The sequence below is a fragment of the Ricinus communis genome, chromosome 2 (assembly GCF_019578655.1).
Source record: "Ricinus communis isolate WT05 ecotype wild-type chromosome 2, ASM1957865v1, whole genome shotgun sequence".
Classification (NCBI taxonomy): domain Eukaryota; kingdom Viridiplantae; phylum Streptophyta; class Magnoliopsida; order Malpighiales; family Euphorbiaceae; genus Ricinus; species Ricinus communis.
In genome coordinates this window covers 17710373-17782461 of record NC_063257.1, presented here as the reverse complement: position 1 = coordinate 17782461, position 72089 = coordinate 17710373, and the positions used below count along the sequence as shown (strand labels likewise).

At 37.3% G+C, this 72089-nt stretch overlaps 1 pseudogene; it reads left to right on the top strand.

Moving 5' to 3' along the window:
- Positions 1-22699: 22699 nt before the first annotated feature.
- On the top strand, positions 22700-32448 carry LOC125369282 (annotated as a pseudogene).
- Positions 32449-72089: the final 39641 nt, after the last annotated feature.

The window sequence follows — 72089 nt, the reverse complement described above, 5'->3', positions numbered from 1 at the left end:
TTTCCAGGGAGTGATGGTTGTTGAGACAGTGTCCTCTTTATTGTGTTGTTGGTGGAGAAAGAGGATGGTGTGATAAGTTAAAGCCTTTGCATGATCTGTCATATTGAGAAGGCCTGCTTGATGAACTAATCTTCTGAGACGATGTTGCCATGCATGATGGTTTTCAAATAACGGGAAAAAGCGCGGGCGGGATGTGACTTATTTTCTTCCCTATGCAAAAACCATAAGGTCTGTAGTAATGGGAGCTCTACGGGAAGATGATATAGACATGTAAGATACCAAAGGTACCAGAATTACTTAGATGTTGAGGGAAATGTCTCTGTTATGGTAGGAAAAAGTCTCAATGGAAATGAAGCAGCAAAGTCTTCTGGATGAGGCACAACATCTTTATAAAAGGCTAAGATGCGTCTGTAGATCCAAAGTTCAAATTCAGGAATAGACAGGTTGGCTGGTTGATCTGGGTGTGTGGTTCGATGGCTAAACTGAGCCATGAAGATAAAGAAAGAAGGACTAGGGGGATTTGTGAAGGGCTTGGAGAGGCGAGATAAGAAATCAGGAATGAGGTTCTTGTTACCTTGGATGTGTTGAACTTCAAAATCATACGGAGAGAACCACTCTTTTAGGCGGAAGGCATTTTATCGGGAATTTGGCGACCTTTGAACTCCAGAATGCGAGGGAAAATTGGAGTTGTCCATTCCGACAATGAAATGTCTTGAAGCAAGGAAGAACTCGCATTTTGAATTGCATACTTAGCCAAAATCTCTTTTATGTTGGAATGATCTGAAGCTCACTGTCTTTAAAACGCCTGATACATATTTGCATAATGATTCCTTTTGTTTTGTTCTTGCAGGAAGAAGGGCACCCCAAGCAAAGTCACTAGCATCAGTTTGCGAGAATCAAATTTGTGCATCATCGGCAGGGAATAGAGAGTGGAGGAGTCTTTTGGGCCAATTGTTTTAGTAGTTTAGCGCTTCGGTATGGGCTTGGGCCCATGGGCTAGCATCCTTTTCGGTTGAGCGGTTAGAACCTTTGTATGGGAATGCGGCCTTTGGAATAAAATCTCGAATGTAATTGATTATGCCCGGAAATTGTTGAACTTGCTTTTTAATAGATTCTCATCGGAAAATGCCTCAGTTCTTGGGCCAAATGAGGGCCTGCTTCATATTGCCCATTCTTCAATTTCGAGGCCAAGAAAATCCATTTCAGATTGCCCAATGTATGATTTCTTTCCGAGAGCATTATACTGGTATGAATGAACCAAGGCTGTGAAAGCCGAAGAAGCTCTTCATGTTCACATGATTTAGAAAGAGGAGAATATCATCTATATAGATGATACAAGTATCCGAAGTGGCTCAAAATCCGGATCATTGCCCTTTGAAAATAGAAGGAGCCGTTTTAAGGCCAAAGGGCATGACGGTCCATGATATTGTCGTCGGAATCTGACGATCTTATATCATCATCGAGATGAATGCCTAACTGCCAAAACCCCGACTTTAAGTCAAACTTTGAGAAGAGAGTCACTCCTTGAAGACGAACTAGTAGGGAAGAGATTTTGAATTGGGAACTTATCATCTGAAAGAAAATGATTTAAAGGCTTATAGTCAATCACAAGCCTTTTCTTTCCCTTATCTTTCCTGTTCGTTTTCCACAAAGAATGCTTGACATGCCCAAGGAGACTGGGTTGGTTCAATTAAACCTTACTGAAGCGATTCTTGACATTCTTGTCTTGCCAAAGCTAAGTCGGAAGGAGACATTCCGGGATGACCGGCTTTGGTTGGATTAATATCTTCATTTAGCTTGAAAGGAAGGGTAATGAAGAAATTTGGATTTACATGCAGGAGGAGAAGGATGGTGGAAATTCAAGTGGGAGTCGAGCGGCATGGCACAAATAATTCTCTTAAGTGTGCGAAATCAGATGGGACCTCTGTTATGGAGAATTGATTAGGACTTTGAGTATAAGGTTGAAACTGACGCATATATTTAAGTCCTGTTGGCAAAATTTGAAGTTTCTCCGCAGCATGATAGGTGTCGAATACGACAAGAAGATCTCTGCCAAATAAGTAAGATCCAATGACATAGATCCATACGATGCAGTCTGGGAAGAACTGAATTCCAACTTTATTTTTTGAGACCATCGTAGTTTGAAATCTTTTACTTGTCGGTACTTGGTAAAATGATAAATTTTCTTTCTCCGGTGAAATTTGGGCAAAGCATCTGGGTTCAACATGGTACAATGAGAACTAGTGTCCAATAGTGCAGTAACAGGGATAGGCCTGTCATATTTGCCAGGAAGGATGTGAATAGAAACCAGGGGTGTAAGATGAACTGGTTGTGCTGTGGTGATTTCTGGAGAAGATGAACTTCCTATGTTTTCTAGAAAACTAGGAATAGATAGTGTTAGGGAAGAAGAGTTGGATTGTACTGGTGTAGGTATTATGTAGGGATGTGGTTCATCAGGAATGCAGTAGGCTATATCTGTAAAGATGGTTTCTGGTGATGGTAAAGGAGATAGCCAGTGAAAGTTTTCAGGAGTCTGTGGGTACATGCAGGTTCAATTTGACTTGAAGTATAGGTCCTATGGTTAAGATTGAAGTTTCTTCATCAGACGAATTTTCTTCATCTGTACTGGTATCTGAACAAGGAAAGGCAAAGAGTGTTTGGGAAGAAGCCATTTCTTCTTTTGAAAAAAATGATTCAAGATCATGGTCAGATAGATCTTCTGGACATGAATCTTTCAATTGATGAAGAAGAGCAACAGTCTGTTTTGGCTTGTTAGGACATTTCTTTGCATAGTGCCCTCTTTGGCCACAGATGTAGCACCGATCTGATTTACGCTTGTTTGTCGATTTCTTTCTAAACCAGCGTATCTTTCTTCCCTTTTTCTGCTTGTAATGAGAAGATTCCTTGGAATAAGAAGAAAAATATTTTTTCTTTTTTGATCTGCAGTCACAGTGTTTCTCTTTGCATTTGATTTGAAGATAATCTTTGTTGCATAAGTTCTTTAGCAAAGCTTCTACTTTTGTAATTTTTTTGAATAGTTTCTGCTGTTCACACATCTTGTTCAGAGTGGCTAGAGTGAATTGCCAAATTTCCCTGAGAGAAATATGAGTGATATCTCTGTGAGTTTCTGTCGTCATGCGTTGAATTTGTTGCATTTCTTGAGGCGGTGACAAAAGTATATTTGAGATCATCACTGATGGGCCCAGCGAGTTCATAATAGAGTTTGGACATATGAACATAGTGGGCTTCTAGATCTTTTCTCTTCATGGAACAGCATTTGCGATCAAAATATTCTTGTTTCCATTGTCTGAAGATTAAATTGTAATCACCCAAAAATTATTGGTGAATATGCGCCAGAGCTTGAGCAACAGAACCAAGCTGAACAAATTGTATCCTTTGATACTCGGATAAATGGGAGAACCATTCTCGTAAGGTGCCGGTAAATCTTGATGTGAATTCGGTTAGAATTTGCTTGGAGATTAGCACGAGGATTTATCATCCCGGAGATCAAGCCAAGCATTGAATTCTAAGATTTTATTTCTCCATTGTGATGGTGGCCTTTGTATCTAGAGAAAACTAAGGACCGGTGGTTTTGGAGGGAGAGAAGTTTACCGGAGCGAGGGATTCTCGATCTTAGTCTCTTCTGCAGTCCGGCTCTTACAGTGAGGTCTGGTTCTTGTTGTGTGTTCATTAACACATGAGAACCTAGTACACGGGATTCATTTGTGGAAACAGAGGATCTAGTTTCTTGGTCGGAAGAGTAAGAACTAGATCGTTGAAGTTCGGGCAAGACGGATCTGAATCCCGAAACATACGACTCGATGAGGCGATTGAGGTAGGAGTTGTATCTTTGTATGGCAAACTGTGGCTTTGCAGTCCTTTGTCTTTTGTAGGTTGTGAGAAAGAGGATGAAGTTTTAGAAGATACCCTTTTCTTTGGCTTGGATGCTCCGGGCACCAGATCTGAAACTGTGGCATATTGTTTGAAGGGTACAACCGAAGACATAAAAGGATGAGGTGTAGAAATAGAAAAATTGAGTGGAGAAGAGGCGGGATGTTTTGTAGGATAAAGATCTCTCTCTATTTCTCGGTACTCCTTGACCTTAAGATTTCTCCTGTCCTTTTGCAAGAATAGAGGTGATGTAGAGTTTGAGATGCTAGTATCTGTTGCATTTCTTGCTCAAGTTTAGGCGGCCTGAATGAAAGCTTTATATGTAATTGCAAGGCTTCTTATGCGAAAGAAGTAACATGAGCTTGATAGAACTTGTTTTTCATAGACTTGTGAAAGTCGATTATCAATCTTCTTCAAATCGATTCCGAGCAGCGTTATTGGTTTGCCAATTTAAGACTTCTTCTGCGGTGAGAGAGGAGCTAAAGTACTGCAGTTGTCTGTATCTTTTGCAATAAAAGGTCGTGCAGGTATCTTTGATTGCTCATTTTCCTTTCTTTTCGGAGGTGGAAAATCTTGAATTAATCATGAAGCAAGGAACCATGGCTACCTCTGGAACTTTAAACTGGTTCAAACGAGCAAGAACAAGCGGTGGTGGAGGAGGACAGTCAAGAGTCCTTCTTCTTTCAAGATCCGGAAGCATCTTTGTAAATAGTCATCTTCAGTCATGGGTTTGTTCTTTTCCGAAGGGAGTCCGATCCAAGGACTAGCTTTCTTGGGTTGAGAAGGAGCATGGAAGGGATCAGGCTGGTCATCATCCTTATCATGCTGACATGGACCAGTACAAGCATGTTTCCTTCTCCAAGTTTTGTTTTCTTTGGGTCTGGTTTCAAGATCATCAAAATCTTCTTGACAAGCACATCCGGGATCACACATAGAAGGATCACAATCCCCGATAAAGTATCCATTGATCTTAGAAACATAGACTTCCCACCCATCTGACCTGAAACTATGAATGGGAAGCTTTTTCTCATAAGTCCTCCTTACTGGTTGGATCATGGAAATAGAATGAGGAGTTGAAGAGGATGTCATTTGTGGAGGACAAATAGGAGACTTTATGATCTTGTCAAGTTGCTTGATAAAAATAGGATCCTGTTTTATGCAGTCGAGAACTTTGGTGCGACTTTTCATAGTTTGTAATCCACGGAAGGGATTAACTTTTCCAACTCTTCACGGGGCGGTTGTCCGGGAGTTTGAACTATTGTAGGAGTGAGACCACTATCGGCAAAGATGAAAGCGCATCAAGATTAGAGAGGCCGAGTCTCATGAGTTAATGGCATGGTCTTGTAACTGTAGACTAGTTGATGATGAAGAGTAGGCCGAGATTGTATCGGCAACTTGATTTGCACTGTGATTTGTACCTGTACTTTCAGGGCTTGGTGAGATGAGGATCTTCTAAAGACATATTAAAATTAGGAAAAAGGTAAGTACTACGGCTTCCTGCATTAAGAGTTGTGACAATAGAACCAATCACGGCATGTTCATAATTTAGATATGAGTATCTAACAAAGAAAGTCTGCAGCGTTGTTGGAAGTCCTTGTCTTCCATGATAGGAAAGTACAAGTCCGATGGCACCAAAATGGAGATGGGTATATTTTTGTTGCTTCCATTGTTGAATGAAGTGAGATGGAATTTCTAAAGTCACATCTTGTTAGGTGGTTATGAAGAAAGAACACCTTTGAGAAGAGAAGATGGTATACATATTCTTTTATGTTGACGGATAGTCCGGAAATAATATGTCTCGATTGTCTAGAAAAGGCAGTGGCGTCGGAAGGCAGCATAAGGGTTGAGAATTGGGATAAGAGAATTTTGAATTTGAGCGGTTTACGGAATATGGGATATTTCTACTAGATTATCGATCTTATCTGTAATGCTCTGTTTACATGAAGTAGGTAATGAGAGAGAAGAGTTTGAACAATAGGATTTGAAGTTGTTTCCATGTTTGTAGATGAGTTTCTTCTTCTCTAAACCGGAGGCTCGATACCGGGGATGGCCGAGAGCTGTTCATGCTATAATCCTCATGCTTTGTAAACTCAAGGAGAATATCCTTACTCAAGGCAAGAGAGTTTCTTTAAGCTAAGACCAAGAGGCACCTCGCCATGGGGTCTTTACGCTTCTTTGAAACTCGAATAGCCGGAATTAGTCGAGTTAGCCCTTTTGGATTATAACAAAAGCGGATCGTATGTGGCCTAATTCATTGCCATAGGATAGAGAAGAAGAATAGAGAGAAATTAGAAAGCCATGAAAGATAAGAGAAAGACCCCCATGGCGAGGTGCCTCTTTGGTCTTAGCTTAAAGAAACTCTCTTGCCTTGAGTAAGGATATTCTCCTTGAGTTTACAGCATGAGGATTATAGCATGAACAGCTCTCGGTGTCATCCTGTGGTATCAGAGCCTCTGGTTTAGAGAAGAAGAAACTCATCTACAAACATGGAAACAACTTCAAATCCTATTGTCCAAACCTCTTCTCTCTCATTACCTACTTCATGTAAACAGTACATTACAGATAAGATCGATAATCTAGTAGAAATATCCCATATTCCAGAAACCGCTCAAATTCAAAATTCTCTTGTCCCAATTCTCAACCCTTATGCTATCTTTCGACGCAACCTGTAACACCCGGAATTTTTATATATTTAATAATGAGTTTTTATTTAAGTTAATTTTAGCTTCATTTTTATTGGGTTTAATTTGAAATGATTATATTTTGGTTATTCAAATTTTTCCAAATGCATATTTATATAAGTAAAATTATATATTGAAAAATTATGGTAGAATTGCAAAGGATGTGTTTATAAAAGAATTTTGGAAAAAATTGATTATTTAATTTAATTGTGTGTTAGGACTAAATTGGAAATTTATTTTGGAATAAGGATTGAAAGTATAATTTTATTTTTATGGGGTTTTAATGGAAATTTGTGAGTTTGGTATTTTCGTAAATAAATATGTCGGTCAGGGGTATTTTTGTAATTGTGTATTTTTAGTAATTCTAATTTGGCCCAAATTAAATAGTTAAGGGCTTAATTGAAAGGCTAAAAAGAAGTTTGGGGGTCAAATTGGAATTCTGCAGGATGAAATTGTAAGTAATTAAAAAAGTTGAGGGACCAAATTGCAATAAGGAAAAGTTCAGGGGTCAAATGTCGATATTGAAGGGAAAGAAATCGGGGAAGAAGAGAGGAAGAGAGAGAGAAAGCGGGCGTCGCGCGAGAAGAAGGAGGAGTCTTTGCGTCGTCGTAGGTGGTGACTAACAGGGCGTCGCGATCTTCGGCCAAAACTATTTGGCGTCGGACGGGCAGCTAGCAGCGGCGTGGTAGCCGAATCGCAAGGAGAAAATGACCAGGCGTCGTTAAAGCCGTTCCGGACCTTTAAACCGATCTTGGTGGCGATCGGCTCCCCTTGGAGAGAGCTTCCTTTTGGCGGCGTGTGCCGGTTTAGTGGCCGGGAAGAGTTCCGTGAAGTGGAAGCATTGCATTTTGGGCTTTTCCGGCGATCTCCCGTGGAGGATGGATGATCGGAGGGCGTATCCAGAGCTCTCCTCGGCTCAAGCTTCGCGATGGCACTTTGGTTTCGTGTCGATCGGGCTTCGTTGGCAAATCGGCGGTCGAGATCGTCCATAAATCTCTCCGGATGATCGGGTGTCGGATCGGAAAATCGGGCGGGGATCGTCATCGGTAGCGTCGTTGTGAGTCCGATGGTGTGTTCGGATCATCGATCGGACTCCGTGACGGCCAAGCGTCTCGGTAATTTTTCTTTGGCGTTAATTTTAGAAATTCTTGGTTTAATTGTGTCTATTGGATTATATTGTGTATTTGATGATATTGTGAGTCAAAAATAATTGTCATCGGTTGCACCTCGTATTTTGTCTTTGTGTGGCGGAGTCGGAAATAGTGAAGTTTGGGGACTCGACTCCGTTGTTTAAATTGTTGGATATTTGGAGTGTTTTTCTGGCGGTCTGGACCCGTTTTACGGGGGGTAATGTTCGTGTTGTAGGGGAGGTTCACTGGGATTTTCGGTAGAATTCTCAGTCGAGATTCTTAGACAGTCAGTCTAGGAGTCTAGACCTAGGATTAATGATCGATTGTCTCGGTATTGATAAATTGTTTTCCGTGATTAGATGATCATGCATTGGCTCGCTCCTCACAAGAGCCTTAGGGCCAGGCTAGGAGGTCGCCCAATCCCTGTGAGTTAAAGTCATTTAATCATTGCGCTATTGCTAAGTTTGATTTTAATATGCTATTTTGAAAGTTCATGCTTAATATGGTTATTAGTTTCGCAGCGTAAATAATTACCTTTGAATTACTAATTATTAAAGGTAATATAAGTATTATTATAGTAATGTTATAATAATTCCAAATATCATCGATTTTCCACGAGGTTCGATGTTTTACTCTTAATTGTTAATCATTAATTTGATATGGTCGAATGACTTCATTATACAATGATATTTATTAAATGGATGATTATGTCTTGGGAAACGTGGCTTGTAGAACATGCCTTTGATGGAATTACATCGGGACTAGCGTCTTGCAAGTAATGATCATGGATATAAGATTATTATGGATTTATGCGCCCCCGATCGAGCATTGCTCTCTGGGCTGAGTTCGATTGATTAGGAGTTAAGGTCCCTGATCGAGCTTGCTCTCAGGGCAAGCTTATTTGGAATTCAAGTGTTGAGTTTGGAGGTAAGGACCACGATCGAGCTTGCTCTCTGGGGCGCCCGGACTGTTGGATTAAGAGAGCCGAAAGGCTATTAGAATTTGGGGTTAGGGTTCTCTTGAGCCACTCGTCCCGTAAAAGTAAAAATATATTTTATTTATTCATTTATTTATTTATTATGGTATGATTATAACATGGATTGTATTTACGTGCATGGTTGATATTTTGATTCGAATGATTAATATTTTATGTGAAGGAAATAGTAGGGTATGATTATAGTATGATTTGATATCGATTTGAATAATCTATGTTTTACGAGGAAGAAGCAATAGTCCCTAGATTATTTGATTTTAACTCACTCTCGGGGCAGCGGTCTCCATTTATATTTTTCAGGATTCGACTGTTAGTTCTCCGCGACTCTTATTGATGGCAAACTCCTTCATCATCGGGTGATGTATTTGATTTGGTATGTAAATTGGTAAATCTTAGATTCTCCATGATAGTAATAGTAAATGTATAAGTTGTAAATTTTACGAGCTTGGTCTCGCCTAGTTTTCAGCGGTAAGTATTTATGTAGAATCGACTATTAAGATGATTTGTGGTTTTAATAATATTAATTTGAGATGAGATTTGTTTAAATCGGTGAGTGTCGGGGCTTACTACGGGTTTCGGTGGCCTTAAGCCTACCCATTCCTAGTCTTGGGTCAGAGCCCACGGGTGGGGTCGTGACAAAGTTGGTATCGAGCTTAGGTTTAGATTTCCTTCGACCTAAGTTAAGATTTTTCTTAGTACTGCGGAGTTAGGATCATATACTGTCTTGTTGTTTTCATTGACTCCGGTGTCTCGGCCTTCACTGTTAGTGAGTCGGTCTTTCCTTTCTTGTAAGCTTGTCCTTGGTCTTTGTCGAGAATGTACCTTGTAGCGATGGGAAGATCCGAGCGCGATAGACTCGTCTTTATTTCTTCAAGTGATTAGTGCAATCCACCTTTAGGAGCTTTGATTGTGGTTTCGATGGTGGGCACATGATCAGTTTTAGTGTAGAGCGTGGTTGCGGTCGTGTCATGGGCGCCTCGTCATCGCATCGGGCATCGCCTTATTGAGTAGCGCCCTAAGGTAGTGCACGGGAAGTCGAGCGGATGTCGGCCTATTATGGTTGAGTTTTGTGGTTGTAAGAAGCTTAAGAAAGGTGGCGGGGAGTGTTTTCGGATGCTCGAAAATCCGGAGAAACTTAAGCGAACATTGTTTATTTTTCTAAGTAGAACAAGTGTTTTAAAATACAATATTACTTGATCCCGTAAGAATGCATATGGCATTTCAACGTTAGGCATACATAAATTCATTTTAGGGCATGCATCATACATTGTGCATTGCAACCCTTGGTGATAGGGGCATCATCCCTTACAGTGCAGCGATATTGTAGAATTTTATATAAAGAGAAATGGCTGGAGATTTTATGATTTTACAAAAGTGTTTTTCCAAGATAATAAAGCTTTTATTAGTGATGATTATAAAGTAAATAAATAAGTAAATTTTTTTAAAGTAAATAGTGTTAGCTTGAGAATTCTCACGGATGACGAGTTGAGTTGTTGAGAGAGTGAGTATGTGGGTATAGGCCCCATGTTAGATAATATAGGACGCTTTTGGATTTTAGTCAAAGAGGAATCTTGTGTCAGGATGGCATGGTTTATATCGGTTGATGCGATCAGATGGATGTTATATCGAGGATGATGTGATGTAGATGTTAAGGATTTTTCTGTACGTGCAAGGGGCACGTCATCAGGAAGGAAATTTGGTGAGTGAATTTTTGGCAGGATCAGAATTGGCCCTTCTTGTGTGGAAACCCTTGGTTTTGTCGGCAGGTTGGTGAGGTGGCATGTAAGTTGGACTTGCCGCCAAGTATTAGTAATGTTCTCTGAGGTTAAATCCAGTTGTTTGTAAGTTTGAGCTGAGGAAGTGTATTTTCGATCTTTGCTCGTGTTGGATCCTCAGTGTGCGGAAGCAAGTGAAGATTTGGTTTCGGGGTTTTGTCGATGAGTCTTGTGGTTTAGTTTAGTTTCTGCCAGAGGAAAAGTTTCCAAGAAGCCGAGTTGGAGATGAGAGGTTCCTAATTAGTTTCCGGTCTTAGAGTGTAGCCCTTTTCTTTTAAAATTCGAGATTGAATTTTTTTTTAAGGGGGGAGAATGTAACACCGAATTTTTATATATTTAATAATGAGTTTTTATTTAAGTTAATTTTAGCTTCATTTTTATTGGGTTTAATTTGAAATGATTATATTTTGGTTATTCAAATTTTTCCAAATGCATATTTATATAAGTAAAATTATATATTGGAAAATTATGGTAGAATTGCAAAGGATGTGTTTATAAAAGAATTTTGGAAAAATTGATTATTTAATTTAATTGTGTGTTAGGACTAAATTGAAAATTTATTTTGGAATAAGGATTGAAAGTATAATTTTATTTTTATGGGGTTTTAATGGAAATTTGTGAGTTTGGTATTTTCGTAAATAAATATGTCGGTCGAGTATTTTGTAATTGTATTTTCGATAATTCTAATTTGGCCCAAATTAAATAGTTAAGGGCTTAATTGAAAGGCTAAAAAGAAGTTTGGGGTCAAATTGGAATTACGAGGATGAAATTGTAAGTAATTAAAAAAGTTGAGGGACCAAATTGCAATAAGGAAAAGTTCGGTCGAATGTCGATATTGAAGGGAAAGAAATCGGGGAAGAAGAGAGAAGAGAGAAGCGGCGTCGCGAGAGAAGGAGGAGGCCGTCTTTGCGTCGTCGGTAGGTGTGGCTGGCGTCCGATCTTATTTAATGAAAGCGATGCTAGCGTCGGCGGAGTCGGCCAGCAGCGGCGGCGTGGTAGCGACGGTCGAAGGAGAAGAAGCGTGACTTAGCGTCGTTCGTAGTTCGGCGGCCTTCCGGCGATCTTGGTGGCGATCGGCTCCCCTTGAAGAGAGCTTCCTTTTGGCGGCGGGTTTAATGGCCGGAAGAGTTCCGTGAAGTGGAAAGCGGTAGCATTTTGGGCTTTTCCGGCGATCTCCGTGGAGGATGGATGATCGGAGGGCGTATCCAGGACTCTCCCGGCTCAAGCCCATGATGGCACCTTTGGTTTCGTGTCGATCGGGCTTCGTTGGCAAATCGGCCAGTCGAGATCGTCCGTAAATCTCTCCGGATGATCGGGTGTCGGATCGGAAAATCGGGCGGGGATCGTCATCGGTAGCGTCGTTGTGAGTCCGATGGTGTGTTCGGATCGTCGATCGGACTCCGTGGGGCGGCCGGCGTCTCGGTAATTTTTCTTTGGCCCGTTAATTTTAGAAATTCTTGGTTTAATTGTGTCTATTGGATTATATTGTGTATTTGATGATATTGTGAGTCAAAATAATTATCACATCGGTTTGCCTCGTATTTTGTCTTTGTGTGTGGTCGGAAATAGTGAAGTTTGGGGACTCGACTCCGTTGTTTAAATTGTTGGATATTTGGAGTGTTTTGGCGGGTCTGGACCCGTTTTCTGGGGGTAATGTTCGTGTTGTGGGGAGGTTGGATTTTCAGGAGTCGAGATTCTTAGACGGTCGATCCTAGGAGTCTAGACCTAGGATTAATGATCGATTGTCTCGGTATTGATAAATTGTTTTCCGTGATTAGATGATGCATGCATTCGGCTCGCTCCTCTGGGGAGCCTGGGAGGCGGGAGCTAGGAGGTCGCCCAATCCTGTGAGTTAAAGTCATTTAATCATTGCGCTATTGCTAAGTTTGATTTTAATATGCTATTTTGAAAGTTCATGCTTAATATGGTTATTAGTTTCGCAGCGTAAATAATTACCTTTGAATTACTAATTATTAAAGGTAATATAAGTATTATTATAGTAATGTTATAATAATTCCAAATATCATCAGTTTTCCACGAGGTATACGATGTTTTACTCTTAATTGTTAATCATTAATTTGATATGGTCGAATGACTTCATTATACAATGATATTTATTAAATGGATGATTATGTCTTGGGAAACGTGGCTTGTAGAACATGCCTTTGATGGAATTACATCGGGCCGTCTTGCCAGTAATGATCATGGATATAAGATTATTATGGATTTGCGGTCGAGCATTGCTCTCGGGGCGGGATTGATTGATTAGGAGTTAAGGTCCCCGATCGAGCTTGCTCTCTGGCGGCCGGCTTATTTGGAATTCAAGTGTTCGGTGGAGGTAAGGACCACTGATCGAGCTTGCTCTCTGGGCGCCCGGACACATTGGATTAAGAGAGCCGAAAGGCTATTAGAATTGGGGTTAGGGTTCTCTTGAGCCCTTTCGTCCCGTAAAAGTAAAAATATATTTTTATTTATTCATTTATTTATTTATTATGGTATGATTATAATATGGATTGTATTTACGTGCATGGTTGATATTTTGATTCGAATGATTAATATTTTATGTGAAGGAAATAGTAGGGTATGATTATAGTATGATTTGATATCGATTTGAATAATCTATGTTTTCCGAGGAAGAAGCAATAGTCCCTAGATTATTTGATTTTAACTCACTCTCGGGGTAGCGGTCTCCATTTATATTTTTTCAGTTCGTATTTGTTAGTTCTCCGCGACTCTTATTCGATGCTTGACTCCTTCATCATCGGGTGATGTATTTGATTTGGTATGTAAATTGGTAAATCTTAGATTCTCCATGAGTAGTAATAGTAAATGTATAAGTTGTAAATTTTGAGCTTGGGGTCTAGCCTAGTTTTTCCGGGGCCAAGTATTTATGTAGAATAATTATATAATTAGATGAGATTTGTTTAAATCGGTGAGTGTCGGGCTTACTACGGGTTTCGGTGGCCTTAAGCCTACCCATTCCCTAGTCATGGGTCACGGGCCCAGGTGGGGTCGTGACACAACCAGTCTTTTCTGAACCGAGATATATTATTTCCGGACCATCATCAACATAAAAGAATATATACGGGTCATCCTCTTTCTCGGTGTGTTCTTTCTTCCGTAACCAACTGAGCGGTATGTGACTTTAGAAATTCCATCTCACTTCATTCAACAATGGAAGCAACAAAATATACCCATCTCCATTTTGGTGCCATCGGACTTGTACTTTCCTATCATGGAAGACAAGGACTTCCGATCCTTGCCGGACTTTCTTTGTTAGATACTCGTTATCTAAACTATGAACATGTTGTGATTGGTTCTATTGTCACAACTCTTAATGCAGGAAGCGTAGTACTTACGTTTTTCCTAATTTTAATATGTCTTTAGAAGATCCTCATCTCGGTCAAGCCACGAAATGCAGGGTACAAATCACAGGCGCAAATCAAGTTCTTTGATACAATCTCGGCCTACTCTTCATCATCGGCCTAGTCTACAGTTACAAGACCATGCCATTAACCTCAGGACTCCGGCCTCTCTAACGGTGATGCGGTTTTCATCTTTGCTGATAGTGGTCTCACTCCTACAATAGTTCAAACTCCCGGACAAACGCCCGTGAAGAGTTGGAAAAGTTAATCCCTTCATGTGGATTACAAACTATGAAAAGTCGCACCAATTTCTCGGCCTGTACAAAGCAGGATCCTATTTTTATCAGGCAACTTGACAAGACTGTTAAAGTCTCCTATTTGTCCTCCACAGCGACATCCTCTTCAACTCCTCATTCTATTTCCATGATCCAATCAGTAAGGAGGACTTACGAGAAAAAGATTTCCATTCATAGTTTCAGGTCAGATGGGTGGGAAGTCTATGTTTCTAAGATCAATGGACACTTTATCTAGGATTGTGATCCTTCTATGTGTGATCTCGGATGTGCTTGTAAGGAAGATTTTGATGATCTTGAAACCAGACCCAAAGGAAACAAAACTTGGAGAAGGAAACATGCTTGTACTGGTCCACGTCAGCATGATAAGGATGATGACCAGCCTGATCCCTTCCATACTCCTTCTCAACCCAAGAAAGCTAGTCTTTGGATCGGACTCCCTCCGAAAAAGAACAAACCCATGACTGAAGATGACTATTTACAAAGATGCTTCCAAATCTTGAAAGAAGAAGGACTCTTGACCTGTCCTCCTCCACTCTGTGTTTGTTCTCGCTGCTTGAACCGCTTAAAGTTCCAGAGGTAGCCGCGGTTCCTTGCTTCATGATGAATTCCGAAGATTTTCAACATCTGGAAAGAAAGGAAAGTGAGCAATCAAAGATACCTGCACGACCTTTTATTGCAAAAGATATAGCACAACCTGCAGGTACTTTAGCTCCTCTCTCAGTTGCAGAAGAAGTCTTAAATTGGCAAACCAATAACGCTGTTTCTCAGAATCAGTATCTGAAAAAGATTGATAATGGACTTTCACAAGTCTATGAGAAAACAAGTTCTATTGAAGCTCATGTTACTTCTTTCAGACAAGAAGCCTTGCAATTACATACAAAGCTTTCATTCAGTCGCTCTAAACTTGAGCAAGAAATGCAATAGATACTAGCATCTCGGCCCTACATCACCTCTATTCTTGCAAAAGGACGGGGAGAAATCTTAAGGTCAAGGAGCACCGTGAGAAATAGAGAGAGATCTTTATCCTACAAAACATCCCTGTCTCTTCTCCACTCAATTTTCCTATTTCTACACCTCATCCTTTTATGTCTTCGGTTGTACCCTTCAAACAATATGCCACGATCTGGTGCCCGAGCATCCAAGCCAAAGCAAAAGGGTATCTTCTAAAACTTCATCCTCTTTCTCACAACCTACAAAAGACAAAGGACCTCAGCCACAATACATACAAAGATACAACCTCTACTCAATCGTCACGTAGTCGTATGTTTGTGATCAGATCGTCTTAGTTCGAACTTCAACGATCTAGTTCTTACTCTTCCGACCAAGAAACTAGATCCTCTGTTTCCACACCGAATCCCGTGTACTAGGTTCTCATGTGTTAATGAACACATAACAAGAACCAGACTTCATGTAAGAGCCGGACTTGGCAGAAGAGACTAAGATCGAGAATCCCTCGCTCTAGAAACTTCTCTCCTCCAAAACCAGCCTCTGGTCCTTGGTTTTCTCTAGATACAGTGCCACCATCACAATGGAGAAATAAAATCTTAGAATTCAATGCTTGGCTTGATCTCCGATGATAACCGCTAAGCAGCCTCTAACTAATTCACCTCAAGATTTACCGGCACCTTACGAGAATGGTTCTCCCATTTATCCCGAGTATCAAAGGATACAATTTGTTCAACTTGGTTCTGTTGCTCAAGCTCACAAGCATATTCACCAACAATTTTTGGGTGATTACAATTTAATCTTCGGACAACGGAAACAAGAATATTTTGATCGCGAAATGTTGTTCCATGAAGAGAAAAGATCTAGAAGCCCACTATGTTCATATGTCCAAACTCTATTATGAACTCGCTGGGCCCATCGCGATGATCTCAAATATACTTTTGTCGACGCCTCAAGAAATGCAAACAAATTCAACGCATGATGATGTGAAACTCTCACGTAGATATCACTCATATTTCTCTCGGGGAAATTTGCTAGCCACTCTAGACAAGATGTGTGAACAGCAGAAACTATTCAAAAAAATTGCAAAAGGAGAAGCGTTGCTAAAGAACTTATGCAACAGGGATTATCTTCAAATCAAATGCAAAGAGAAACACTGTGACTGCAGATCAAAAAAGAAAAAATATTTTTCTTCTTATTCCAAGTAATCTTCTCATTACAAGCAGAAAAAGGGAAGAAAGAGGGCACTATGCAAATAAATGTCCTAACAAGCCAAAACAGACTGTTGCTCTTCTTCATCAATTGAAAGATTCATGTCCAGAAGATCTATCTGACCATGATCTTGAATCACTTTTTTCAGAAGAAGAAATGGCTTCTTCCCAAACACTCTTTGCCTTTCCTTGTTCAGATACCAGTACAGATGAAGAAAATTCGTCTGATGAAGAAACTTCAATCTTAACCATAGGACCTATACTTCAAGTCAAAATTGAACCTCCAGACAGTCCACAGACTCCTGAAAACTTTCACTGGCTATCTCCTTTACCATCACCAGAAACCATCTTTGCAGATATAGCCTATTGCATTCCTGATGAACCACATCCCTACATAATACCTACACCAGTACAATCCAACTCTTCTTCCCCAACACTATCTATTCCTAGTTTTCCAGAAAACATAGGAAGTTCATCTTCTCCAGAAATCACCACAGCACAACCAGTTCATCCTACACCCCTGGTTTCTATTCACATCCTTCCTGGCAAATATGCGAGGCGTCTGTCTCACATCGCACTATTGGACACTAGTTCTCATTGTACCATGTTGAACCCAGATGCTTTGCCCAGCTCAGCCTGGAGAAAGAAAATTTATCATTTTACGGCAGCTGACGGCAAAAGATTTCAAACTACGATGGTCTCAAAAAATAAAGTTGGAATTCAGTTCTTCCCAGACTGCATCGTATGGATCTATGTCCTTGGATCTTACTTATTTGGCAGAGATCTTCTTATCGGATTCGACACCTATCATGTTGCGGAGAAACCTCAAATTTTGCCAACAGGACTTAAGTATAAGCGTCAGTTTCAACCTTATACTCAAAGTCCTAATCAATTCTCTATAACAGAGGTCCCATCTGATTTCGCACACTTAAGAGAATTATTTGTGCCATGTCACGCTCGACTCCCACTTGAATTTCCACCATCCTTCTCTCTGCATGCAATCCAAATTTCTTCATTACCCTTCCTTTCAAGCTAAATGAAGACATTAATCCAACCAAAGCCAGTCATCCTGGAATGTCTCCTTCCGACTTAGCTTTGGCAAGACAAGAATGTCAAGAACGCTTCAAAGTAAGGTTTAATTGAACCAACCCAGTCTCCTTGGGCATGTCAAGCATTCTATGTGGAAAACGAACGGGGAAAAGATAAGGGGAAAGAAAAGGCTTGTGATTGACTATAAGCCTTTAAATCATTTTCTTTCAGATGATAAGTTCCCAATTCCGAAAATCTCTTCCCTACTAGTTCGTCTTCAAGGAGCGACTCTCTTCTCAAAGTTTGACTTAAAGTCAGGGTTTTGGCAGTTAGGCATTCATCCTGATGAGGATATAAGACTCGTCAGATTCCGTGACGACAATATCGTTGGACCGTCATGCCCTTTGGCCTTAAAACGGCTCCTTCTATTTTTCAAAGGGCAATGATCCGGATTCTTGAGCCACTTCTGGATACTTGTATCATCTATATAGATGATATTCTCCTCTTTTCTAAATCTGTCAAGGAACATGAAGAGCTTCTTGGCCGTTTTCACAAACCTTGGTTCATTCATACAGTATAATGCTCTCGGAAAGAAATCATACATCAGGCAATCCGAAATGGATTTTCTTGGCACCGAAATTGAAAAATGGGCAATATGAAGCGGGGCCCTCATTTGGCCCAAGAACTGAGGCATTTTCCGATGAGAATTTATCAAAAAAGCAAGTTCAACAATTTCTGGGCATAATCAATTACATTCGAGATTTTATTCCAAAGGCCGTACCCCATACAAAGGTTCTAACCGCTCAACCGAAAAGGATGCTAGCCCATGGGCCCAAGCCCATCTTGGGCAAGTTAAACTACTAAAACAATTGGCCCAAAAGACTCTTGCACTCTCTATTCACTGGCGATGATGCAGTTGATTCTGCAAACTGATGCTAGTTACTTTGCTTGGGGTGCCCTTCTTCTGCAAGAAAAAAACAAAAAGGAATCATTATGCAAATATGTATCAGGGCAGTTTAAAGACAGTGAGCTTCACTATCATTCCAACATAAAAGAGATTTTGGCGGTTAAGTATGCAATTCAAAATGCGAGTTCTTCCTTGCTTCAAGACATTTCATTGTCGGAATGGACAACTCCAATTTTCCCTCGCATTCGGAGTTCAAAGGTCGCCAAATTCCCCGATAAACAAACTTCTCCGCCTAAAAGAGTGGTTCTCTCTGTATGATTTTGAAGTTCAACACATCCAAGGCAATAAGAACCTCATTCCTAATTTCTTATCTCGCCTCTCCAAGCCCTTCACAAATCCCCCTAGTCCTTCTTTCTTTATCTTTATGGCTCGGTTTAGCCATCGAACCACACATCCGGATCAACCAGCCCAACTGCTCATTCCTGAATTTGAACTTTGGATTTACAGACGCATCTTAGCCTTTTATAAAGATGTTGTGCCTCATCCGGAAGACTTTACGCTTCATTTCCATGGAGACTTTTTCCTACCATAATGTGAGACATTTCCCTCAACATCCGAGCAATTCGGTACCTTTAGTATCTTACATGTCTATATCATCTTCCGTAGAGCTCCCATTACTACGTATCTTATGGTTTTTGCATAGGGAAGAAATTAAGTCACATCCTGCGCTCGGTTTTTACATTATTTGAAAACCATCATGCATGGCAACATCGTCTCAGAAGATTAGTTCATCAAGCAGGCCTCCTCAATATGACAGATCATGCAAAGGCTTTAACTTATCACACCATCCTCTTTCTCCACCAACAACACAATAAAGAGGACACTGTCTCAACAACCATCACTCCCTCGAAAACCTTCCATGGCTGCTTTGAAGAAATGCCTTTCACTATCAAACATGCTCTACTTCATAAGGGAAATGAACTCAACCATTCATCTAATGAAGCATTTCCAGTAATCAGCATGCATAGGAGACCCTCAGATCAAAGACGACTAATTTCTCCTACTTCTTCAACACCTTCAACCTCATCCAGTCATCAAAATGAAGCCACATCATCAACGGAGATAAACCCAGCTTTCCTAGAGCCATGGTAACAACCAGAAGAACCTCCTCCATCAGATTCTCAATTATTGTCTCAAGAAATATCTCAAAAATCTCCTCGATGTTATTCATCTGACACACCTGGCCCATCACGACGCATTCGTCATAATTATGGCATAAGTGAGTCAGATGACTCTGATGAAGACTACTCAGAACATGGACCCACCAATAAGCGTATTTGGTAAGGATCGGATAAGCCACTCACAAAAAGCAAGATGCTCCACTAAGAAGATGCTCTATATTATTGTACTTAAAGTAGATATTTTGGCTTTTTATGTCACATGTTTTACTTCTTTATGAAAAGGAATATATTCCTTTCTAATGCGCATGCATTAAGCATAGTAGTCTTGCCAGGTGGCAAGAGTTTGTGGTTTGTAAGTTTATCTTGACGTTTCCCCTTCTCCTATATAAAGGAGGGTTCGTCTCTCTTGTAAATCAGGTTGTGTGAGGAATAAACACTTATCTTTCTCTTATCTTTCATGGCTTTCTAATTTCTCTCTATTCTTCTTCTCTATCCTATGGCAATGAATTAGCTGTTGCTACGATCTGTTTCTGTTATAATCCAAAAGGGCTAACTCGACTAACTCGGCTATTCGAGTTTCAAAGAAGCAGAAAGACCCCCATGGCGAGGTGCCTCTTCATGGCAGCCTTGATTCATATCATAATGACATAGGAAAAGGCTTCAATGAATTGCTTCCACTGAGCATGGCGTTTATTCAACTTGTTTTGTGATCTAAGTCAAATACACCTCACAACAGAAAAATTGTAAAGGTATTTAGAATAGATTGAAAAGGACCCCTTAATTTCACTCAAGAATTCACAAACTGAAATTTTGCACCAACAATCCAAGACTAACTCAAGACTATTGGAATAATAGGTAAGAACATAAGACTCACTCAATGTTCCACCATAAATCTTATCACTCAAGACAAACTCAAAGTAACAAGAAAGACTCTTTGATTGAGACAAACTCAAAAAAATAGAGAGTGCACATTTTCTTTGATAATCAACTGTCCCTTTTCTCATTCCATAACTTATATATATAAGGAACTTACAAATAAGAAAAGAATACAAAAAGTTGGCTTTAAACAGCCTTAAAACAACATTGAAAACGTTTGCACACCATAACCCCCACTATGTGAAACTTTCCTTAATTAGATAAGCCCTTTAATTCTTTCATTCAAGGATGAATGTTTTAGGAACTTCTCACCTATTCACACACCTCACTCTTAATACTTTTATTTATAAGTTACAAACTAAAATAAAAGTATTAAAATGCACACTAAAACAAAAGCATAAATTCAAACTAAAACAAAGCATAATAAAACTTGGCCTTGATGTGTCTCCTCCTTTCTTGCTGCATACCACATGCTTCATGGGCTTAGGTAAACTCCCAAGTAAGACAAGTAACTAATTCGGGCTTATGAGTAAATGGAGAAAACCCAAGAGTTTCTAAGACTAGAGCAGCCGGCTCATGAGTATGAGTAATGTTGCTTGACTTTGGATCATTTTGTCCCTTCAAGTGCTTCATTGCTTCATGATCTGTATGAATCACAAACTCCTGCAAAACACTTACAAACAAACTAGGAAAAGAAGAGTTAAGATTATTAGTGTTAAATAAAGTTTCCTTATACATAAGTACAAGTACTTGCCTATTTTCACTCAAAGATTTTCTCATGTCTCGCTCTTTAACTAAGAAACTCACTTTTTTCTCACTTGCCTTCCCTTTTTCTTATGCCTTACTCATTCTTTTGCTCACATTCTTGCGCAAACCCTCACTAAACTCTCTTTTTACCACTCTTTGCTCTCGCCCCTCATTATTTTCCACACAACTCTCCTTTTGCTTGTGCACCTTTTCTTTTTCATGTGCACTCTCACACTTTCTTTTTTCTTTCTCATATGCTTCCATTCGGTCCTTTACAACTTTTTGTAATTCACAAACTTTCTTAGGACTTAATGGGGTAGTGGTTACTAAGAGCCACCATACAACTTTTTGTAATACCAAGTAATGGCTATCAATGTGGGTAGTGGTTATTAAGAGCCACCATATACAAGTTAATGGGGTAATCAATACCAAGTAATGGCTATTAGTGTGGATAGTGGTTACTAAGGCCATTTAAGAGTAAAAGTAATCCTATGTGTGTGAGTCTATTTTAGTAGTGTGTGCATGGACTTGTACTCTATATAAACAAGTCCTTTTCTCTTTCTTTTGGAGCATGATTGAATTTGATATATGAAATTTTGTTTGAGTTTTATTGTGAGGAATTTTGTCTTTAATTTCTTGCTTGAACTTTGCGACTTATCAAGCTTTATTCTAGCTTGTGGTGTCAAAATCTAAATCTTTGTTTTCTTGTTATTTATCAAACTTTCTTGTTTGTGGCATAAGAGAAAATTCAAAGTCTATCTTAGTATCTTTATCCTTGTTGGTAAAGGGGTTAAGTAGCATCCATCTTCTTACTTCAATCTTTGAACGATCCGAATTTGTGGATTAAATTGGTAATTTCTAGTTTTCTTCTAATTCAACTTATCACAGTATTTTTGCTATTGGGGAGTTAATTGTTGAAACCTACAATTCCCATCATAAGTGGTATCAGAGCATTGACTCGAGATTGAGGTTTGCGTATCCAATACTATCTTTTAATTCTCAATATCTTGTGTTCATCTTATATTTTACACCTTTTGCCATCTATTGTTCTTGTTATTATTATTATTTTTATCTTTATTCTTCTTATCTCAAGATTTTGTTTGCATGTATCAAAAAAAAAATCGTCCTAAAAGAAAAAAATTGTTATCTTTGATATTCTTGTGTTAGATCTCAGATTACATAAAAAAAAATTGACTCTTCATATTCCATTGAGATCTATCTTTATAATTCTATATCTTTGTGTTCTTTGATGATCTATCTTTGTTTTTCATTTCTATTAGCCTATTTGCTACAACTTGTTCATTTCTTTAAGCCTATCTTATTATTTTCTTGTTAGCCTACCTTATTTTTTTTTCATTGATTACTACATTCTTGAAATTTTGTTTGATTGAGAAACTTAGTTCATCTAAGAAATCAAAAGGCAAATTTGAGAGGTAAAAGGCAAGAGTGTGAGATCATTAGAAAAAAAAGAAGAAGCCTTTGAGTGTAAACACAAGTGGTATACATCAATTTTGAGTGAAAACACATGAGGGAGTGTTGTGAGATCGTTTCTTTCTATTTTCTTTTATTAAAATTGTAGGTTTTACAATCATGTCAAAAGACACAAGTTCTTCTACAAATAATCATGTGATTCAAGCTATGCAACAACAATTCGAAAGAATGTTTAGTATGATGGCGGGAGTCAATGAAAAATTAGAGAAGCATGATGGCATCCTTAACCAATTACATGGAGAGCCTAGACAAAGGAGACATCCACCAATTGACCAAGAGGACTATGAAGGAGAGGATGATTTGGATGATGATCAAGTCACCTTGTTGGGACAACGAATCAATCCTAGGAGACAAGCTAGGAGAAGACATCCAAATGATGATATTGATCGCAACCTTGGAAGCATCAAAATGAATATTCCTTCATTCCAATGAACAAATGATCCAGATGTGTACCTTGAATGGGAAAGGAAAGTGGAACTCATCTTCGAATGTCATAATTATTCGGAGGAAAAAAAGGTAAAACTTGCCGCTGTTGAGTTTAGTGATTATGCAATTGTTTGGTGGGATCAATTTTGCAAGGAAAGACGTAGATATGGAGAAAGACCCGTAGAGTCTTGGAGAGAAATGAAGCAAATCATAAGAAAGAGGTTTGTTCCAAGCCACTACTACAGAGAGCTTCATCAAAGATTACAAACTCTAATTCAAGGATCCATGAGTGTGGAGGAGTATCACAAAGAAATGGAAAAGGCTATGATTAGAGAAAATGTGATAGAAGATCGTGAAGCTACCATGGCAAGGTTCTTGAGAGGGCTAAGCAAAGACATTGCTGATGTTGTTGATTTGCAACATTATGTGGAGATTGAAGATATGGTGAATTTGGCCATGAAAGTGGAAAGGCAATTGAAAAGAAAGAGGTATGATTCTAAACCAAATATGGGTTCTTCTTCTTCTTGGAGAACTTCTTGGGGGAAAAAGGATGATAAACCTTTTACTAAGTCAAAAGTGGAAGAAACTAAACCTAAAATTGACTTGGGTAATAAGGGAAAGGGTGAGAATCAACCAGCCCAAACTAGGGGAATCAAATGTTTTAAGTGTTTGGGTCATGGGCACATTGCTAGGGAATGTCCAAATAAGAAAGCTATGATTATAAGGAATGGTGATATTGAGTCGGAGAGTGAGGGGGATAGTGATGATGATATGCCTTCTTTAGAAGATTGTAGTGATGTTGAATGTGCTAAGGGAGATAATCTTGTTGTTTAAAGAATATTGAGTTTGCAAAATAAACATGATGTCCATAGGGAGCAAAGGGAAAATTTGTTTCATACTCATTGTTTGATTTCTAACAAGTTGTGCAACATGATTGTGGATAGTGGAAGTTGTACCAATGTAGCAAGCACTTTGCTAGTGGAGAAATTGAAGTTGCCTACTACCAAGCACCCAAGACCATACAAGTTGCAATGGCTTAATGAAAGTGGAGTTGTAAAGGTAAATAAGCAAGTTTTAGTTTCGTTTCAAATTGGTAGATATAAGGATGAGGTGTTGTGTGATGTGTTGCCAATATTGGCCGGACATATGTTGTTAGGGAGACCTTGGCAATATGATAGAAGGGCTAGTCATGATGGATTCAAAAATATGTATACTTTGACTATGGATGGAAAAAGGTTTAACCTTGGACCATTAACTCCAAAACAGATTTTTGAAGACCAAATGCACATCAAGCAACAATATGAAGAAATAGGTTCTTCATTGGGAAACTCTTTGGGAAGGGAAACCTTTGAGAGTAAAGAAAAAGGTGAGATGAGTGAACCTAAAAATTCCAATTCTCTTGACCAAAATGGGAAACACAAGGTGAGAGAAAACAAGGAAGGTTCAAATGAAAGAAAAATGAGTGTTTATGCAAAAATGAGTGATGTGAAGGAAGCTATGCTTTTGAGGCAACACATGCTTGTACTTATGTACAAGGAGAGTTTGCATATTTCTAACGAAATAACCAATTGTTTGCCTAGTGTTGTTGTTGATCTTTTACAGGTTTATGAAGATTTATTTCCGGAAGAAATTCCAAATGGTTTGCCACCTAAAAGAGGCATTGAGCACCAAATTGATTTCATACCCGGAGCAAGCATTCCAAATAGACCAGCATATAGATGTAATCCGGAGGAGACCAAGGAAATCGAAAAGCAAGTGAGTAAGCTTATGGAGAAGGGTTATGTTCGTGAAAGCATGAGTCCATGTGTCGTACCCATCTTGTTAGTGCCTAAGAAAGATGGAACTTGGAGGATGTGTGTTGATTGTTGTGCCATCAACAAAATCACGGTGAAGTATAGACATCCTATTCCTAGGCTAGATGACATGTTGGATGAATTGCATGGTTCATATTTGTTTTCAAAAATTGATTTGAAATCTGGTTATCATCAAATTAGAATGAGAGAAGGTGATGAATGGAAAACAGGTTTTAAAACTAAACATGGTTTATATGAGTGGTTAGTAATGCCTTTTGGTTTAACTAATGCACCAAGCACTTTCATGAGATTGATGAATCATGTTTTAAGAGCATTCATAGGCAAATTTGTTGTTGTCTATTTTGATGATATCTTGGTTTATAGCAAAAATTTAGATGAGCATGTACAACATTTGACTTGTGTTTTTGATGTGCTTAGAGAAGAGAAGTTGTATGCTAATTTAAAGAAATGTTGTTTTTGCACTAATGAAATTACTTTTCTTGGATATATTGTCAATGACAAGGGTATTCATGTTGATCAAGAAAAGGTAAAAGTAATTAGAGAATGGCCAACACCCACAAGTGTAAGTGATGTAAGAAGCTTTCATGGTTTAGCTATGTTAAGAACCTCCAAGGATTAGAACCACGAACCCTAATGATTATGAACCCGTGAATTACTATCTTAGAAACCCAAGAACAAATTGAGTTTCAAAACCCAAGAACCGCTTAAATCATATTGCAAGGTATGGTTGATCAAGATCATAACCTAAAGAAAACTAAGTTCTTTAAACCCTAACCCTTAACACGCCACAAGGATAGATCAATTCCTTGATAAGTGGTTTATGCATTCAACAAGAATTCAAGAATTCAAGCAAATATGCAAAGGAAACAACTACTATAATTTTATCAAAATTCGAATTTTTTTCAAAACACAACTTAAGGGGCGTTTTTATAGCCACCTAATATAAGAAACCCTTGTAAAACTATTAACCCTAGCTGCCACATAAGAAAAAATAGGCAATAACATTGTTCTGAACTTAAATAAGAGATTTCAGCCCAAATATTAGCCCATATTGGTCTTCATGTATTTGGACTTGCAAAACATTGAATAAAGCCCATTCAGATGTGTCTTTACTTGGGCCTATCCTAGCATGACCAATTGAGCTTCCTTGACTAGCCCAATCTTGCATATAGCCAATTAAGGCTTCTTGTAGCTTCTTGGACCTTGACCTTGTAATTGGGCCTTGTAGCATGCTCAATAGATCCTTAGCTTTATCTTTGGTTTTCTTGTTGTCCTCTCCATCGAGTCCATCTTTAAGCTTGGCCATGTCCATATCATTCCCTCCTTCTTTAGGATGATTCGTCCTCGAATCAAGTTCATCACCTACATCAAAAGGACTCAAATCAGCTACATTAAATGTACCACTCACATTATACTCACCTTTCAAATCAATCTTGTAGGCATTGTCATTGATCCTCTCAAGGACTTGAAATGGACCATCACCCCTCGTACTTAGTTTAGACTTTCTTTGATTTGGGAACCTTTCTTTGCGAAAATGCACCCAAACCCAATCTCTAGGTTGGAATACCATTGGAATTCGTCCTTTATTAACCCTCTCGGCCACTTTTGCATTTTGCTTCTCAATTCTCTCTTTAACTTGTTTGTGTAGCTTTTTAACCAAATCTGCCTTAGAAGAACCTTCAACACTAACAAGCGTTATTTTATTGATTGCATGGCAGTCCACACACATTCTCCATGTGCCATCCTTCTTTGGAACCAAAATCACTAGAACCGCACAAGGACTTAAGCTCTCACGCACATACCCCTTTGACATCAGTTCTTCCACTTGCCTTTGAAGCTCCTTTGTCTCCTCTGGATTACTTCTATAGGCTGGTCTATTTGGTATGGAAGCCCCGGGTATGAAGTCTATTTGATGTTCTATCCCTCTTTGAGGAGGTAATCCACTTGGCATTTCCTGGAAAGACATCGGCAAATTCCCGCAAAAGATTAGCAAACACACTCGGCAAGGAAAGATCAAGTTCGGTAGTGTTCAAATATACATCTTTATAAGTAACAACAAATAACATCCGACTTGAATGAAATGCATGCCTAACTTCACTTTCCCTAGCCAAAAACTACCCTTTGCCTTTATTTTCTCTTTAGGGCTGAATCTCACCCTTTGGGTTTTCATGTTCCTTTTGTTATTTTCAGCCTCACGCCTCTCTCTTTCCAACTTACATTGGTCATCATACACTTCCTTAGGAGAAAGAGGTGTCAAAGTAACTTTTCTCCCATCCTTCACAAATGAGTACCTATTTAGAAAGCCATCATGGAAGGCCCTCGTATCAAATTCCCATGGCCTACCTAACAAGATATGGCCAGCATGCATTGGCACTACATCACATAGCGCCTCATCTGAATATCTACCAATTGTGAAAGGTACAACAACTTGCTTATTCACTTTGATCTCACCACAATTATTTAACCATAACAATTTATAAGGTCTAGGATGTGGAATTAGATTTAGACCCAATTTTTCAACCATTAAAGTGCTAGCAACATTTGTACAACTACCACCATCAATAATAACAAGACAAGTCTTACCTTGTACATGGCATCTTGTATGGAAAATGTTGTCTCTTTGCTGCTCCAAGGTATCATCTTCCTTCATTTTAACACTTAGTGTGCGCCTAGCCACCAAGAGCTCACCTCCCATAGGACCCTCAATGCCATCATCACTGCCGTCTTCCAATTGTGGTATCTCATCATCATTATCACTCTCTTCACTTGCTGTTTCAATCTCCCCATGGTCTCTAGCCACCATTGCCCGCTTGTTTGGACATTGTGAAGCAATATGGCCACGCCCCAAGCATTTGAAACACTTGATGTCTCTATTCTTTTCTTTGTTAATTTCGGGTTTAGATGTGTCTTTGTTGCCTGAAATGCTTTTCCCTTTGTTGTCATTGGGAATAACCTTATCATCACCTTTCTTACCTCCTTTCCAAGAATTAGACCAATGTGGCCTCCCACTCGAAGTGCCCTTATATTCAAACCTTACTTTGTCCCTCTAGGTTTTAGTTGCTTTTCCACCTTAATTGCAAGGTGAACTAACTCCTCAAGCTCCACATAATGTTGCAACTCTACCCTATCGGCGAATCTCCTTATTAAGCCCACCAATGAATCGTGCCATGGTAGCTTCTCTATCCTCATCCAAATCAGCCCTAGTCATGAGCACTTCCATCTCCTTATAATAATCCTCAACACTCCTTGTACCTTGCCTCAAAGATTAGAGTCTTTGATGTAACTCCCTATGGTAATGTCTGGGTACAAAACGCCTTCTCATGATAGTTTTGAGTGCAATCCAACTACCAATAGGCTCTTCCATGTTCCTCCTCCTACTAACCACCAACTGATCCCACCAAACTATAGCATAGTCACTAAATTGGGTAACCACCAATTTCACCTTTTTCTCCTCCCCGAAAGTTATGGCAATCAAAGATAAGGTCAACTCGCTTTTCCCACTCCAAATATGCCTCCGGATCAGTTTTTCCCAAGAAGGTAGGAATACTAAGTTTGATACTACCTAAGTTCCTATCAACATCATCATAGTTCCCATAACCACCAAACTCACCACCAAAGTGTCCTCTACCTCTACCAAGATTTTGGTATCTCCTAGCTCCTCTACCCAGGCCTCTACCAACCCCACCATAGGCTACATTATCATACTCCTCAAAACCCTCATCAAAGTCATCCTCATTCACCCCAATTGGTACGCCCATGATTACCTTGCACATTCCCCCCTTCGTCAAGCTTATTTCCCAGACCTCGGGCAAGTGCATTAATTTGGTCCATAATGGCTTGTTGATTGGTTGTCATTTCCCTTCGTTGGGCTGCCATGTCAAGTTGCAACCTCTCCATTTGCTCATTCATATTTCTTATGCTTCGTTGCACCCTCTCATTTTCATGCATTTGTCTTTGTGGGTATGCCTAGGTAGTTGGCACATTATTACCTCCACTAGAACCACTTGACATGCTGCAATAAGAGTTAGTATGCAATAAAAAAAAATCGAAGGAAATTAAGGACCTCACCAGTACTCCCTCACGTGTTTACTCTCAATTAATGGGGATGGTCACTCGTGTTTCGCACAATCAAGAATGATCACACAAGGCTGAAAACTCACACCACTCAGCTTGTTTTCAAGGATTCTTATGTGAATCAATAACCACACATCAAGTTATTTCACTATGCTTGCAATGCACCAAGAATTATGATCTAAAAAGCTTAGTTGAGGCAAAACGCAAAAGTCAAGAAAATTAAACAATTAGTCACGCTTTCAATAAAATTAGGATTACAAACAAGCGAAAACTTCAAACGGATGCAAATGACATATGAAGAAACAATCTAGATGTAAGAAACAAGAAAGATGCGATTCGACGGAAATAGGAAAAGAAGGAACGGATTTAGGAAGCAAAAATCACAAAGAAGGTTGATCAAGAAGGAAGGTTACCTCTTTATGCTTTAAATGTGTCAAATCTGCCCAAACTCAAAAGACACACAAAGAGGAGAATAAATGAAGGACAAAAACGAATTTAGAGCTGAATCAATTCAAATAAGATGGTATGTATAGGGCTCAGTCATTGGAATTTAATGTCCCTTTGAATCTTCCCAAACGTACCACCAAATCCTTATTTATGTAGGATTGTGAAAATCTCCCTAAACCTTTTAACAACCCTAATATCTATGTAATCACCCCAAGAACAATGATTTCAACACCAAATACGTTTTTTTCCACTAACAAAGACAATCAAACTAATCAGACCTATTCTTTTTTTTTTTTGCTAATTCGGATCTGATATTTTTCTTTTCTTGTTTCATTTTTTTTTTTTTTAATCAGAATCAAAAACTACAAGAATCAAGAACTAAACAATGTAGATCTCAAGAATACCAAGAATACTTTAAGAACAATTTCAAGAACTCAAGGAAAACAAACAATAACTTAAAGAAAAGGGATAAATAACCTGATTTACGAGCCAAAGCTCTGATACCAAATGTTAAGAACCTCTAAGGATTAGAACCACGAACCCTAATGATTATGAACCCGTGAATTACTATCTTAGAAACCCAAGAACAAATTGAGTTTCAAAACCCAAGAACCGCTTAAATCAGATTGCAAGGTATGGTTGATCAAGATCAGAACCTAAAGAAAACTAAGTTCTTTAAACCCTAACCCTTAACACGCCACAAGGATAGATCAATTCCTTGATAAGTGGTTTATGCATTCAACAAGAATTCAAGAATTCAAGCAAATATGCAAAGGAAACAACTACTATAATTTTATCAAAATTCGAATTTTTTTTAAAACACAACTTAAGGGGCGTTTTTATAGCCACCTAACATAAGAAACCCTAGTAAAACTATTAACCCTAGCTGCCACATAAGAAAAAATAGGCAATAACATTGTTCTGAACTTAAATAAGAGATTTCAGCCTAAATATTAGCCCACATTGGTCTTCATGTATTTGGACTTGCAAAACATTGAATAAAGCCCATTCATATGTGTCTTTACTTGGGCCTATCCTAGCATGACCAATTGAGCTTCCTTGACTAGCCCAATCTTGCATATAGCCAATTAAGGCTTCTTGTAGCTTCTTGGACCTTGACCTTGTAATTGGGCCTTGTAGCATGCTCAATAGATCCTTAGCTTTATCTTTGATTTTCTTGTTGTCCTCTCCATCGAGTCCATCTTTAAGCTTGGCCATGTCCATATCAAGCTAGCTTTTATAGAAGGTTCATTAAGAATTTTTCTACCATAGCTGCACCTTTAACTGAATGCATAAAAAAGAATGTTGGTTTTAAGTGGGGAATTGAACAAGATGAGGCTTTTAACTTGCTAAAAGACAAATTAAGTTATGCACCCTTGTTATCTTTGCCAAATTTTACTAAACCTTTTGAGATTGAGTGTGATGCAAGTGGCATAGGTATTGGAGGAGTTTTGATGCAAGAAGGCAAGCCCATAGCATTCTTTAGCGAAAAGCTAAGTGGAGCAAGTCTAAACTACCCTACATATGACAAGGAGTTCTATGCATTAGTGAGGGTTCTAAAGACATGGCAGCATTACCTTGGCTACAAAGAATTCATAATTCACACTGACCATTAGTCCTTGAAGTATCTCAAAGGACAAGGAAAGCTCAACAAGAGACATGCAAAATGGGTGGAATGCATTGAATCCTTTCCATACATCATTAAGTACAAGCAAGGGAAAGAAAATGTGGTCAAGAAGGTATGCCTTGATCTCTAAAATTGATGCAAAATTATTAGGATTTGAATACATAAAAGATATGTATTCTAATGATCCTGATTTTGCTAATGTTTATGGGGTATGTGACAAAGGGGGTTTTGATAAGTTCTATAAGTTTGATGGTTTTCTTTTTCGGGAAAACAAATTGTGTGTGCCACAAAGTTCTTTGAGAGAGTTACTTGTGAGAGAAGCACATAGTGGAGGTTTAATGGGACATTTTGGGATTAAGAAAACTTTGGATATGTTGGGTGACCATTTCTTTTGGCCACACATGAAAAGGGATGTTGAGAGAATTTGTGAGAAATGCATTACTTGCAAACAAGCCAAATCTAAAGCAATGCCTCATGGTTTGTATACACCTCTTCCCATACTAAATGAACCTTGGGTAGACATTTCTATGGACTTTGTTTTAGGATTACCTAGGTCCAAGGGAGGGAGAGATTCTATTTTTGTTGTTGTGGACAGGTTTAGCAAAATGGCACATTTCATTCCATGTCACAAGACAGATGATGCAACCCATATTGCGAATCTATTCTGCAAGGAGATTGTAAGGCTGTATGGAGTGCCAAGGACCATTGTGAGTGATAGGGATGTCAAATTCCTAAGTCACTTTTGGAAGACTCTTTGGGGAAAGATGGGGACAAAGCTTTTGTATTCTACAACTTGTCATCCGCAAACGGATGGACAAACAGAGGTGGTCAATAGGACACTTGCAACACTTTTGAGGGCTCTCATGCAAAGAAACCTGAAGAATTGGGAAGAATGTTTGCCACATGTGGAATTTGCTTACAATAGGAGTGTGCATGGTTCAACAAATTGCTCACCCTTTGAAGTTGTGTATGGATTCAATCCATTGACTCCATTAGATTTGCTACTATTGCCATTGGGCAAAGCGAATTTAGAGGGGAAACAAAAAGTTGAATTCATCAAGACTTTGCATGAGAAGGTGCATGCAAACATTGAGAAGAAAACACTCCAATATGAAAAGCATCACAACAAAGGGAGGAAGCAGGTCATTTTTGAGCCTAGAGATTGGGTGTGGGTGCACTTGAGGAAGGAAAGATTTCCTAACCAAAGGAAATCAAAGCTTATGCCAAGAGGAGATGGTCCTTTTAGAGTGCTTCAACGCATCAACAACAATGCCTACAAGCTAGAACTTCCAAGTGAGTATGGCAATGTTAGTGCTACTTTCAATGTTAGTAACTTGTCTTTGTTTGATGTAGGTGATGAAGATGATGAAGCTGATTTGTGGACAAATCCTTTTGAAGAAAGGGGGAATGATGTGAATCCAAGTTCAAAGCTTAAAGAGATCCAAGATCCATTAATAGTACAAGAAGGCCCAATCACAAGGTCCAAATCCAAGAAGCTTCAACAAGCCATATTGGGTTTAATTAGGGACATTTGGAAAGCCCAAGAACTTCAACCCAATAAGGCATCCATGGAGGCCCAAGGAATAATATTTAACTTGTTTTTATGTTAATAACAATTAGGGTTACATGTAGCCACCATACAAGTTAATGTGGTAATTAATACCAAGTAATGGCTATCAATGTGGGTAGTGGTTATTAAGAGCCACCATATACAAGTTAATGGGGTAATCAATATCATGTAATGGCTATTAGTGTGGATAGTGGTTACAAAGGCCATTTAAGAGTAAAAGTAATCTTATGTGTGTAAGTCTATTTTAGTAGTGTGTGCATGGACTTGTACTCTATATAAACAAGTCCTTTTCTCTTTCTTTTGGAGCATGATTGAATTTGATATATGAAATTTTGTTTGAGTTTTATTGTGAGGAATTTTGTCTTTAATTTCTTGCTTGAACTTTGCGACTTATCAAGCTTTATTCTAGCTTGTGGTGTCAAAATCTAAATCTTTGTTTTCTTGTTATTTATCAAACTTTCTTGTTTGTGGCATAAGAGGAAATTCAAAGTCTATCTTAGTATCTTTATCCTTGTTGGTAAAGGGGTTAAGTAGCATCCATCTTCTTACTTCAATCTTTGAATGATCCGAATTTGTGGATTAAATTGGTAATTTCTAGTTTTCTTCTAATTCAACTTATCATAGTATTTTTGCTATTGGGGAGTTAATTGATGAAACCTACAATTCCCATCACAGCATGTCCTCCATCTCTACATAATGCTGCAATTCAATTATGTTAGCAATATCACGATTCAAACCATGCAAAAGTCTTGCCATTGTGGCTTCCCTATCCTCATTTATATTGGCCCTAATGATAGCTATCTCCATAGATTGCCAGTACTCCTCAACACTCTCATTACCTTGTACTAAATTTTGTAACTTGTTGTACAAGTCCCTTTGGTAGTGCGATGGCACAAACCTTTTACGCATAATGCGCTTAACCTCATCCCATGAACCAACTTCGGGTTCCCTATAATGCCTACGACCACTCACCAATTGATCTCACCAAATGGCAGCATAATCACAAAATTCAACAACAGCAAGTTTAACCTTTTTAGACTCACTATAGTTATGACATTCAAAAATCCTTTCAACCTTCTTTTCCCACTCCAAATAAGCTTCAGGGTCACTCTTACCATGAAAAGATGGTATTTTCATCTTAATACTACCCAAATTAATGTCAATTTTGGGTTGGAGATTATGCCTAGGCCCTTTATACTCACTTTCTAGGTCAATATCAAAACTGTCCCCTTTAGACGCTTTAGGCATATCATTCAATAACCTAGTTAATTTGTCATCTTATTTTTGAAATTGTGTTTGCATATGTTCTACTACATCTTTCAATGTAGAAGCTAAATTTTTCAAAGTCAATGGTTGTTCAGACGACATGGTTAAACCAAAAGACTAGAAAAGAAAATAAAAGAAGACGTGATCAAGTGTTATAATCTGGAGGCTTTTTTTAGTCAAAGGCAAAACAAGAAAAGATCACTCCCTTATGTGTTTCACTCACAAAGAATTGAATTCCTTATAGAAATTAAATCAAATTGTTCTAGTAATCACAAAAACCTCTTAACGTTTATTAATTCTGAAGTTCAATAGAACACTCGTGAATCAATAAAACGAGTTATAAGCGTGTGAACAAAACAAGCTTACAACTAACCATGGTCCTAAGTAATTATGACAAAGTTCTATTTACTACCTCAGTTTGACCATCGGTTTGGGGATGACATGTAGTAGAAAAAAGTAATTTAGTTCCTAATTTACCCCATAAGGTCTTCCAAAAATAGCTCAAAAACTTGGTGTCCCTATCACTGACAATAGTTCTAGGCATACCATGTAAACGTACAATTTCCCTAAAGAACAATTCAGCAACATGTTGTGCATCATCGGTTTTCCTACATGCAATAAAGTGTGACATCTTTGAAAACCTATCCACCACAACAAAAATACTATCATGCCCATGCTTAGACCTAGGTAATCCAAGCACAAAATCCATAGATATGTCAATCCAAGGAGAATTAGGTATGGGCAAAGGCATGTATAACCCATTAGGTTGTGATTTAGACTTAGCTTGCTTGCATACAATACAGTTAGCACATAATCTATTCACATCAGATTTCATTTTAGGCCAATAGAAATGATCATGCAAAACATCTAAAGTCTTTTGAACACCAAAGTGTCCCATCAAACCACCTTCATGTGATTCTCTCACAAGCAATTCACGCATAGAACACATAGGAATGCATAGACATTTTTCTTTGAACAAAAATCCATCATGTCTATAAAATTTATCAATAGCACCATGTTCACAAGCATGAAAAATAGAACCAAAATCGTGGTCATCAACATACAAGTCTTTGATATACTCAAAACCAAGCAATTTTGTTTCTAGAGAAGCAAGTAAAGCATACCTTCTAGATAGTGCATCGGCAACTACATTTTCTTTACCTTGCTTGTACTTAATGACATAGGGAAATGCTTCAATGAATTCACTCCATTTAGCATGGCGCTTATTCAACTTGTTCTGTCCCTTCAAGTGCTTTAATGCTTCATGATCCGTGTGAATCACAAACTCCTTAGGTAGCAAATAATGCTGCTAAACATTGAGTGCACGCACAAGAGCATACAATTCCTTGTCATAAGTTGGATATTTCAAGCTAGCTCCATTCAACGTTTCACTAAAATAGGCTATTGGCTTCCCATCTCGCATTAAAACAGCTCCAATACCTACACCAGAAGCATCACAATCAATTTCAAAAGTTTTGGAAAAATCCGGAAGTGAAAGAATGGGAGATGAAGTAAGTTTGTCCTTTAGCATATTAAATGAGTTTTCTTGTTGTTCTCCCCAATGAAACTTCACGTTCTTCTTTACAAGCTCATTAAGTGGTGCGGCAAGGGTACTAAAGTCCTTGACAAACCTCCTATAGAAGCTTGCAATCCCATGAAAGCTCCTCACATCACTAACATTCTTTAGTGTTTGCTTTTACCTTATCTTCATCGACCTGAATTCCATTTTCACTAACAACAAAACCAAGAAACACAAGTTTGTTTGTGCAAAAATCACACTTAGCAAGGTTAGCATATAAAGAATTCTCACGCAAAACCATCAACACCATCCGAACATGTTCAACATGCTCACTAAAGCTCTTACTATAAATCAAAATATCATCAAAGTATACTACCACAAATTTACCAATATACGCACGCAAAACATGGTTCATTAGTCTCATAAAAGTACTTGGTGCATTAGTTAAGCCAAAAGGCATGACCAACCACTCATACAAACCAAATTTAGTTTTGAATGCTGTTTTCCACTCATCACCTATATTCATTCTAATTTGGTGATAGCCACTTCTCAAATCAATTTTAGTAAAGATAACACTTCCATGCAATTCATCTAACATATCATCTAACCGAGGAATAGGATGACGATATTTAATGGTAATCTTGTTAATTGCACGACAATCAACACACATACGCCAAGACCCATCTTTCTTAGGGACTAACAAAACAGGAACAGCACATGGGCTAAGACTTTCCCTAACATAACCTTTACTTAGTAGTTCCTCAACTTGGCGTTGCAGCTCTTTGGTCTCCTCCGGATTGACTCTATAGGCTGGTCTATTTGGAATGGATGACCCCGGCACAAAGTCAATTTGGTGCTCTATCCCTCTTAGTGGTGGCAACCCACTAGGTAACTCCTCGGGAAACACATCGTCATATTCCTGCAGAACACTTACAAACACACTAGGAAGAGAAGAGTTAAGATTATTAGTGTTAAATAAAGTCTCCTTGTACATAAGTACAAGTACTTGCCTATTTTCACTCAAAGCCTTTCTCATGTCTCGCTCTCTAACTAAGAAACTCACTTTTTTCTCGCTTGCCTCCCCTTTTTCTTGCACCTTACTCGTTCTTTTGCTCACATTCTTGGCAAACCCTCGCTAAACTCTCCTTTTACCACTCGTTGCTCTCCCCCCTCATTATTTTCCACACAACTCCCCTTTTGCTTGTGCACCTTTTCTTTTTCATATGCACTCTCACACTTTCTTTTTTCTTTCTCATATGCTTCCATTCGATCCTTTACAACTTTTTGTAATTCACAAACTTCTTTAGGACTTAATGGTGCCAAAACATACGGTTTTCCATCCATTACAAGAGAATATGCATTGGTTCGACCATTATGAATTACAGATCTATCATATAACCATGGTCTACCTAGCAACATATGACATGCTTGCATGGGAACAACATCACATAATACCTCATCATTATACTTCTTTACACTAAATGCAATCCGTACTTGCTTAGTAACTCTAATCCCACTTTGATCATTAAGCCATTGCAAGGTGTATGGCTTAGGATGCTTAATAGTTGGAAGTCTAAGTTTATCAACCATCATAGCACTGGCTACATTAGTACAACTACCCCCATCAATAATTAAACTACAATTAGCATCATGGTTTTGTACTTTACATGTAGTATGGAATATGTTTTCCCTTTGAGCGTCATCATCAATAGGTTGTAAATTAAGAGCTCTAAAAGTTATAAGTATATTACTAACCTCACCCAATTGCACATCATCACATTCTTCCAACTCAAGCATGTATAGGTAATCCTCCTCACTTGGTTCGGATTCTTCATCACTCTCAAAGACCACTTCACCACCTCGAATTGCCATGGTTCGCTTGTTTGGACATTGGGAAGATATATGTCCATACCCCAAACACTTGAAGCATTGCACTTTCTTTGATTTGAAGTCACTTTGCGTCGTTGGTTTAGTGTTAACATCAAATTTAGGGGCTGGCTTGATGTCCTTTGATGCCTCACGACCCTTGTTAGGGGGCTGGTTGCTCCCTTTCCATGCGTTACTCCATTTTGAGCTAGGGGCAGCATTTCTGCTCTTGGTTTTTAATTGCTTTTCCACCTTTATGGCCATGTGCAACATATCCTCCATCTCTACATAATGCTGCAATTCAATTATGTTAGCAATATCACGATTCAAACCATGCAAAAATCTTGCCATTGTGGCTTCCCTATCCTCATTTATATTGGCCCTAATGATAGCTATCTCCATAGATTGCCAGTACTCCTCAACACTCTCATTACCTTGTACTAAATTTTGTAACTTGTTGTACAAGTCCCTTTGGTAGTGCGATGGCACAAACCTTTTACGCATAATGCGCTTAACCTCATCCCATGAACCAACTTCGGGTTCCCTATAATGCCTACGACCACTCACCAATTGATCTCACCAAATGGCGTATAATCACAAAATTCAACAACAAAGTAAGTTTAACCTTTTTAGACTCACTATAGTTATGACATTCAAAAATCCTTTCAACCTTCTTTTCCCACTCCAAATAAGCTTCAGGGTCACTCTTACCATGAAAAGATGGTATTTTCATCTTAATACTACCCAAATTAATGTCAATTTTGGGTTGGAGATTATGCCTAGGCCCTTTATACTCACTTTCTAGGTCAATATCAAAACTGTCCCCTTTAGACGCTTTAGGCATATCATTCAATAACCTAGTTAATTTGTCATCTTATTTTTGAAATTGTGTTTGCATATGTTCTACTACATCTTTCAATGTAGAAGCTAAATTTTCCAAAGTCAATGGTTGTTCAGACGACATGGTTAAACCAAAAGACTAGAAAATAAAATAAAAGAAGACGTGATCAAGTGTTATAATCTGGAGGCTTTTTTTAGTCAAAGGCAAAACAAGAAAAGATCACTCCCTTATGTGTTTCACTCACAAAGAATTGAATTCCTTATAGAAATTAAATCAAATTGTTCTAGTAATCACAAGAACAAGTTTTTCACAACCTCTTAACGTTTATTAATTCTGAAGTTCAATAGAACACTCGTGAATCAATAAAACGAATTATAAGCGTGTGAACAAAACAAGCTTACAACTAATCGAACAAGACTCAATTAACCCAAAAGAAAAGCTTTTTAAGAGAAAAAAACAAAATTACCCAAATCAGAATTATAAGAATGAAGAACAGCTCTAATTAATTAAAAGGAATTGCGGAATGAATCAATCAAGAGTCAATTCTTCGAGAACTACCCAACACAAATGGTTAGGGTTAGTTTTCCGTTCCTTCCCTTTTTTTTTTTTTTTTGGAAATCTGCCTTGGTATGCGGGCAGCAATGAAAATAGTATACTTTCTTTTTTTTTTTTTAATGATGCGAACAGAAATTGAGATGAAATAGAAGACAGACTCTTTAATTGAAAAAAAAAATGAACCAACTAACAAGTTTGGCTCTGATACCAAATGATACGAACTCGAACCGGATACGTTCAAACACCAAGATAAGTAATGGTGAGAAAATCAAACTGATAAACGCTCTCCCTATTTAAGAGGAAGCACCCTTACCAATAAGTTCGAATTTGTCGCCCCAAGATCTAACTTGAAAGTTTGCAATTGATTATGGAACTAACAAACTTAGCAATAGAACTACTAAGCCCTTTAGTTATAAATAGATGAAGAATGTTCAAACAACTCAAGAAACTAATAAAAAGTTAATTGATTGATCAAACATGTAGATGTGAAACTAAATCAAACAAGTTAATTTAATCTCAAGAAATTCAATAAGGAACACCTTAAGGAATAAGAGTTAACAACTCAAATAAAACTTCATTCAGAAATGTATATTGATCTTCCGTGTTTTAGCCTGAAATACATAGCTCTATTTATAGAGTCTTGAAATGATTTTAACCCTAAAAAAGGACTAAGAGATAAGCAATAAAGAATCAAACCCTAAAAGACTTCTAATGTCGCCTCCTTCTCTAAGCATAAGTGGTGGCTGCCCTAGGGTTAGGTGAGACCTCCAATGCTTCTAGAAACCCTAATGTGCAGCCCAATGCTTAGGGTGCGGCCCAATGCTTCTAGAAACCCTAATGTGCGGCCCAATGCAAGTTTAAGCTTCATTAATAGCAATTAATGTCACTATCTTCAAGGCGTTGTTATCTTCATTAAAAGCACCATCATTAGCCATCTTCAAAACATGCTCCAAGTAAGAATTTAAGGCTTGCTTGAACTTTTTACTCCTTGCTCGTGTCATTGGTCCTTCATAGGCTAGTGGATCCATGCTAGTTGACTTAGATGCATCCTTGGTTGCATCAGCTTTCCTTGTCCTTTGAGATACTTCAAGGACTAATGGTCAGTGTGAATTATGAATTCTTTGTAGCCAAGGTAATGCTGCCATGTCTTTAGAACCCTCACTAATGCATAGAACTCCTTGTCATATGTAGGGTAGTTTAGACTTGCTCCACTTAGCTTTTCGCTAAAGAATGCTATGGGCTTGCCTTCTTGCATTAAAACTCCTCCAATACCTATGCCACTTGCATCACACTCAATCTCAAAAGGTTTAGTAAAATTTGGCAAAGATAACAAGGGTGCAGAACTTAATTTGTCTTTTAGCAAGTTAAAAGCCTCATCTTGTTCAATTCCCCACTTAAAACCAACATTCTTTTTTATGCATTCAATTAAAGGTGCAGCTATGGTAGAAAAATTCTTAATGAACCTTCTATAAAAGCTAGCTAAACCATGAAAGCTTCTTACATCACTTACACTTGTGGGTGTTGGCCATTCTCTAATTACTTTTACCTTTTCTTGATCAACATGAATACCCTTGTCATTGACAATATATCCAAGAAAAGTAATTTCATTAGTGCAAAAACAACATTTCTTTAAATTAGCATACAACTTCTCTTCTCTAAGCACATCAAAAACACAAGTCAAATGTTGTACATGCTCATCTAAATTTTTGCTATAAACCAAGATATCATCAAAATAGACAACAACAAATTTGCCTATGAATGCTCTTAAAACATGATTCATCAATCTCATGAAAGTGCTTGGTGCATTAGTTAAACCAAAAGGCATTACTAACCACTCATATAAACCATGTTTAGTTTTAAAACCTGTTTTCCATTCATCACCTTCTCTCATTCTAATTTGATGATAACCAAATTTCAAATCACTTTTTGAAAACAAATATGAACCATGCAATTCATCCAACATGTCATCTAGCCTAGGAATGGGATGTCTATACTTCACCGTGATTTTGTTGATGGCACGACAATCAACACACATCCTCCAAGTTCCATCTTTCTTAGGCACTAACAAGACGGGTACGGCACATGGACTTATGCTTTCACGAACATAACCCTTCTCCATAAGCTCACTCACTTGCTTTTCGATTTCCATGGTCTCCTCCGGATTACATCTATATGCTGGTCTATTTGGAATGCTCGCTCCGGGTATGAAATCAATTTGGTGCTCAATGCCTCTTTTAGGTGGCAAACCATTTGGAATTTCTTCCAGAAATAAATCTTCATAAACCTGCAAAAGATCAACAACAACACTAGGCAAACAATTGGTTATTTCGTTAGAAATATGCAAAATCTCCTTGTACATAAGTACAAGCATGTGTTGCCTCAAAAGCATAGCTTCCTTCACATCACTCATTTTTGCATAAACACTCATTTTTCTTTCATTTGAACCTTCCTTGTTTTCTCTCACCTTCTTCACATCACTTCATATTGTTGCTTGATGCGCATTTGGTCTTCAAAAATCTGTTTTGGAGTTAATGGTCCAAGGTTAAACCTTTTTCCATCCATAGTCAAAGTATACATATTTTTGAATCCATCATGACTAGCCCTTCTATCATATTGCTAAGGTCTCCCCAACAACATATGTCCGGCCAACATTGGCAACACATCACACAACACCTCATCCTTATATCTACCAATTTGAAACGAAACTAAATGTTAAGAACCTCCAAGGATTAGAACCACGAACTCTAATGATTATGAACCCGTGAATTACTATCTTAGAAACCCAAGAACAAATTGAGTTTCAAAACCCAAGAACCGCTTAAATCAGATTGCAAGGTATGGTTGATCAAGATCAGAACCTAAAGAAAACTAAGTTCTTTAAACCCTAACCCTTAACACGCCACAAGGATAGATCAATTCCTTGATAAGTGGTTTATGCATTCAACAAGAATTCAAGAATTCAAGCAAATATGCAAAGGAAACAACTACTATAATTTTTATCAAAATTCGAATTTTTTTCAAAACACAACTTAAGGGGCGTTTTTATAGCCACCTAACATAAGAAACCCTATTAAAACTATTAACCCTAGCTACCACATAAGAAAAATAGGCAATAACATTGTTCTGAACTTAAATAAGAGATTTCAGCCCAAATATTAGCCCACATTGGTCTTCATGTATTTGGACTTGCAAAACATTGAATAAAGCCCCTTGAGATGTGTCTTTACTTGGGCCTATCCTAGCATGACCAATTGAGCTTCCTTGACTAGCCCAATCTTGCATATAGCCAATTAAGGCTTCTTGTAGCTTCTTGGACCTTGACCTTGTAATTGGGCCTTGTAGCATGCTCAATAGATCCTTAGCTTTATCTTTGGTTTTCTTGTTGTCTTCTCCATCGAGTCCATCTTTAAGCTTGGCCATGTCCATATCATTCCCTCCTTCTTTAGGATGATTCATCCTCGAATCAAGTTGATCACCTTGCACTCTCTCATTTTCATGCATTTGTGCCGCGGGTATTGCCGGTAGTTGGCACTAGAACCACTTGACATGCTGCAATAAAAGTTAGTATGCAATAATAATAATAAAAAAATAAATCGAAGGAAATTAAGGACCTCACCAACACTCCCTCACGTGTTTACTCTCAATTAATGGGGATGGTCACTCGTGTTTCGCACAATCAAGAATGATCACACAAGGCTGAAAACTCACACCACTCGACTTTGTTTTCAAGGATTCTTATGTGAATCAATAACCACACATCAAGTTATTTCACTATGCTTGCAATGCACCAAGAATTATGATCTAAAAAGCTTAGTTGAGGCAAAACGCAAAGTCAAGAAAAAAAAAAAAGAAGGAACAGTAACAAGAACAAGTGTTTAATGAATCAAGAACAATGAAGAACTCAAAAAGAATTAATGGGCATGTAAAAGGAACGAAAATAAGGTGAAAGAAACAAGAAATTAAGTTCAAGAACCAAGCAATCAAGTTTCAACCCGAATGGAAATCTCTAACCAAACAAAGATTGGAAACAAGCTCAAGAACGAATTAAAACTTCAATTTGATGTATAAGACATGTAAGGAACAGATTTAGAAGTAAAAATCACAAAGAAGGTTGATCAAGAAGGAAGGTTACCTCTTTATGCTTTAAATGTGTCAAATCTGCCCAAACTCAAAAGACACACAAAGAGGAGAATAAATGAAGGACAAAAACGAATTTAGAGGTGAATCAATTCAAATAAGATGGTATGTATAGGGCTCAGTCATTGGAATTTAATGTCCCTTTGAATCTTCCCAAACGTACCACCAAATCCTTATTTATGTAGGATTGTGAAAATCTCCCTAAACCTTTTAACAACCCTAATATCTATATAATCACCCCAAGAACAATGATTTCAACACCAAATACGTTTTTTTTCCACTAACAAAGACAATCAAACCAATCAGACCTATTCCTTCTTTTTTTTTTTTGGCTAATTCGGATCTGATATTTTTCTTTTCTTGTTTCGTTTTTTTTTTTTTTTTTTTGAATCAGAATCAAAAACTACAAGAATCAAGAACTAAACAATGTAGATCTCAAGAATACCAAGAATACTTCAAGAACAATATCAAGAACTCAAGGAAAACAAACAATAACTTAAAGAAAAGGGATAAATAACCTGATTTAAGAGCCAAAGCTCTGATACCAAATGTTAAGAACCTCCAAGGATTAGAACCACGAACCCTAATGATTATGAACCCGTGAATTACTATCTTAGAAACCCAAGAACAAATTGAGTTTCAAAACCCAAGAACCGCTTAAATCAGATTGCAAGGTATGGTTGATCAAGATCAGAACCTAAAGAAAACTAAGTTCTTTAAACCCTAACCCTTAACACGCCACAAGGATAGATCAATTCCTTGATAAGTGGTTTATGCATTCAACAAGAATTCAAGAATTCAAGCAAATATGCAAAGGAAACAACTACTATAATTTTTATCAAAATTCGATTTTTTTTCAAAACACAACTTAAGGGGCGTTTTTATAGCCACCTAACATAAGAAACCCTAGTAAAACTATTAACCCTAGCTGCCACATAAGAAAAATAGGCAATAACATTGTTCTGAACTTAAATAAGAGATTTCAGCCCAAATATTAGCCCACATTGGTCTTCATGTATTTGGACTTGCAAAACATTGAATAAAGCCCCTTGAGATGTGTCTTTACTTGGGCCTATCCTAGCATGACCAATTGAGCTTCCTTGACTAGCCCAATCTTGCATATAGCCAATTAAGGCTTCTTGTAGCTTCTTGGACCTTGACCTTGTAATTGGGCCTTGTAGCATGCTCAATAGATCCTTAGCTTTATCTTTGGTTTTCTTGTTGTCTTCTCCATCGAGTCCATCTTTAAGCTTGGCCATGTCCATATCACTAAAACTTGCTTATTTACCTTTACAACTCCACTTTCATTAAGCCATTGCAACTTGTATGGTCTTGGGTGCTTGGTAGTAGGCAACTTCAATTTCTCCACTAGCAAAGTGCTTGCTACATTGGTACAACTTCCACTATCCACAATCATGTTGCAACTTGTTAGAAATCAAACAATGAGTATGAAACAAAGTTTCCCTTTGCTCCCTATGGACATCATGTTTATTTTGCAAACTCAATGTTCTTTGAACAACAAGATTATCTTCCTTAGCACATTCAACATCACTACAATCTTCTAAAGAAGGCATATCATCATCACTATCCCCCTCACTCTCCGACTCAATATCACCATTCCTTAGAATCATAGCTTTCTTATTTGGACATTCCCTAGCAATGTGCCCATGACCCAAACACTTAAAACATTTGATTCCCCTAGTTTGGGCTGGTTGATTCTCACCCTTTCCCTTATTACCCAAGTCAATTTTAGATTTAGTTTCTTCCACTTTTGACTTAGTAAAAGGTTTATCATCCTTTTTCCCCCAAGAAGTTTTCCAAGAAGAAGAAGAACCCATATTTGGTTTAGAATCATACCTCTTTCTTTTCAATTGCCTTTCCACTTTCATGGCCAAATTCACCATATCTTCAATCTCCACATAATGTTGCAAATCAACAACATCAGCAATGTCTTTGTTTAGCCCTCTCAAGAACCTTGCCATGGTAGCTTCACGATCTTCTATCACATTTGCTCTAATCATAGCCTTCTCCATTTCTTTGTGATACTCCTCCACACTCATGGATCCTTGAATTAGAGTTTGTAATCTTTGATGAAGCTCTCTATAGTAGTGGCTTGGAACAAACCTCTTTCTCATGATTTGCTTCATTTCTCTCCAAGACTCCACGGGTCTTTCTCCATATCTATGTCTTTCCTTGCAAAATTGATCCCACCAAACAATTGCATAATCACTAAACTCAACAGCGGCAAGTTTTACCTTTTTCTCCTCCGAATAATTATGACATTCGAAGATGAGTTCCACTTTCCTCTCCTATTCAAGGTACACATCTGGATCATTTCTTCCTTGGAATGAAGGAATCTTCATTTTGATGCTTCCAAGGTTGCGATCAACATCATCATTTGGATGTCGTCTCCTAGCTTGTCTCCTAGGATTGATTCGTTGTCCCAACAAGGTGACTTGATCATCATCCAAATCATCCTCTCCTTCATAGTCCTCTTGGTCAATTGGTGGATGTCTCCTTTGTCTAGGCTCTCCATGTAATTGGTTAAGGATGCCATCATGCTTCTCTAATTTTTCATTGACTCCGGCCATCATACTAAACATTCTTTCGAATTGTTGTTGCATAGCTTGAATCACATGATCATTTTTAGAAGAACTTGTGTCTTTTGACATGATTGTAAAACCTAAAATTTTAATAAAAGAAAATAGAAAGAAACGATCTCACAACACTCCCTCACGTGTTTTCACTCAAAATTGATGTATACCACTTGTGTTTACACTCAATTTTGGCTTCTTTTATTTTTTTCTAATGATCTCACATTCTTGCCTTTTACCTCTCAAATTTGCCTTTTGATTTCTTAGATGAACTAAGTTTCTCAATCAAACAAAATTTCAAGAATGTAGTAATCAATGAAAAAAAAAGTAATATGAGATGAACAATTTGTAGCAAATAGTCTAATAGAAATGAAAAACAAAGATAGATCATCAAAGAACACAAAGATATAGAATTATAAAGATAGATCTCAATGGAATATGAAGAGTCAATTTTTTTTTATGTAATCTGAGATCTAACACAAAAATATCAAAGATAACAATTTTTTTTCTTTTAGGATGATTTTTCTTTTTTTGATATATGCAAACAAAATCTTGAGATAAGAAGAATAATAATAATAATAAGAACAATGGATATGCAAACCTCAATCTCGAGCCAATGCTCTGATACCACTTATGATGGGAATTGTAGGTTTCATCAATTAACTCCCCAATAGCAAAAATACTATGATAAGTTAAATTAGAAAAAAAATTAGAAATTACCAATTTAATCCATAAATACGGATCGTTCAAAGATTGAAGTAAGAAGATGGATGCTACTTAACCCCTTTACCAACAAGGATAAAGATACTAAGATAGACTTTGAATTTCCTCTTATGCCACAAACAAGAAAGTTTGATAAATAACAAGAAAACAAAGATTTAGATTTTGACACCACAAGCTAGAATAAAGCTTGATAAGTCGCAAAGTTCAAGCAAGAAATTAAAGACAATTCCTCACAATAAAACTCAAACAATATTTCATATATCAAATTCAATCATGCTCTAAAAGAAAGAGAAAAGGACTTGTTTATATAGAGTGCAAGTCCATGCACACACTACTAAAATAGACTCACACACATAGGATTACTTTTACTCTTAAATGGCCTTAGTAACCACTATCCACACTAATAGCCATTACTTGGTATTAATTACCCCATTAACTTGTATATGGTGGCTCTTAATAACCACTACCCACATTGATAGCCATTACTTGGTATTAATTACCACATTAACTTGTATGGTGGCTACATGTAACCCTAATTTTTATTAACATAAAAACAAGTTAAATATTATTCCTTGGGCCTCCATGGATGCCTTATTGGGTTGAAGTTCTTGGGCTTTCCAAATGTCCCTAATTAAACCCAATATGGCTTGTTGAAGCTTCTTGGATTTGGACCTTGTGATTGGGCCTTCTTGTACTATTAATGGATCTTGGATCTCTTTAAGCTTTGAACTTGGATTCACATCAACTAAGTTTCTCAATCAAATAAAATTTCAAGAATGTAGTAATCAATGAAAAAAAAATAAGGTAGGCTAAAAAGAAAATAATAAGGTAGGCTTAAAGAAATGAACAATTTGTAGCAAATAGGCTAATAGAAATAAAAAAACAAAGATAGATCATCAAAGAACACAAAGATATAGAATTATAAAGATAGATCTCAATGGAATATGAAGAGTCAATTTTTTTTTATGTAATCCGAGATCTAACACAAGAATATCAAAGATAACAATTTTTTTCTTTTAGGACGAATTTTTTTTTTTTTTGATATATGCAAACAAAATCTTGAGATAAGAAGAATAAAGATAAAAATAATAATAATAACAAGAACAATAGATGGCAAAAGGTGCAAAATATAAGATGAACACAAGATATTGAGAATTAAAAGATAGTATTGGATACGCAAACCTCAATCTCGAGTCAATGCTCTGATACCACTTATGATGGGAATTGTAGGTTTCATCAATTAACTCCCCAATAGCAAAAATACTATGATAAGTTGAATTAGAAGAAAACTAGAAATTACCAATTTAATCCACAAATTCGGATCGTTCAAAGATTGAAGTAAGAAGATGGATGCTACTTAACCCCCTTTACCAACAAGGATAAAGATACTAAGATAGACTTTGAATTTCCTCTTATGCCACAAACAAGAAAGTTTGATAAATAACAAGAAAATAAAGATTTAGATTTTGACACCACAAGCTAGAATAAAGCTTGATAAGTCACAAAGTTCAAGCAAGAAATTAAAGACAAAATTCCTCACAATAAAACTCAAACAAAATTTCATATATCAAATTCAATCATGCTCCAAAAGAAAGAGAAAATGACTTGTTTATATAGAGTGCAAGTCCATGCACACACTACTAAAATAGACTCACACACATAGGATTACTTTTACTCTTAAATGGCCTTAGTAACCACTATCCACACTAATAGCCATTACTTGGTATTGATTACCCCATTAACTTGTATATGGTGGCTCTTAATAACCACTACCCACATTGATAGCCATTACTTGGTATTAATTACCACATTAACTTGTATGGTGGCTACATGTAACCCTAATTGTTATTAACATGAAAACAAGTTAAATATTATTCCTTGGGCCTCCATGGATGCCTTATTGGGTTGAAGTTCTTGGGCTTTCCAAATGTCCCTAATTAAACCCAATATGGCTTGTTGAAGCTTCTTGGATTTCGACCTTGTGATTGGGCCTTCTTGTACTATTAATGGATCTTGGATCTCTTTAAGCTTTGAACTTGGATTCACATAAGATTAGATTGCCTAAGAAATACAGACTCAGAAATGCAACCAAAAATTCAGCAAAACCTCCTCTAAAATATGGATTTTTACTCGATAGGTCTCCCTAGAGACCAACACCGGTCGCTAGCAGAGATCAAACCACAAAGATAAGAGACCAAGTGGTCCCACCATATTACACGTGTCACCACTATATATATGCATATATTTATTAATTTATTTATTTCTACACATTCTAAATTATATATGTATAGAGAATTTCAAATATAAAATAATTAAGAATATTAATATAATAAAAAACTATATAATAGAAAAAATTAAAAATTATCTATAAATAAAAAAACTCAAGAAATAAGAAAAAAACTTTAAAGAAGAAAATCCAATTAAGTAGAAACAATTTTATCAAAAGAACACGAATTAATTAGGAAAGAATGGAAATCTTTTTCAAAGTAAGAATCCACTTAAATAGAAACAAAAAAAATTTCAAAATTTTTAAAAATAAATATAAAATATCTTTTAAAGTTTGTAATACATTTCAAAAGATTTTTAAAAAAATTCAATATTTAAAACTTGTCCAACGTGAAAAGATAATCCAATTTAAAATTTTGGTGCAATTAGAGATTTGATTCTTATTTATATGACTTATTTTATTTCCCATAACTAATATCAATCATGCTACAAGTTGACACAAAACTTAAATAGTCATATGCATTTGCAAAAAACAAAAAAATGCAAGTTGACGGAAACATTAGGTGGGAGATAGACATGTGTTGTTGACAAGCAGGGTGTGGTTGTGGTTCATCTCATATACTAACATGAAAACCCTGAAACTAATTCAAAGCCTTTGGATTTGGACCTTCCATTTTGTATATTGTATTGAATTCATCTTACTTTCCTTTTCCCTTTTAATAAGTTCACCTGGAATTCAACCTTTTATGTATTCTTCTTGTGATCTCTTTGTTTTCTCTTTTCTCTTTTGCACTTTGTATTTTGGTATATTACTGTTCATGCCTTTTGATTTGATAATATTAAAATATTAAAATATTATAGAATAATAATTTTTTCTAGTTTTATAATTTCTTTTTAAAAAATTTTGTTATTGACAGAAATAAAATAAATCTTCAGGTGAATTTTGGTACCTGACTAAATTTAATTAGTATTTCTTGTAGCGTAATTCGCGACATCCGCTCTTTAAAATAGCGGACGATCTATTGCTTCCGTGAAATTCAAGGATTGGAAAAGCTCGTCACTAATAGGCCTTACCCACGGAATATGAAGCTTTAGCGGTGGATTTCACCGGTCACTAATCCTAATTTGTTGTAGTAGCAGTCCATTTATTTTGAAATTGATCCTGGAGATCAACCTCTTGAGTAGCACCGAGGAGAAGATAAATTTACAAAATCTAAGTATCAAAACAAAAAGTGTTCCCATAGTTATAAGACTAGGAAACTCTTAATGTTAAGTTTATTAAAAATTTAAAATACAAGAAGAAAATAAAAAATAAATTATTCTAATAGCTAATAAGTAGGTCTATTTAAATTTGGGCCGAGTAGGATTGATCATAATTGAATTTTTCAAATTAGGACTATGGTCGACCGGTAAACTCCTCTCTGGTTCTTGATTTGACTTATTTTATTCATCTTTCTTTTCTTTTTTTTGTGCCTCTCTTTCTAATCTTTGTTTAGTATGATGGTTTGGTTCTATTTGGGGAGCATAAGCATGAGTGTTGAGTGAAAGTGCATGTAAGCGGCAAGCATAAGCACAGATTCACTGCTTGGATAAATGCAAGGAAATTAAATTAGTTGATCGAGTATCGATATCATTCTTGAATGAAATGAAGTCAGTTGATCAAGCATTGATATCATTATGGAATGATCTCGGTTGAATATTTTGGAAGAAGGAGGGAACGACGAGTATCGAGGCACGCTCAAATTCAGGACTTGGACCATTGGGATCTCCAGCATTCCTTGTTCCTCTCGGCGCGAGGACTCCTAATAGCACAAGGATTAGCATAAGGAATAATTAGAAGGCAGTTGACAAGCTTGGCCGGTGGCGTTGATGCTTTGCTTGATCATCAAGCAGGACGAGACGTAAATGCACGTGGTATGGTTCCATTTGGGGAGCAGAAGCACGAGTGTCGAGTGAAAGTGTGTGGAAGCGGCAACCATAGGCACAGATCCATTACTTTGGACAAATACAAGAAAATTAAATTAGTTGATCGAGTATTGATATCATTCTCGAATGAAATGAAATTAGTTGATCGAGCATTGATATCATTCTTGATTTGACTAATTTTATTCATCTCTCTTTTCTTTTCTTTTTTGTGCCTCTCTTTCTAATCTTTGCTTAGTATGTGTAAGCGGCAAGCATAAGCATAGATCCACTGCTTGGATAAATGCAAGGAAATTAAATTAGTTGATCGAGTATCGATATCATTCTCGAATGAAATGAAGTCATTTGATCAAGCATTGATATCATTCTGGAATGATCTCGGTTGAATCTTTTGGAGGAATGAGGGAACGACGAGTATCGAGGCACGCTCAAATTCAGGACTTGAACCATTAGGATCTCCATCATTCCTTGTTCCTCTCGGCACGAGGACTCCTGATGGCACAAGGATTAGCATAAAGAATAATTAGAAGGGAGTTGACAAGCTTGGCCGATGGCGTTGATGCTTTGCTTGATCACCAAAAGCAGGACGAGACGTAAGTCTACGTGCGAAAAGGAGAAATCATGTTATCTTCGATTAATCCAAGCAGGAACACGACCATTTTGATGTTTGGGACGCATACAATGAAGTAATTTGGGTCGGACGCATACAATGAACCCACACAAATTTCTCCTCATTTTCTTTAAGCTGGCTCACAGAATCTTGGACTGTAGTTGACCAGTTAACTCATCTCTGGTTCTTGATTTGAATTTAGTTTATTCATCTTTATTTATCAATTCGTATTTAGCTTCTAGTTTCTTTTTCTTATGGAAAGAGGGATTTTGCACCGTAAAACAGCATCCAACCGAATATTTAAGGGTAGTGACCATAATATTTCAGTTCTCTACCTTATGGGAAATTAAAAACATAGACTTATCGCTCGCGTCCTTCCTTTCTTTTATGTTCTTTGTCTACCCTAGTGTCTAAATCAACTCGATTTGATCCTTACAGCCGTACGGAGAAGAACAAAGAACTTGCGATTTCTTTCCTTTCTTTTGTGCCTCTATTTCTAATCTTTGTTTAGTATGATGGTTTGGTTCTATTTGGGGAGTATAAGCATGAGTGTCCAGTGAAAGCACGTGTAAGCGGCATAATCACAGATTAATTGCTCTAACTAATGCCATTAAATTAGTGGATTGAGTGTAGACATCATTCTCGAGTGAAATGAAAGCAGTTGATCGAGCATTGATATCATTCTCGAATGATCTTGGTCAAATCTTTTGGAGGAAGGAGTGAACAACGAGAATTAAGGCACACTCAAATTCAGGACATGGACCGGGATATCCATCATTCTTTGTTCCTCTCGGCACGAGGACTTATAATGGAACAAGGATTAACGTAAGGAATCATGATAAGGCAGTTGACAAGCTTGGCCGGTGGCTTTAATGCTTTGCTTGATGATCAAGTGGAACGAGACGTAAATCCACGCGTGAAAGGCAGAAATCATATTATTTTCGATTAACCTGAGCGTAATAAAAGTAGGAACGTGACCGTTTTGATTTTGGGAGGCATACAATGAAGTAATTTGTGTCGAAGTGTTATTAGTAGGCTTACATGAATTTCTCCTTGTTTTCATTAAGCTGGCTTATAGAGTCTAGGACTACGGTTGACCAGTCAACTCCTCTCTGGTTCTTGATTTGACTTTAGTTTATTCATCTTTCTTTATTTATTAATTCATATTTAGCTTCTAGTATCTTCTTCTTATGGAATGAAGGACTTCACACTATAAAACCGCATGCACTTGAATATTTGGGGCTAATGAGCATACTATTTTAGTTTTCTACTTTGTAGGAAATAAAAAACATAGACTTATTGCTCGCATCCTTCGCTTCTTTTGTGTTCTTTTTCTACCCTAGTTTCTAAATCAATTCGATTTGATCCTTACTCCCAGCCGTACGGAGAAAAACAAAGAACTTTTCTACCTTGCGGGAAATCAAGTTATGGGTTCTTTCAAGAACTTTGTGAGCTAATCATGAGTCGCCCTCGCAAACATGGACTTATAGCTCGCGTCCTTCCTTTCTTTTGTATTCTTTGTCTACCTTAGTGTCTAAATCAATTCGATTTGATCCTTACGCCCAGCCGTATGGAGAAGCACAAAGAACTTGTGATTTCTTTTCTTTCTTTTGTGCCTCTCTTTCTAATCTTTATTTAGTATGATGGTTTGGTTCTATATGAGGAGCACAAGCACGAGTCTCGAGTGAAAGCGCGTGCAAGCGGCAAGCATAAGCACTGATCCATTGTTGAAACAAATGCAAGGAAATTAAATTAGTTGATCGAGTATCGATATCATTCTCGAAGGAAATGTAATCAGTTGATCGAGCATTGATATCATTCTCGAATGATCTCGCTCAAATGTTTTGGAGGAAGGAAGGAACGATGAGAATCGAGACACGCGCCAAATTCAGGACTTGGACCATTTGGATCTCCATCACTCCTTGTTCCTCTCAGCACGAGGACTCCTGATGGCACAAGGATTAACATAAAGAATCATGAGAAGGCAGTTGACAAGGTTGGCCGGTAGCGTTGATGCTCTGCTTGATCATCAGCGGGACGAGACGTAAATCCATGTGTGAAAGGGCAAAATTATGTTATTTTCGATTAATCCAAGCATAATACAAGCAGGAACGCGACCAGTTTGATATCTAGGATGCATAAAATGAAGTAATTTGGGTCGAAGTGTTATTAGGTAGGCCCACACGAATTTCTTCTTGTTTTCATTAAGCTGGCTCATAGAATCTAGGACTACAGCTGACTAGTCAACTCCTCCCTGGTTCTTGATTTGACTTTAATTTATTCATCCTTTCTTATTTATTAATTCATATTTAGTTTCTAGTTTCTTTCTCTTATGGAATGAGGGACTTCGCACCATAAAAACCGCATGCAACCGAGCATTAGAGGTAAATGAGCTACTATTTCAGTTTTCTACCTTGTGGGAAATAAAAAAACATAGACTTATTGTTCGCATCCTTCCTTTCTTTTGTGTTCTTTTTTCTACCCTAGTGTCTAAATCAATTCGATTTGATCCTTACGCCCAGCCGTACGGAGAAAAACAAAGAACTTGCGATTTCTTTCCTTTATTTTGTGCCTCTCTTTCTAGTTTTGTTTAGTATGATGGTATGGTTCCTTTTGGGGAGCAGAAGTACGAGTGTCGAGTGAAAGCGTGTGGAAGTGGCAACCACAGGCACAGATCCATTACTTTGGACAAATACAAGAAAATTAAATTAGTTGATCGAGTATTGATATCATTCTCGAATGAAATGAAATTAGTTGATCGAGCATTGATATCATTCTCGAATGATCTCGGTCTAATCTTTTGGAGGAAGGAGGGAACGACGAGAATCGAGCCACGCCCGAATTCAAGGCTTGGACCATTGGGATCTCCATCATTCCTTGTTCCTCTCGGCACGAGGACTCCTGATGGCATAAGGATTAGCATAAGGAATCATGAGAAGGCAGTTGACAAGCTTGGCCGGTGGCGTTGATGATTTGCTTGATCATCAAGCGGGACGAGACGTAAATCCACTCGCCAAAGGGGGCAATCATGTTGTTTTCGATTAATCAAATGTAATAAAAGCAGGAACGCAACCGTTTTGATTTCTGGGACGTATACAATGAAGTAATTTGGGTCAGAGTGGTATTAGGTAGGCCCACACGAATTTCTCCTTATTTTCTTTAAGCCGGCTCATAGAATCTATGATATGGAATCAGTCCAACAAGAGGTCCATCACACAGCTCAAGTGCAAGATAATGATGCTACGGTCCATGCCTTGCTAGTGCATGAAAATGCTAAGCAAAGATCAGAACATTTCATGGGATTCTCATCAAAACAAACCTTTATCACTTGCCTTAATTGGATGGTTGAATAAAAGCTTGAAAAGGGGAATATTTACTTTCATTATGTTCAGTTTTCACGCTCATTATGTTCGATTTTCTTTGTTCATAAAGGTGGAAGTTTTGGAGTTATTCTTTGTTTAATTTCTTTGTTGGAATTTCAGTTTTAAGTGTGTAATAAAACCTTTGTAATCAGCCTTTAATACTGTTACAAAGATTTTCTTTATTTAGCACTTTTATTTCTTTATTTAATTAGGGATGTTACAAGGGAATGTGAATCCTTGTAGCTAGTCAGTTTTTAGGAGGAAGTTGAAGAGTTTATCTATGTCATGTAACTCTCCTAGTGGTTGAGTATAAATAGAACTCATGGCTAAGTGTTATAGGCATTGAGAGTTGAAAACAAATCTGATTTCTTTGTGAAATTATTCTAAGTGTTTTACTTTGTGTTTACACGCCCTTTTGCTCTTACTACTTAGTGTTTGAGAGTAGAAGTTTGAGAGTGCTTTACTTAGTGTCTTGTTCTTTTATTTGTTCCCTACCATTCAAAGTACTCAAACTCATTCCAAAAACGATCCTATTCCTTTTCCACATCAGCCTTGAAGATAGTGACATTAATTGCTATTAATGAAGCTTAAACTTCTAGTCATGGAACAAGGTCAAGGCCAAAGATCAGGGATCAAAGTCAACAGGTTTTCCTAGGGTTTCTAGAAGCATTGGGCCGCACATTAGGGTTTCTAGAAGCATTGGAGGTCTCACCTAACCCTAGGGCAGCCACCACTTATGCTTAGAGAAGGAGGCAACCGCACATTAGAAGTCTTTTAGGGTTTGATTCTTTATTGCTTATCTCTTAGTTCTTTTTAGGGTTAGAATCATTTCAAGACTCTATAAATAGAGCTATGTATTTCGGCTAAAGCACATAAGATCAATATACATTTCTGAATAAAGTTTTATTTGAGTTGTTAACTCTTATTCCTTAAGGTGTTCCTTATTGAATTTCTTGAGATTAAATTAACTTGTTTGATTTAGTTTCACATCTACATGTTTGATCAATCAATTAACTTTTTATTAGTTTCTTGAGTTGTTTGAACATTCTTCATCTATTTATTACTAAAGAGCTTAGTAGTTCTATTGCTAAGTTTGTTAGTTCCATAATCAATTGCAAACTTTCAAGTTAGATTTTGGGGCGACAAATTCGAACTTATTGGTAAGGGTGCTTCCTCTTAAATAGGGAGAGCGTTTATCAGTTTGATTTTCTCACCATTACTTATCTTGGTGTTTGAACGTATCCGGTTCGAGTTCGTATCAGTTTGGGGAATCCGAATTTTGATTAAATTATAGTAGTTGTTTCCTTTGCATATTTGCTTGAATTCTTGAATTCTTGTTGAATGCATAAACCACTTATCAAGGAATTGATCTATCCTTGTGGCATGTTAAGGGTTAGGGTTTAAAGAACTTAGTTTTCTTTAGGTTCTGATTTTGATCAACCATACCTTGCAATCTGATTTAAGCGGTTCTTGGGTTTTGAAACTCAATTTGTTCTTGGGTTTCTAAGATAGTAATTCACGGGTTCATAATCATTAGGTAAGGCCAAATTTAAAGTAGCTAGACATAAGAAAGCAATAAAATAAAATAATAGAATAGGATTTAAAATAATAATAAAAAAAAGAAATAAATAAATAAAAATGAAGTAGAAGAGCCCAGATTCCAAATGAACAAATTCAAACTTGAAAAAAATCTTTCTGATTCTCGAAGACACAAGTGAAAAGAAATTATGAACAACACAAATTTATTATATTTTAGCCTGGGACGACGAAGTTTTACTTTATGAGCACAAAGGTGTAAACTTTGAAAAGAAAGAGTACTTAGAAGGAAAAAATTGAAACAAGAAGAATTCGGCACAAAAAAAAAATAAAGAAGATGAGAAACTTTAATAACACACAGAACACAAAGATAAGCAAACCTCAACTTGAAGCAAGCTCTGATATCAAATGATAGTAAATCATCATCTTAGCAACCACACACCCCAATAACTAATGAGTTATGATACATATGGAATGCAAGAAAACACCCTCTAACCAAGATGATTCCAAAGCTCAAGGATCTCCTCAAGTGAAGTTAGGAAAAACTAGTTCCAACAATGAAACTAGCACTTGAATTCAACCCCAAACGCCACAAACCAAGTATGATTTGATAAGTTATGAATCAAACACAAGATTTTGGTTAGAGAACACCACAAACTAAAAATAGTTTGATAAGTTCAAAGTTCATGCAAGAACTTAAGCAAAAACACTCACAAAGAGCAAACAAAGATTATCATTCAAAATTCTATGTTTATAAATGGATTTGGCTTTGATCTTTATAGCCAAAACAAGACAAGAAACCTAAATGGATGTCTTTTGAGCTTCCCCATGTTTCTCCCTTTAATTCCCCTTAAAACTCATTTTTGTAACTCCCAAATGATAACTAATTATGTGCATCCATTTTGTAACTCCAAATTATGAGTAATTATGTGCATCTATTTTGTAACTCTAAAAGACGACTAATCATACCATAACTTAAGAAAAACCTAATAAAATGAAAATAAAAAAAGGCTTCAAATGAATCTTATTGGACCTATGAGTTCAGTCCAAACTTATTGCACTAAATTGATGATTTTGGATCCTTTTTGCAATCCTAGATCTTTGGCTGAGCCTTGTTGTGTTTGAACACTCCAAATGTCTTAATTAAGCCGAACAAAGCTTCTTGTATCCTTTTGGACTTGGATCTTATCATTGGACCTCCTTGAAAGCTTAAAGGATCATTTGTAATTCTTGTCTTTATTGCATCACCTAATAACACTTCGACCCAAATTACATCAATGTATGCATGTCAAATATCAAAACGGTTGCATTTATGCTTGTATTATGCTCGGATTAATCGAAAACAATATGATTTCTCCTTTTCGCGCGTGGATTTCCTTTTCGTCCTGCTTGATGATCAAGCAAAGCATCAACGTCACCAGCCATGATGGGAATTGTAGGTTTCATCAATTAACTCCCCAATAGCAAAAATACTATGATAAGTTGAATTAGAAGAAAACTAGAAATTACCAATTTAATCCACAAATTTGGATCGTTCAAAGATTGAAGTAAGAAGATGGATGCTACTTAACCCCTTTACCAACAAGGATAAAGATACTAAGATAGACTTTGAATTTCCTCTTATGCCACAAACAAGAAAGTTTGATAAATAATAAGAAAACAAAGATTTAGATTTTGACACCACAAGCTAGAATAAAGCTTGATAAGTCGCAAAGTTCAAGCAAGAAATTAAAGACAAAATTCCTCACAATAAAACTCAAACAAAATTTCATATACCATGCACACACTACTAAAATAGACTCACACACATAGGATTACTTTTACTCTTAAATGGCCTTAGTAACCACTATCCACTCTAATAGCCATTACTTGGTATTAATTACCCCATTAACTTGTATATGGTGGCTCTTAATAACCACTACCCACATTGATAGCCATTACTTGGTATTAATTACCACATTAATTTGTATGGTGGCTACATGTAACTCTAATTGTTATTAACATAAAAACAAGTTAAATATTATTCCTTGGGCCTCCATGGATGCCTTATTGGGTTGAAGTTCTTGGGCTTTCCAAATGTCCCTAATTAAACCCAATATGGCTTCTTGAAGCTTCTTGGATTTGGACCTTGTGATTGGGCCTTCTTGTACTATTAATGGATCTTGGATCTCTTTAAGCTTTGAACTTGGATTCACATCAGGCCAACCCTATCAACTACCTTCTCATGATTCCTTACACTAATCCTTATGCCTTTAGGAGTCCTCATGCCAAGAGGAACAAGGAATGATGGAGATCCCAATAGTCCATGACTTGAATTTGGGCATGTCTCGATTCTCATCGTTCACTCCTTCCTCCAAAAGATTCGACCGAGATCATTCGAGAATGATATCAATACACGATCAACTGATTTCATTTCATTCGAGAATGATATCAATACTCGATCAACTAATTTAATTTCCTTGCATTTATCCAAGCAATGGATCTGTGCCTATGCTTGCCGCTTACACGTGCTTTCACTCGTCGCTCGTGCTTAAGCTCCCCAAATAGAACCAAACCATCATACTAAAAGAGATTAGAAAGACAGGCACAAAAGAAACAAAGAAAATTAGAACATAGGTACGATATCGGGTCCAATAAGGAAAGAAATCACAAGTTCTTGTTTCTTCTCCATACGGCTAGGCATAGGGTTCAAATCGAATTGATTCAGACAATAGGGTAGACATAGAACATAGAAAAGAAAGGAAGGACGCGAGCGATAAGTCTATTTTCTCCAAGGCCGAGTCATAATTAGCTCGCAAAGTTCTTGAACGAATCCATAACTTGATTTCGCATAAGGTAGAAAACTAAAATAGTATGCTCCTTAGCCTTAAGTATTCGGTTGCATGCGGTTTTATAGTGCAAAATCCTTCATTCTATAAGAAAAAGAAACTAGAAGCTAAATACGAATTAATAAATAAAGAAAGATGAATAAACTAAAGTCAAATCAAGTAATAGAGAGGAGTTGACTGGTCAACCGTAGTCCTAGATTCTGTGAGCCAGCTTAATAAAAACAAGGAGAAATTTCGCACCATAAAAACTGCATGCAACTGAATACTTGAGGCTAATGAGCATACCATTACAGTTTTCTACCTTGTGGGAAATCAAGTTATGGGTTCTTTCAAGAACTATGCGAGCTAATCACGAGTCGCCCTCGCAAATATGGACTTATAGCTCGCTTCCTTCCTTTCTTTTATGTTTTTTGTCTACCATAAAGTCTAAATCAATTCGATTTGATCCTTACGCCCAGCCATACGGAGAAGAACAAAGAACTTGCGATTTCTTTCCTTTCTTTTGTGCCCCTCTTTCTAATCTTTGTTTAGTATGATGGGCTGGTTCTATTTGAGGAGCATAAGCACGAGTCTCGAGTGAAAGCGCGTGCAAGCGGCAAGCATAGGCACAGATCCATTGCTTCAATAAATGCAAGGAAATTAAATTAGTTGATCGAGTATTGATATCATTCTCGAATGAAATGTAATCAATTGATCGAGCATTGATATCATTCTCGAATGATCTCGGTCGAATTTTTGGAGGAAGGAAGGAATGATGAGAATCGAGGCAAGCGCCAAATCAGTGCTTGCACCATTTGGATCTCCATCACTCCTTGTTCCTCTCGGCAAGAGGACTCCTGATGGCACAAGGATTAATATAAAGAATCATGAGAAGGCAGTTGACAAGGTTGGCCGGCATTGATGCTTTGCTTGATCATCAGGCAGAACGAGACGTAAATCCATGAGCAAAAGGAAGAAATCATACTGTTTTCGATTAATCCAAGCGTAATACAAGCAGGAACACGACCGTTTTGATGTATGAGACGTATACAATGAAGTAATTTGGGTCGGAGTGTTATCAGGAAGGCCCACAAGAATTTCTCATTATTTTCGTTAAGCTGGCTCATAGAATTTAGGACTACAGTTGACCAGTCAACTCCTCCCTACTACTTGATTTGACTTTAGTTTATTCATATTTATTTATTTATTAATCTGTATTTAGCTTCTAGTTTCCTCTTCTTATGGAATGAGGGATTTTGCACTATAAAAATCGCATGCAGCCAAATACTTGAGGCAAAGGAGCAGACTATTTCAGTTTTCTACCTTGTGGGAAATCAAGTTATGGGTTCTTTCAAGAACTTTGCGAGCTAATCATGACTCGGCCTTGGAAAAAATAGACTTATCGCTAGCGTCCTTCCTTTCTTTACTGTGTTCTCTGTCTACCCTATTGTCTAAATCAATTCAATTTAATCCTGATATCGTACCTATGTTCTAATCTTCTTTGTTTCTTTTGTTCTTGTCTTTCTAATCCCTTTTAGTATAATGGTTTGGTTCTATTTGGAGAGCATAAGCACGAGTGTCGAGTGAAAGCACGTGTAAGCTGCAAGCATAGGCACAGATCCATTGCTTGGACAAATGCAAGGAAATTAAATTAGTTGATCGAGTATTGATATCATTTTGGAATGAAATGAAATCAGTTGATCGTGCATTGATATCATTCTCGAATGATCTTGTTCGAATCTTTTGGAGGAAGGAGTGAACAGCGAGAATTGAAGAGCGCCCAAATTCAAGACACGGACCATTGGGATCTCCATCATTCCTTGTTCCTCTCGGCATGAGGACTCCTGAAGGCATAATGATTAGGGTAAGGAATCATGAGAAGGCAGTTGATAGGGTTGGCCGATGGCGTTGATAGTTGCTTGATCATCAAGCGGGACGAGACGTAAATCTAAGCACGAAAGATAGAAACCATGTTGTTTTCGATTAATCTTTGTTTAGTATATGGTTTGGTTCTATTTGGGGAGCATAAGCATGAGTGTCGAGTAAAAGCGCATGTAAGCGGCAAGCATAAGCACAGATCCACTGCTTGGATAAATGCAAGGAAATTAAATTAGTTGATCGAGTATTGATATCATTCTCGAATGAAATGAAGTCATTTGATCAAGCATTGATATTATTCTAGAATGATCTCGGTTGAATCTTTTGGAGGAATGAGGGAACAACGAGTATCGAGGCACGCTCAAATTCAAGACTTGAACCGTTAGGATCTCCATCATTCCTTATTCCTCTCGGCGCGAGGACTTCTGATGGCACAAGGATTAGCATAAAGAATAATTAGAAGGGAGTTGACAAGCTTGGCCGATAGCGTTGATGCTTTGCTTGATCATCAAGCAGGACGAGACGTAAATCCACGTGTGAAAAGGAGAAATCATGTTGTCTTCGATTAATCCAAGCGTAACACAAGCAGGAACGCGACCATTTTGATGTTTGGGACGCATACAATGAAGTAATTTGGGTCGGAGTGTTCTTAGGTAGGCCCACACAAATTTCTCCTCGTTTTCTTTAAGCTGGCTCACAGAACCTTTGATGTAACCAAGGATGCATCTAAGTCAACTAGCATGGATCCACTAGCCTATGGAGGACCAATGACACGAGCAAGGAGTAAAAAGTTCAAGCAAGCCTTAAATTCTTACTTGGAGCATGTTTTGAAGATGGCTAATGATGGTGCTTTTAATGAAGATAACAACGCCTTGAAGATAGTGATATTAATTGCTATTAATGAAGCTTAAACTTCTGGTCATTGAACAAGGTCATGGTCAAAGATCAAGGATTAAAGTCAACAGGTTTTCCTAGGGTTTCTAGAAGCATTGGGATGCACAATAGGGTTTCTAGAAGCATTGGGCCGCACGTTAGGGTTTCTAGAAGCATTGGGCCGCATATTAGGGTTTCTAGAAGCATTGGAGGTCTCACCTAACCCTAGGGCAGCCACCACTTATGCTTAGAGAAGGAGGCAGCCGCACATTAGAAGTCTTTTAGGGTTTGATTCTTTATTGCTTATCTCTTAGTCCTTTTTAGGGTTAGAATCATTTCAAAACTCTATAAATAGAGCTATGTATTTCGGCTAAAGCACATAAGATCAATATACATTTCTGAATGAAGTTTTATTTGAGTTGTTATTAACTCTTATTCCTTAAGGTGTTCCTTATTGAATTTCTTAAGATTAAATTAACTTGTTTGATTTAGTTTCACATCTACATGTTTGATCAATCAATTAACTTTTTATTAGTTTCTTGAGTTGTTTGAACATTCTTCATCTATTTATAACTAAATGGCTTAGTAGTTCTATTGCTAAGTTTGTTAGTTCCATAATCAATTGCAAACTTTCAAGTTAGATCTTGGGGCGACAAATTCGAACTTATTGGTAAGGGTGCTTCCTCTTAAATAGGGAGAGCGTTTATCAGTTTGATTTTCTCACCATTACTTATCTTGGTGTTTGAACGTATCCGGTTCGAGTTTGCATCATTTGGTATCAGAGCCAAACTTGTAAGTTGGTTTATTTTTTTCAATTACAATGAAGTAATTTGGGTCGGAGTGTTATTAGGTAGGCCCACACGAATTCCTCCTTGTTTTCGTTAAGCTGGCTCATAAAATCTAAGACTACGGTTGACGAGTCAACTCCTCTCTAGTACTTGATTTGACTTTAGTTTATTCATGTTAAGAACCTCCAAGGATTAGAACCACGAACCCTAATGATTATGAACCCGTGAATTACTATCTTAGAAACCCAAGAACAAATTGAGTTTCAAAACCCAAGAACCACTTAAATCAGATTGCAAGGTATGGTTGATCAAGATCAGAACCTAAAGAAAACTAAGTTCTTTAAACCCTAACCCTTAACACGCCACAAGGATAGATCAATTCCTTGATAAGTAGTTTATGCATTCAACAAGAATTCAAGAATTCAAGCAAATATGCAAAGGAAACAACTACTATAATTTTATCAAAATTTCGAATCTTCCAAAACACAACTTAAGGGGCGTTTTTATAGCCACCTAACATAAGAAACCCTAGTAAAACTATTAACCCTAGCTGCCACATAAGAAAAATAGGCAATAACATTGTTCTGAACTTAAATAAGAGATTTCAGCCCAAATATTAGCCCACATTGGTCTTCATGTATTTGGACTTGCAAAACATTGAATAAAGCCCCTTGAGATGTGTCTTTACTTGGGCCTATCCTAGCATGACCAATTGAGCTTCCTTGACTAGCCCAATCTTGCATATAGCCAATTAAGGCTTCTTGTAGCTTCTTGGACCTTGACCTTGTAATTGGGCCTTGTAGCATGCTCAATAGATCCTTAGCTTTATCTTTGGTTTTCTTGTTGTCTTCTCCATCGAGTCCATCTTTAAGCTTGGCCATGTCCATATCAATTCATCTTTTTTTATTTATTAATTTATATTTAGCTTCTAATTTCTTATTCTTATGGAATGAGAGATTTTGCACTATAAAAACCGCATGCAACTGAATACTTGAGGCTAATGAGCCTACTATTTGAGTTTTTTACCTTGTGGGAAATCAAGTTATGGGTTCTTTCAAGAACTTTGCGAGCTAATCACGACTCGCCCTTGGAAAAAATAGACTTATCGCTCGTGTCTTTCCTTTCTTTTGTGTTCTTTGTCTACCCTAGTGTCTAAATCAATTCGATTTGATCCTTACGCCCAGCCGTACAGAGAAGAACAAAGAACTTGCGATTTCTTTCCTTTCTTTTGTGCCTCTCTTTCTAATCTTTGTTGAGTATGATGGTTTGGCCGATGGATTGATGCTTTGCTTGATCATCAAGAGTGACGAGACGTAAATCCACGCACGAAAGGGAGAAACCATATTCTTTTCAATTAATCCAAGCGTAATACAAGCAGAAACGCGAACATTTTGATGGTTGGGACGCATAAAATAAAGTAATTTGGGTCGGAGTATTATTAGGTAGGCCCACACGAATTTCTCCTTATTTTCGTTAAGCTGGCTCATAGAATCTAGGACTATAGTTGACCAGTCAACTCCTCTCTAGTTCTTGATTTGACTTTATTTTATTCATCTAATAGGAATTGTAGGTTTCATCAATTAACTCCCCAATAGCAAAAATACTATGATAAGTTGAATTAAAAGAAAACTAAAAATTACCAATTTAATCCACAAATTCGGATCGTTCAAAAATTGAAGTAAGAAGATAGATGCTACTTAACCCCTTTACCAACAAGGATAAAGATACCAAGACAGACTTTGAATTTCTTCTTATGCCACAAACAAGATAGTTTGATAAATAACAAGAAAACAAAGATTTAGATTTTGACACCACAAGCAAATATTCCCCTTTTCAAGCCTTTATTCAACCATCCAATTAAGGCAAGTGATAAAGGTTTATTTTGATGAGAATCCCATGAAATGTTCTGATCTTTGCTTAGCATTTTCATGCACTAGCAAGGCATGGACCGTAGCATCATTATCTTGCACTTGAGCTGTGTGATGGACCTCTTGTTTGACTGATTCCATATCACATAGGATTACTTTTACTCTTAAATGGCTTTAGTAACCACTACTCATATTAGTAGCCATTATTTAATATTAATTACCCCATTAACTTGTATATGGTGGCTCCTAATAACCACTACCCATATAGAGTACAAGTCCATGCACATACTACTAAAATAGACTCATACACATAGGATTACTTTTACTCTTAAATGGCCTTAGTAACCACTACCCACATCAGTAGCCATTACTTGGTATTAATTACCCCATTAACTTGTATATGGTGGCTACATGTAACCCTAATTGTTATTAACACAAAAACAAGTTAAATATTATTCCTTGGGCCTTCACGGATGCCTTATTGGGTTGAAATTCTTGGGCCTCCACGGATGCCTTATTGGGTTAGAATTCTTGGGCTTTCCAAATGTCCCTAATTAAACCCAATATGGCTTCTTGAAGCTTCTTGGACCTCTTTAAGCTTTGAACTTGGATTCACATCACTTAGACCATTGGGATCTCCATCATTCCTTGTTCCTCTTGGCACGAGGACTCCTGATGGCATAAGTATTAGCATAAAGAATAATTAGAAGGCAGTTGACAAGCTTAGCCAATGGCGTTGATGCTTTGCTTGATCATCTAGCAGGACGAGAAGTAAATCCACGCGTGGAAAGGAGAAATCATATTGTTTTCGATTAATCCAAGCATAACACAAGCAGGAACGCGACTGTTTTGATGTTTGGGATGCATACAATTAAGTAATTTGGGTCGGAGTGTTCTTAGGTAGGCCCACACAAATTTTTCCTCGTTTTCTTTAAGCTAGCTCACAGAATCTAGGACTATGGTTGACCAGTCAACTCCTCTATGGTTCTTGATTTGACTTTAGTTTATTCATCTTTCTTTATTTATTAATTCGTATTTAGCTTCTAGTTTCTTCTTCTTATGGAATGAGGGATTTCGCACTATAAAACCGGATCCAACCAAATATTTGAGGGTAATGAGCATTGATAGGAAATCATCATCTTAGCAACCACACACCCCAATAACTAATGAGTTATGATACATATGGAATGCAAGAAAACACCCTCCAATCAAGATGATTCCAAAACCCAAGGATCTCCTCAAGTGAAGATAGAAAAAACTAGTTCCAACAATGAAACTAGCACTTGAATTCAACTCCAAACGCCACAAACCAAGTATGATTTGATAAGTTATGAATCAAACACAAGATTTTGGTTAGAGAACGCCACAAACTAAAAATAGTTTGATAAGTTCAAAGTTCATGCAAGAACTTAAGCAAAAACACTCATAAAGAGCAAACAAAGATTATCATTCAAAATTCTATGTTTACAAATGGATGTCTTTTGAGCTTCCCCACGTTTTTCCCTTTAATTCCCTTTAAAACTTATTAAAAGTGGCTATTTTTACATTGATGTCACTCATTTTTGTAACTCCCAAATGACAGCTAATTATGTGCATCCATTTTGTAACTCCAAATTATGACTAATTATGTGCATCTATTTTGTAACTCTAAAAGACAACTAATCACACCATAACTTAAGAGAAACCTAATAAAATGAAAATAGAAAAAGGCTTCAAATGAATCTTATTGGACCTATGAGTTCAGCCCAAACTTATTGCACTAAATTGATGATTTTGGATCCTTTTTGCAATCCTAAATCTTGGACTGAGCCTTGTTGTGTTTGAACACTCCAAATGTCTTCAATTAAGCCCAACAAAGCTTCTTGCATCCTTTTGGACTTGGATCTTGTCATTGGACCTCCTTGAAAGCTTAAAGGATCATTTGTAATTCTTGTCTTTATTGCATCATTCCCTCTCTCCTCGTAAGGATTCGTCCTCGAATCAGCCTCATTGTCAACTTCATCACCTACATCAAATAAAGAAAGATCAGCAACATTAAAAGAAGCACTCACATTGCCATACTCACTTGGAAAATCTATCTTATAGGCATTGTCATTAACTCTTTCAAGGACTTGGAATGGCCCATCCCCTCTTGGCATTAATTTAGACTTCCTTTGGCTTGGAAATCTTTCATTTCTCAAATGTACCCAAACCCAGTCACCCGGTTCAAATACAACTTTCTTTCTCCCCTTGTTGTGTTGCTTTTGATATTGTTGATTTCTTTTCTCTATTTGAGTACGTACATTCTCATGTAAGCTTTTAACAAATTCAGCTTTTTGCTTGCCTTCAAAATTAGCCTTATCAATGGGTAATGGCAATAAATCCATTGGAGTTAATGGATTGAACCCATATACAATCTCAAAAGGTGAACAATTTGTTGTACCATGAATACTCCTATTGTATGCAAACTCAACATGTGGCAAACATTCTTCCCAATTCTTCAAATTTCTTTGAATTATTGCCCTCAATAGTTGTGAGAGAGTCCTATTAACCACCTCCGTTTGTTCATCCGTTTGTGGATGACAAGCTGTTGAGAATAGAAGCTTTGTTCCCATCTTGCTCCAAAGTGTCTTCCAAAAGTGGTTAAGGAACTTGACATCTCTATCACTGAAAATTGTCCTTGGAACCCCATGCAATCTTACAATTTCTTTGAAGAACAACCCCGCAATATGAGTTGCATCATCTGTCTTGTGGCATGGAATGAAATGTGCCATTTTGCTAAACCTGTCAACAACAACAAAAATAGAATCTTTCCCTCCCCTTGACCTAGGTAATCCTAGAACAAAGTCCATAGAAATGTCTACCCAGGGTTCATTAGGTATGGGAAGTGGAGTATACAACCCATGAGGCATCACTTTAGATTTAGCTTGTTTACAAGTGATGCATCTCTCACATATTTTTTGAACATCTCTTTTCATTTGTGGCCAAAAGAAATGATTTTCTAAAACATCTAAAGTCTTTCTCACACCAAAGTGCCCCATCAAACCCCCACCATGTGCCTCCCTCACAAGCAACTCTCTTAAAGAAGATTGAGGCACGCATAACTTATTTTCTTTAAAAAGAAAACCATCATGTCTATAGAACTTGTCAAACCCCCCTCTCTCACATGCCCCATATACATTAGCAAAATCATGGTCTGAATTATATAATTCCTTAATGAACTCAAAACCCAATAATTTTGCATCAAGTGTAGAAATTAGAGCATACCTTCTAGATAGAGCATCGGCAACAACATTCTCTTTACCTTATTTGTACTTGATGATGTATGGAAAGGATTCAATAAATTCCACCCATTTAGCATGCCTACGGCTTAGCTTCCCTTGTCCTTTGAGATATTTCAAAGACTCATGGTCGGTGTGTATAATGAATTCCTTATACCAAAGATAGTGCTGCCGTGTGGGTAGTTTAGACTTGCACCACTTAGCTTCTCACTAAAGAATGCAATTGGTCTTCCTTCTTGCATCAAGACTCCACCAATACCTATTCCACTTGCATCACACTCAACCTCAAAGGTTTTAGCAAAGTCAGGCAAAGCAAGTAAAGGTGCTGAACTAAGTTTTTCTTTTAGCAAGTTAAAAGCATCATCTTGTTCTTTTCCCCACTTGAAACCCACATTCTTTTTAATGCATTCAGTTAAAGGTGCGATGGTGTAGAAATCCTTAATGAATCTCCTATAAAAGCTAGCAAGACCATGAAAACTCCTAACATCATGCACACTAGTAGGTTTTGTCCACTCTCTAATTACTTTTACTTTTTCTTGATCAACAAGAATTCCCTTGTAATATATCCAAGAAAAATAATTTCATTAGTGCAAAAAGTGTATTTCTTAAGATTAGCATATAATGTCTCTTGCCTTAACACATCAAAAACCAGCTTTAAGTGTATTACATGCTCATCTAAAGATTTACTATACACAAGAATATCATCAAAATAAACCACTACAAACTTTCCAATGAAAGCGCGCAAAACATGATTCATCAATCGCATAAAAGTACTTGGAGCATTAGTTAAACCAAACGGCATGACTAACCACTCATATAATCCATGTTTTGTTTTGAAAGCGGTTTTCCATTCATCACCCTCACGCATTCTTATTTGATGATATCCAGATTTTAAATCCACTTTAGAAAACACACAAGCACCGTGCAATTCATCCAACATGTCATCTAGCCTAGGTATAGGATGGCGATACTTTACTGTTATTTTGTTGACGGTACGACAATCAACACACATCCTCCATGAACCATCTTTCTTAGGCACTAAAATTACAGGAACCGCACAAGGACTCATGCTTTTTCTTACGTACCCCTTATCCATAAGCTCACTCACTTGCCTTTGGATTTCTTTTATCTCCTCGGGGTTGCATCTATATGCTGGCCTATTAGGTATGCTTGCACCCGGAATGAAATCAATTTGATGTCCAATTCCTCGAATTGGAGGTAATCCTTTAGGCACATCTTCAGGAAATAGCTCTTCATATTCCTGCAAAAGCTCAAGAACAACACAAGGCAAATCCTTATTAAGATCATTAGAAATCATCAAAATTTCCTTGTACATGAGTATAAGTAAGGGTTGCCTCAAGGTTAGTGTTCTCCTCACATCACTTGGCTTTGCATACACATTCATCTTTCTTTCACTCTCATCTCCCTTGTTTTCTCTCACGTTGTGTTTCCCATTACACTCACTTTTACCACTTACCTCACCTTTTTCTTTTTTCACTATTTTTTGCTCCCTCCCCTGATATTCAAGCTCTTCATATTATTGTTTAATTCTCACTTTATCATCAAAAATGGCCTTGGGAGGTAATGGTCCAAGATTGAACTTTTGTCCATCAATAGTCAAGGAATATCGATTCTTGAACCCATCATAAATCACACGCCTATCATATTGCCAAGGTCTTCCCAATAAAACATGTCCGGCATACATGGAAACCACATCACAAAGCACCTCATCCTTATATCTCCCAATGGAAAAAGAAATTAGCTTATGCAATAAAGACAAGAATTACAAATAATCCTTTAAGCTTTCAAGGAGGTCCAATGACAAGATCCAAGTCCAAAAGTATGCAAGAAGCTTTGTTGGGCTTAATTAAAGACATTTGGAGTGTTCAAACACAACAAGGCTCAGTCCAAGATTTAGGATTGCAAAAAGGATCCAAAATCATCAATTTAGTGCAATAAGTTTGGGCTGAACTCATAGGTCCAATAAGATTCATTTGAAGCCTTTTTTTATTTTCATTTTATTAGGTTTTTCTTAAGTTATGGTGTGATTAGTTGTCTTTTAGAGTTACAAAATAGATGCACATAATTAGTCATAATTTGGAGTTACAAAATGGATGCATATAATTAGTTGTCATTTGGGAGTTACAAAAATGAGTGACATCAATGTAAAAACAGCCACTTTTAATAAGTTTTAAGGGGAATTAAAGGGAAAAACGTGAGGAAGTTCAAAAGACATCCATTTAGGTTTCTTTGTCTTGTTTTGGCTATAAATATCAAAGCCAAATCCATTTGTAAAGATAGAATTTTGAATGATAATCCTTGTTTGCTCTTTGTGAGTGTTTTTGCTTAAGTTCTTGCATGAACTTTGAACTTATCAAACTATTTTTAGTTTGTGGCGGTCTCTAAATAAAATCTTGTATTTGATTCTTAACTTATCAAATTATACTTGGTTTGTGGCATTTGGAGTTGAATTCAAGTGCTAGTTTCATTGTTGGAACTAGTTTTTCCTAACTTCACTTGATGAGATCCTTGGGTTTTGGAATCATCTTGATTGGAGGGTGTTTTCTTGCATTCCATATGTATCATAACTCATTAGTTATTGGGGTGTGTGGTTGCTAAGATGATGATTTCCTATCATTTGGTATTAGAGCTTGCTTCAAGTTGAGGTTTGCTTATTTTTGTGTTTTGTGTGTTATTAAAGTTTCTCATCTTCTTTATTTGTTTTGTGCCAAATTCTTCTTGTTTCAATATTTTCCTCTAAGTACTCTTTCTTTTCAAAGTTTACACCTTTGTGCGCATAAAGTAAAACTTCGTTGTCCCTTGCTAAAAAAATTGTGTTGTTCATAATTTCTTTTCACTTGTGTTATTATCATTAAAAAAAAGAATCAGAAGATCAAAAAAAAAAAAGAGAAAGTTTGGGCGGCATAGAAATCCTATTCTATTATTTTATTTTATTGCTTTCTTGTGTCTAGCTACTTTAAATTTGGCCTGACCTAACAACTTAATCTAGACTAGCCTTTTTTTTTTCTTTTCACTCCATTGAATTGCCATAATCTGATTTGGTTTGTTTAGGTGATTAGTTCATCTAAGAACCTAAAGCAAAAGCAAGAGAGGTAAAAGGCAATAGTGGTGAGACTAGCATCGAGAAAAGCCAAAACTTTGAGTGAAACACGAGCGGTGTGACATTTTAATTGAGAGACACACGTGAGCGAGTGTTTTTGTGAGGCTATACTAACTTGTTTTTCAGGTTTTTCGCGCAATGTCAAAAGAACAAGTTTCAAGTAGTGTTGGAGCATCCATTGAGCAAACTTTGCAAGCAATGCAAAAAGAGTTTGAAAGAATGTATAGGCAAATGGATGATGTTGTTAAAAGTGTGAGAAGGCAAGGTGAAACTATTACAAGAATTCAAAACGAGCCTAGAAGAGAAAGGCAACTAGCCTTTGAACAAGAGGATTATGATGCCGAAGATGATTTGGAGGATGACCAAGCAACCACTTTTGGTGGAGATGACCATCCTAGGAGACACAATAGGAGATCAAGGCAAGATGGTGTAGATCGCAACCTAGGCGGCATCAAATGAAAATTCCTTCCTTTCAAGGAAAGAATGATCCCGATGTCTACTTGGAATGGGAGCAAAAGGTGGAGATGATCTTCGAATGCCATAACTATTCGGAGGAGAAAAAGGTAAAACTTGCTGCCGTTGAGTTTTGTGATTATGCTAGTGTTTGGTGGCATCAATTGTGTAGGGAAAGGAGATGAAATGGAGAAAGACCCGTAGGGTCATGGATGGAGATGAAACGCATCATGAGGAAGAGGTTCATTCCTAACTATTACTATAGAGATTTGCATCAACGATTGCAAACTCTAAGGCAAGGAACCATGAGTGTGGAGGAGTACCACAAAGAAATGGAAATGGCTATGATTAAAGCAAATATGGAGGAGGATAGAGAGGCCACCATGGCAAGATTCTTGAATGGTCTAAACAAGAATATTGCTGATCTTGTGGAGTTGCAACATTATGTGGAGCTTGAGGACATGGTGAATGTAGCCATGAAAATTGAAAGGCAACTCAAGCGAAAAGGTGCAAGTAAGTTTGATTCTAAACTTAATTCGAGTTCTAGTTCTTCTAATTGGAAATCGAATGGAGTAAAAAGGATGATAAATTTGCTAAGCCTAAAGTGGATGAGAATAAGAATAAAAATGAAATAGGCAGCAAAAACAAAGTTGAGAATCAAGCTAATCAATCTAGAAGCTTGAAGTGTTTTAAGTGTCTTGGACATGGTCATTATGCACGTGATTGCCCTAACAAGAGGACCATGATTGCTAGAGATGGAATTGTTGAATCTGAAAGTGAAAATGAAAATGATGATGAGAATGATGACATGCCATCTTTAGAGGATGTTAGTGATGTTGAGTATGCTAAAGGGGATGTGTTAGTAGTACAACGCACACTTAGTTTGCAATGTAAACACGATGAACATGGAGAGCAGCGTGAGAATTTGTTTCATACTTATTGTTTAATTGCTAATAAGTTGTGTAACATGATTGTTGATAGTGGAAGTTGTACTAATGTTGCTAGTACTTTGCTTATGGAGAAATTGAAATTACCAACTACCAAACACCCAAGGCCTTACAAGTTGCAATGGTTGAATGATAGTGGTGTTGTGAAGGTAAATAAGCAAGTGCTAATTTCTTTTTCCATTGGGAGATATAAGGATGAGGTGCTTTGTGATGTGGTTCCCATGTATGCCGGACATGTTTTATTGGGAAGACCTTGGCAATATGATAGGCGTGTGATTTATGATGGGTTCAAGAATCGATATTCCTTGACTATTGATGGACAAAAGTTCAATCTTGGACCATTACCTCCCAAGGCCATTTTTTATGATCAAGTGAGAATTAAACAACAATATGAAGAGCTTGAATCTTCATATGGGGAATATCTGGGGAGGGAGCAAGAAATAGTGAAAAAAGAAAAAG